Here is a 72,089-nt window from a genome sequence, read left to right as displayed (position 1 = left end):
AAACATTGGTGGAATAGGAGTACAAAGAGGGCCTATAGAATGAACAGAGTGTACATTAAGCATTGGAGAGTAGGAGTACACAGAGGGCCTATAGAATGAACAGAGCACACATTTAACATTGGTGGAGTAAGAGTACACAGAGGACCTATAGAATGAACAGAGCATACATTAAACATTGGGGGAGTTAGAGTACACAGAGGGCCTATAGAATGCACAGAGCATACATTAAACATTGGTGGAGTAAGAGTATACAGCGTGCCTATAGAATGAACAGAGCATACATTAAATATTGGTGGAGTAAGAGTACACAGAGGGCCTATACAATTAACAGAACACATATTAAACATTTGTGGAGTAAGAGTACACAGAGGGCCAATAGAATGAACATAGCATTCATTAAACATTGGTGGAGAAGAGTACACAGAAGGCCTATAGAATAAACATAGCATACATTAAACATTGGTGGAGTAAAAGTACACAGAGGGCCTATAGAATGAACAGAGCATACATTAAACATTGGGGGAGTAAGAGTACACAGCATGCCTACAGAATGAACAGAGCATACATTAAACATTGGTGGAGTAAGAGTACACAGAGGGCCTATAGAATGAACAGAGCATACATTAAACATTGGTGGAGTAAGAGTACACAGAGGGCCTATAGAATAAACAGATCGTACATTAAACATTGGTGGAGTAAGAGTACACAAAGGGCCTATAGAATTAACAGATCATACAATAAACATTAGTGGAGTAAGAGTACACAAATGGCCTATAGAATGAACAGAGTGTACATTTAACATTGGTGGGGTAAGAGTACACAGAGGGCCTATAGAATGAACAGATCATACATTAAACATTGGTGGAGTAAAAGTACACAGAGGGCCTATAGAATGAACAGAGCATACATTAAACATTGGGGGAGTAAGAGTACACAGCATGCCTACAGAATGAACAGAGCATACATTAAACATTGGTGGAGTAAGAGTACACAGAGGGCCTATAGAATGAACAGAGCATACATTAAACATTGGTGGAGTAAGAGTACACAGAGGGCCTATAGAATAAACAGATCGTACATTAAACATTGGTGGAGTAAGAGTACACAAAGGGCCTATAGAATGAACAGATCATACAATAAACATTAGTGGAGTAAGAGTACACAGAGGGCCTATAGGATGAACAGGGCGTACATTAAACATTGGTGGAGTAAGAGTATACAGAGGGCCTATAGAATGAACAGAGTGTACATTTAATATTGGTGGAGTACGAGTACACAGAGGGCCTATAGAATGAACAGAGTGTACATTAAACATGGGTGGAGTAAGAGTACACAGAGGGCCTATAGAGTGAACAGAGCATACATTTAACATTGGGGAGTAAGAGTACACAGAGGGACTATAGAATGAACAGAGCATACATTAAACATTGGTGGAGTAAGAGTACACAGCATGCCTATAGACTGAACAGAGCATGCATTAAACATTGGTGGAGTAAGAGAACATAGAGGACCTATAGAATGAACAGAGCGTACATTAAACATTAGGGGAGTACGAGTACACAGAGAGGCTATAGAATGAACACAGTGTACATTAAACATTGGTTGAGTAAGAGTACACAGAGAGCATGTAGACACAGCGTACATTAAACATTGGCGGAGTAAGAGTACACAGAGGGCCTATAGAATGAACAGAGCGTACATGAATCATTAGGGGACTAAGAGTACAGAGGGCCTAAAGAATGAACAGGGCATACATTAAACATTAGTGGAGTAAGAGTACACAGCGTGCCTATAGACTGAACAGAGCATACTATAACATTGGTGTAGTAAGAGTACAGAGAGAGCATATAGAAATGAACACAGCACACATTAAACATTGGTTAAGTAAGAATACACAGAGGGCCTATAGAATGAACAGAGCATACATTAAACATTAGGGGACTATAGTGCAGAGGGCCTATAGAATCAACAGAGCATACGTTAAACATTAGGGGAGGAAGAGTACACAGAGGGCCTATAGAATGAACAGAGCACACATTAAACATTAGGGGAGTAAGAGTACACAGAGGCCTATAGAATGAACAGGGCGTACATTAAACATTGGGGGAGTAAAAGTACACAGAGGCCTATAGAATGAACAGGGCGTACATTAAACATTGGGGGAGTAAAAGTACACAGCATGCCTACAGAATGAACAGAGCATACATTAAACATTGGTGGAGTAAGAGTACACAGAGGGCCTATAGAATGAACAGAGCGTACACTAAACATTGGAGAGTAAGAGTACACAGAGGGCTTATAGAATTAACAGAGTGTACATTTAACATTGGTGGAGTAAGAGTACACAGACGGCCTATAGAATTAACAGAGCAGACATTTAACATTGGTGGAGTAAGAGTACACAGAGGGCCTATAGAATTAAAAGAGCATAAACATTGGTGGAGTAAGAGTACACAGAGGGCCTATAGAATGAACAGAGCATACATTAAACATTGGTGGAATAAGAGTACAAAGAGGGCCTATAGAATGAACGGAGTGTACATTAAACATTGGAGAGTAGGAGTACACGGAGGACCTATAGAATTAACAGAGCACACATTAAACATTGGTGGAGTAAGAGTACACAGAGGGCCTATAGAGTGAACAGAGCATACATTAAACATTGGTGGAGTAAGAGTACACAGAGGGCCTATAGAATGAACAGAGCATACATTAAACATTGGTGGAGTAAGAGTACACAGAGGGCATATAGAATGAACAGATCGTACATTAAACATTGGTGGAGTAAGAATGAACACAAATGGCCTATAGAATGAACAGAGTGTACATTTAACATTGGTGGGGTAAGAGTACACAGAGGGCCTATAGAATGAACAGATCATACATTAAACATTGGTGGAGTAAAAGTACACAGAGGGCCTATAGAATGAACAGAGCATACATTAAACATTGGGGGAGTAAGAGTACACAGCATGCCTACAGAATGAACAGAGCATACATTAAACATTGGTGGAGTAAGAGTACACAGAGGGCCTATAGAATGAACAAAGCATACATTAAACATTGGTGGAGTAAGAGTACACAGAGGGCCTATAGAATAAACAGATCGTACATTAAACATTGGTGGAGTAAGAGTACACAAAGGGCCTATAGAATGAACAGATCATACAATAAACATTAGTGGAGTAAGAGTACACAGAGGGCCTATAGGATGAACAGAGTGTACATTTAACATTGGTGGAGTACAAGTACACAGAGGGCCTATAGAATGAACAGAGTGTACATTAAACATTGGTGGAGTAAGAGTTCACAGAGGGCCTATAGAGTGAACAGAGCATACATTTAACATTGGGGAGTAAGAGTACACAGAGGGACTATAGAATGAACAGAGCATACATTAAACAGTGGTGGAGTAAGAGGACACAGTATGCCTATAGACTGAACAGAGCATGCATTAAACATTGGTGGAGTAAGAGAACATAGAGGACCTATAGAATGAACACAGCGTACATTAAACATTGGTGGAGTAAGAGTACACAGAGGGCATATAGAATGAACAGATCATACATTAAACATTGGTGGAGTAAGAATTAACACAAATGGCCTATAGAATGAACAGAGTGTACATTTAACATTGGTGGGGTAAGAGTACGCAGAGGGCCTATAGAATGAACAGATCATACATTAAACATTGGTGGAGTAAAAGTACACAGAGGGCCTATAGAATGAACAGAGCATACATTAAACATTGGGGGAGTAAGAGTACACAGCATGCCTATAGACTGAACAGAGCATACTATAACATTGGTGAAGTAAGAGTACACAGAGAGCATATAGAAATGAACACAGCACACATTAAACATTGGTTAAGTAAGAGTACACAGAGGGCCTATAGAATGAACAGAGCATACATTAAACATTGGTGGAGTAAAAGTACACAGAGGGCCTATAGAATGAACAGAGCATACATTAAACATTAGGGGAGGAAGAGTACACAGAGGGCCTATAGAATGAACGGAGCGTACATTAAAGATTGTTGGAGTAAGAGTGCACAGAAGGCCTATAGAATGAACAGAGTGTACATTAAACATAGGTGGAGTAAGAGTACACAGAAGCACTATAGAATGAATAGAGCACACATTAAACATTAGGGGAGTAAGAGTACACAGAGGGCCTATAGAATGAACAGAGCACACATTAAACATTAGGGGAGTAAGAGTACACAGAGGCCTATAGAATGAACAGGGCGTACATTAAACATTGGGGGAGTAAAAATACACAGCATGCCTACAGAATGAACAGAGCATACATTAAACATTGGTGGAGTAAGAGTACACAGAGGGCCTATAGAATGAACAGAGCGTACACTAAACATTGGAGAGTAAGAGTACACAGAGGGCTTATAGAATTAACAGAGTGTACATTTAACATTGGTGGAGTAAGAGTACACAGACGGCCTATAAAATTAACAGAGCAGACATTTAACATTGGTGGAGTAAGAGTACACAGAGGGCCTATAGAATTAACAGAGCATACATTAAACATTGGTGGAGTAAGAGTACACAGAGGGCCTATAGAATGAACAGAGCATACATTAAACATTGGTGGAATAAGAGTACAAAGAGGGCCTATAGAATGAACGGAGTGTACATTAAACATTGGAGAGTAGGAGTACACGGAGGACCTATAGAATTAACAGAGCACACATTAAACATTGGTGGAGTAAGAGTACACAGAGGGCCTATAGAGTGAACAGAGCATACATTTAACATTGGGGAGTAAGAGTACACAGAGGGACTATAGAATGAACAGAGCATACATTAAACTTTGGTGGAGTAAGAGTACACAGCGTGCCTATAGACTGAACATAGCATGCATTAAACATTGGTGGCGTAAAATAACATAGAGGACCAATAGAATGAACAGAGCGTACATTAAACAGTAGGGGAGTACGAGTACACAGAGAGGCTATAGAATGAACACAGTGTACATTAAACATTGGTGGAGTAAGAGTACACAGAGGGCCTATAGAATGAACAGATCATACATTAAACATGTGTGGAGTAAGAGTACACAGAGGGCTTATAGACTGAACAGAGTGTACATTAAACATTGGTGGAGTAAGAGTACACAGAGGTCCTATAGAATGAACAGAGCGTACATGAATCATTAGGGGACTAAGAGTACAGAGGGCCTAAAGAATGAACAGGGCATACATTAAACATTAGGGGAGTAAGAGTAAACAGCGTGCCTATAGACTGAACAGAGCATACTATAACATTGGTGGAGTAAGAGTACACAGAGAGCATATAGAATGAACACAGCACACATTAAACATTGGTTAAGTAAGAGTACACAGAGGGCCTATAGAATGAACAGAGCATACATTAAACATTAGGGGACTATAGTGCAGAGGGCCTATAGAATCAACAGAGCATACGTTAAACATTAGGGGAGGAAGAGTACACAGAGGGCCTATAGAATGAACGGAGCGTACATTAAAGATTGTTGGAGTAAGAGTGCACAGAAGGCCTATAGAATGAACAGAGTGTACATTAAACATAGGTGGAGTAAGAGTACACAGAAGGGCTATAGAATGAACAGAGCACACATTAAACATTAGGAGAGTAAGAGTACACAGAGGGCCTATAGAATGAACAGAGCACACATTAAACATTAGGGGAGTAAGAGTACACAGAGGCCTATAGAATGAACAGGGCGTACATTAAACATGGGGAATAAAAGTACACAGCATGCCTACAGAATGAACAGAGCATACATTAAACATTGGTGGAGTAAGAGTACACAGAGGGCCTATAGAATTAACACAGTGTACATTTAACATTGGTGGAGTAAGAGTACACAGACACCTATAGAATTAACAGAGCAGACATTTTACATTGGTGGAGTAAGAGTACACAGAGGGCCTATAGAATTAACAGAGCATACATTAAACATTGGTGGAGTAAGAGTACACAGAGGGCTTATAGAATGAACAGAGCATACATTAAACATTGGTGGAATAAGAGTACAAAGAGGGCCTATAGCATGAACGGAGTATACATTAAACATTGGAGAGTAGGAGTACACGGAGGGCCTATAGAATTAACAGAGCACACATTTAACATTGGTGGAGTAAGAGTACACAGTGGGCCTATAGAATGAACAGAACATATATTAAACATTGGGGGAGTAAGAGTACACAGAGGGCCTATAGAATGCACAGAGCATACATTAAACATTGGTGGAGTAAGAGTACACAGAGGGCCTATACAATTAACAGAACACACATTAAACATTTGTGGAGTACGAGTACACAGAGGGCCAATAGAATGAACATAGCATACATTAAACATTGGGGGGAATAAGAGTACACAGCATGCCTACAGAATGAACAGAGCATACATTAAACATTGGTGGAGTAAGAGTACACAGAGGGCCTATAGAATGAACAGAGCATACATTAAAAATTGGTGGAGTAAGAGTACACAGAGGGCCTATAGAATGAACAGATCGTACATTAAATATTGGTGGAGTAAGAGTACACAAAGGGCCTATAGAATGAACAGAGTGTACATTTAACATTGGTGGAGTAAGAGTACACAGAGGGCCTATAGAATGAACAGAACGTACATTAAACATTGGTGGAGTAAGAGTGCACAGAGGACCTATAGAATGAACAGAGTATACATTAAACATTGGTGGAGTAAGAGTACACAGAGGGCCTATAGAATTAACACAGTGTACATTTAACATTGGTGGAGTAAGAGTACACAGACGCCTATAGAATTAACAGAGCAGACATTTTACATTGGTGGAGTAAGAGTACACAGAGGGCCTATAGAATTAACAGAGCATACATTAAACATTGGTGGAGTAAGAGTACACAGAGGGCTTATAGAATGAACAGAGCATACATTAAACATTGGTGGAATAAGAGTACAAAGAGGGCCTATAGCATGAACGGAGTATATATTAAACATTGGAGAGTAGGAGTACACGGAGGGCCTATAGAATTAACAGAGCACACATTTAACATTGGTGGAGTAAGAGTACACAGTGGGCCTATAGAATGAACAGAACATACATTAAACATTGGGGGAGTAAGAGTACACAGAGGGCCTATAGAATGCACAGAGCATACATTAAACATTGGTGGAGTAAGAGTACACAGAGGGCCTATAGAATGAACAGAGCGTACACTAAACATTGGAGAGTAAGAGTACACAGAGGGCTTATAGAATTAACAGAGTGTACATTTAACATTGGTGGAGTAAGAGTACACAGACGGCCTATAGAATTAACAGAGCAGACATTTAACATTGGTGGAGTAAGAGTACACAGAGGGCCTATAGAATTAAAAGAGCATAAACATTGGTGGAGTAAGAGTACACAGAGGGCCTATAGAATGAACAGAGCATACATTAAACATTGGTGGAATAAGAGTACAAAGAGGGCCTATAGAATGAACGGAGTGTACATTAAACATTGGAGAGTAGGAGTACACGGAGGACCTATAGAATTAACAGAGCACACATTAAACATTGGTGGAGTAAGAGTACACAGAGGGCCTATAGAGTGAACAGAGCATACATTAAACATTGGGGAGTAAGAGTACACAGCATGCCTACAGAATGAACAGAGCATACATTAAACATTGGTGGAGTAAGAGTACACAGAGGGCCTATAGAATGAACAGAGCATACATTAAACATTGGTGGAGTAAGAGTACACAGAGGGCATATAGAATGAACAGATCGTACATTAAACATTGGTGGAGTAAGAATGAACACAAATGGCCTATAGAATGAACAGAGTGTACATTTAACATTGGTGGGGTAAGAGTACACAGAGGGCCTATAGAATGAACAGATCATACATTAAACATTGGTGGAGTAAAAGTACACAGAGGGCCTATAGAATGAACAGAGCATACATTAAACATTGGGGGAGTAAGAGTACACAGCATGCCTACAGAATGAACAGAGCATACATTAAACATTGGTGGAGTAAGAGTACACAGAGGGCCTATAGAATGAACAAAGCATACATTAAACATTGGTGGAGTAAGAGTACACAGAGGGCCTATAGAATAAACAGATCGTACATTAAACATTGGTGGAGTAAGAGTACACAAAGGGCCTATAGAATGAACAGATCATACAATAAACATTAGTGGAGTAAGAGTACACAGAGGGCCTATAGGATGAACAGAGTGTACATTTAACATTGGTGGAGTACAAGTACACAGAGGGCCTATAGAATGAACAGAGTGTACATTAAACATTGGTGGAGTAAGAGTTCACAGAGGGCCTATAGAGTGAACAGAGCATACATTTAACATTGGGGAGTAAGAGTACACAGAGGGACTATAGAATGAACAGAGCATACATTAAACAGTGGTGGAGTAAGAGGACACAGTATGCCTATAGACTGAACAGAGCATGCATTAAACATTGGTGGAGTAAGAGAACATAGAGGACCTATAGAATGAACACAGCGTACATTAAACATTGGTGGAGTAAGAGTACACAGAGGGCATATAGAATGAACAGATCATACATTAAACATTGGTGGAGTAAGAATTAACACAAATGGCCTATAGAATGAACAGAGTGTACATTTAACATTGGTGGGGTAAGAGTACGCAGAGGGCCTATAGAATGAACAGATCATACATTAAACATTGGTGGAGTAAAAGTACACAGAGGGCCTATAGAATGAACAGAGCATACATTAAACATTGGGGGAGTAAGAGTACACAGCATGCCAATAGACTGAACAGAGCATACTATAACATTGGTGAAGTAAGAGTACACAGAGAGCATATAGAAATGAACACAGCACACATTAAACATTGGTTAAGTAAGAGTACACAGAGGGCCTATAGAATGAACAGAGCATACATTAAACATTGGTGGAGTAAAAGTACACAGAGGGCCTATAGAATGAACAGAGCATACATTAAACATTAGGGGAGGAAGAGTACACAGAGGGCCTATAGAATGAACGGAGCGTACATTAAAGATTGTTGGAGTAAGAGTGCACAGAAGGCCTATAGAATGAACAGAGTGTACATTAAACATAGGTGGAGTAAGAGTACACAGAAGCACTATAGAATGAATAGAGCACACATTAAACATTAGGGGAGTAAGAGTACACAGAGGGCCTATAGAATGAACAGAGCACACATTAAACATTAGGGGAGTAAGAGTACACAGAGGCCTATAGAATGAACAGGGCGTACATTAAACATTGGGGGAGTAAAAATACACAGCATGCCTACAGAATGAACAGAGCATACATTAAACATTGGTGGAGTAAGAGTACACAGAGGGCCTATAGAATGAACAGAGCGTACACTAAACATTGGAGAGTAAGAGTACACAGAGGGCTTATAGAATTAACAGAGTGTACATTTAACATTGGTGGAGTAAGAGTACACAGACGGCCTATAAAATTAACAGAGCAGACATTTAACATTGGTGGAGTAAGAGTACACAGAGGGCCTATAGAATTAACAGAGCATACATTAAACATTGGTGGAGTAAGAGTACACAGAGGGCCTATAGAATGAACAGAGCATACATTAAACATTGGTGGAATAAGAGTACAAAGAGGGCCTATAGAATGAACGGAGTGTACATTAAACATTGGAGAGTAGGAGTACACGGAGGACCTATAGAATTAACAGAGCACACATTAAACATTGGTGGAGTAAGAGTACACAGAGGGCCTATAGAGTGAACAGAGCATACATTTAACATTGGGGAGTAAGAGTACACAGAGGGACTATAGAATGAACAGAGCATACATTAAACTTTGGTGGAGTAAGAGTACACAGCGTGCCTATAGACTGAACATAGCATGCATTAAACATTGGTGGCGTAAAATAACATAGAGGACCAATAGAATGAACAGAGCGTACATTAAACAGTAGGGGAGTACGAGTACACAGAGAGGCTATAGAATGAACACAGTGTACATTAAACATTGGTGGAGTAAGAGTACACAGAGGGCCTATAGAATGAACAGAGCATACATTAAACATGTGTGGAGTAAGAGTACACAGAGGGCTTATAGACTGAACAGAGTGTACATTAAACATTGGTGGAGTAAGAGTACACAGAGGTCCTATAGAATGAACAGAGCGTACATGAATCATTAGGGGACTAAGAGTACAGAGGGCCTAAAGAATGAACAGGGCATACATTAAACATTAGGGGAGTAAGAGTAAACAGCGTGCCTATAGACTGAACAGAGCATACTATAACATTGGTGGAGTAAGAGTACACAGAGAGCATATAGAATGAACACAGCACACATTAAACATTGGTTAAGTAAGAGTACACAGAGGGCCTATAGAATGAACAGAGCATACATTAAACATTAGGGGACTATAGTGCAGAGGGCCTATAGAATCAACAGAGCATACGTTAAACATTAGGGGAGGAAGAGTACACAGAGGGCCTATAGAATGAACGGAGCGTACATTAAAGATTGTTGGAGTAAGAGTGCACAGAAGGGCTATAGAATGAACAGAGCACACATTAAACATTAGGAGAGTAAGAGTACACAGAGGGCCTATAGAATGAACAGAGCACACATTAAACATTAGGGGAGTAAGAGTACACAGAGGCCTATAGAATGAACAGGGCGTACATTAAACATGGGGAATAAAAGTACACAGCATGCCTACAGAATGAACAGAGCATACATTAAACATTGGTGGAGTAAGAGTACACAGAGGGCCTATAGAATTAACACAGTGTACATTTAACATTGGTGGAGTAAGAGTACACAGACACCTATAGAATTAACAGAGCAGACATTTTACATTGGTGGAGTAAGAGTACACAGAGGGCCTATAGAATTAACAGAGCATACATTAAACATTGGTGGAGTAAGAGTACACAGAGGGCTTATAGAATGAACAGAGCATACATTAAACATTGGTGGAATAAGAGTACAAAGAGGGCCTATAGCATGAACGGAGTATACATTAAACATTGGAGAGTAGGAGTACACGGAGGGCCTATAGAATTAACAGAGCACACATTTAACATTGGTGGAGTAAGAGTACACAGTGGGCCTATAGAATGAACAGAACATATATTAAACATTGGGGGAGTAAGAGTACACAGAGGGCCTATAGAATGCACAGAGCATACATTAAACATTGGTGGAGTAAGAGTACACAGAGGGCCTATACAATTAACAGAACACACATTAAACATTTGTGGAGTACGAGTACACAGAGGGCCAATAGAATGAACATAGCATACATTAAACATTGGGGGGAGTAAGAGTACACAGCATGCCTACAGAATGAACAGAGCATACATTAAACATTGGTGGAGTAAGAGTACACAGAGGGCCTATAGAATGAACAGAGCATACATTAAAAATTGGTGGAGTAAGAGTACACAGAGGGCCTATAGAATGAACAGATCGTACATTAAATATTGGTGGAGTAAGAGTACACAAAGGGCCTATAGAATGAACAGAGTGTACATTTAACATTGGTGGAGTAAGAGTACACAGAGGGCCTATAGAATGAACAGAACGTACATTAAACATTGGTGGAGTAAGAGTGCACAGAGGACCTATAGAATGAACAGAGTATACATTAAACATTGGTGGAGTAAGAGTACACAGAGGGCCTATAGAATTAACACAGTGTACATTTAACATTGGTGGAGTAAGAGTACACAGACGCCTATAGAATTAACAGAGCAGACATTTTACATTGGTGGAGTAAGAGTACACAGAGGGCCTATAGAATTAACAGAGCATACATTAAACATTGGTGGAGTAAGAGTACACAGAGGGCTTATAGAATGAACAGAGCATACATTAAACATTGGTGGAATAAGAGTACAAAGAGGGCCTATAGCATGAACGGAGTATATATTAAACATTGGAGAGTAGGAGTACACGGAGGGCCTATAGAATTAACAGAGCACACATTTAACATTGGTGGAGTAAGAGTACACAGTGGGCCTATAGAATGAACAGAACATACATTAAACATTGGGGGAGTAAGAGTACACAGAGGGCCTATAGAATGCACAGAGCATACATTAAACATTGGTGGAGTAAGAGTACACAGAGGGCCTATACAATTAACAGAACACACATTAAACATTTGTGGAGTACGAGTACACAGAGGGCCAATAGAATGAACATAGCATACATTAAACATTGGGGGGAGTAAGAGTACACAGCATGCCTATAGAATGAACAGAGCATACATTAAACATGGTGGAGTAAGAGTACACAGAGGGCCTATAGAATGAACAGAGCATACATTAAAAATTGGTGGAGTAAGAGTACACAGAGGGCCTATAGAATGAACAGATCGTACATTAAATATTGGTGGAGTAAGAGTACACAAAGGGCCTATAGAATGAACAGAGTGTACATTTAACATTGGTGGAGTAAGAGTACACAGAGGGCCTATAGAATGAACAGAACGTACATTAAACATTGGTGGAGTAAGAGTGCACAGAGGACCTATAGAATGAACAGAGTATACATTAAACATTGGTGGAGTAAGAGTACACAGAGGGCCTATAGAATGAACAGATCATACATTAAACATTAGTGGAGTAAGAGTACACAGAGGGCCGATAGAATGAACAGAGCATACATTAAACATTGGTGGAGTAAGAGTACACAGAGGACCTATAGAATGAACAGAGCATACATTAGACATTGGTGGAGTAAGAGTACACAGAGGGCCTATAGAATGAACAGAGCATACATTAAACATTTGTGGAGTAAGAGTACACAGAGGGCCTATAGACTGAACAGAGTGTACATTAAACATTGGTGGAGTAAGAGTACACAGAGGGCCTATAGAATGAACAGAGCATACATTAAACATTAGGGGAGTAAGAGTACACAGAGGGCCTATAGAATGAACAGAGAGTACATTAAACATTAGGGGAGTAAGAGTACACAGAGGCCTATAGAATGAACAGAGCATGCATTAAACATTAGGGGAGTAAGAGTACACAGAGGCCCTATAGAATGAACAGAGCACACATTAAACATTAGGGGAGAAAGAGTACACAGAGGTATATAGAATAAACGGAGTGTACATTTAACACTGGTGGAGTAAGAGTACACAGAGGGCCTATAGGATGAACAGGGCGTACATTAAACATTGGTGGAGTAAGAGTACACAGAGGGCCTATAGAATGAACAGAGTGTACATTTAACATTGGTGGGGTACGAGTACACAGAGGGCCTATAGAATGAACAGAGTGTACATTAAACATTGGTGGAGTAAGAGTACACAGAGGGCCTATAGAGTGAACAGAGCATACATTTAACATTGGGGAGTAAGAGTACACAGAGGGACTATAGAATGAACAGAGCATACATTAAACATTGGTGGAGTAAGAGTACACAGCGTGCCAATAGACTGAACAGAGCATGCATTAAACATTGGTGGAGTAAGAGAACATAGAGGACCTATAGAATGAACAGAGCGTACATTAAACATTAGGGGAGTTCGAGTACACAGAGAGGCTATAGAATGAACACAGTGTATATTAAACATTGGTGGGGTAAGAGTACACAGAGAGCATGTAGACACAGCCTACATTAAACATTGGTGGAGTAAGAGTACACAGAGGGCCTATAGAATGAACAGAGCGTACATGAATCATTAGGGGACTAAGAGTACAGAAGGCCTAAAGAATGAACAGGGCATACATTAAACATTAGGGGAGTAAGAGTACACAACGTGCCTATAGACTGAACAGAGCATACTAAAACATTGGTGGAGTAAGAGTGCACAGAAGGCCTATAGAATGAACAGAGTGTACATTAAACATAGGTGGAGTAAGAGTACACAGAAGGGCTATAGAATGAACAGAGCACACATTAAACATTAGGGGAGTAAGAGTACACAGAGGGCCTATAGAATGAACAGAGCACACATTAAACATTAGGTGAGTAAGAGTACACAGAGGCCTATAGAATGAACAGGGCGTACATTAAACATTGGGGGAGTAAAAGTACACAGCATGCCTACAGAATGAACAGAGCATACATTAAACATTGGTGGAGTAAGAGTACACAGAGGGCCTATAGAATGAACAGAGCGTACACTAAACATTGGAGAGTAAGAGTACACAGAGGGCTTATAGAATTAACAGAGTGTACATTTAACATTGGTGGAGTAAGAGTACACAGAGGGCCTATAGAATTAACAGAGCATACATTAAACATTGGTGGAGTAAGATTACACAGAGGGCCTATAGAATGAACAGAGCATACATTAAACATTGGTGGAATAGGAGTACAAAGAGGGCCTATAGAATGAACAGAGTGTACATTAAGCATTGGAGAGTAGGAGTACACAGAGGGCCTATAGAATGAACAGAGCACACATTTAACATTGGTGGAGTAAGAGTACACAGAGGGCCTATAGAATGAACAGAGCATACATTAAACATTGGGGGAGTTAGAGTACACAGAGGGCCTATAGAATGCACAGAGCATACATTAAACATTGGTGGAGTAAGAGTATACAGCGTGCCTATAGAATGAACAGAGCATACATTAAATATTGGTGGAGTAAGAGTACACAGAGGGCCTATACAATTAACAGAACACATATTAAACATTCGTGGAGTAAGAGTACACAGAGGGCCTATAGAATGAACAGAGCATACATTAAACATTGGGGGAGTAAGAGTACACAGCATGCCTACAGAATGAACAGAGCATACATTAAACATTGGTGGAGTAAGAGTACACAGAGGGCCTATAGAATGAACAGAGCATACATTAAACATTGGTGGAGTAAGAGTACACAGAGGGCCTATAGAATAAACAGATCGTACATTAAACATTGGTGGAGTAAGAGTACACAAAGGGCCTATAGAATGAACAGATCATACAATAAACATTAGTGGAGTAAGAGTACACAAATGGCCTATAGAATGAACAGAGTGTACATTTAACATTGGTGGGGTAAGAGTACACAGAGGGCCTATAGAATGAACAGATCATACATTAAACATTGGTGGAGTAAAAGTACACAGAGGGCCTATAGAATGAACAGAGCATACATTAAACATTGGGGGAGTAAGAGTACACAGCATGCCTACAGAATGAACAGAGCATACATTAAACATTGGTGGAGTAAGAGTACACAGAGGGCCTATAGAATGAACAGAGCATACATTAAACATTGGTGGAGTAAGAGTACACAGAGGGCCTATAGAATAAACAGATCGTACATTAAACATTGGTGGAGTAAGAGTACACAAAGGGCCTATAGAATGAACAGATCATACAATAAACATTAGTGGAGTAAGAGTACACAGAGGGCCTATAGGATGAACAGGGCGTACATTAAACATTGGTGGAGTAAGAGTATACAGAGGGCCTATAGAATGAACAGAGTGTACATTTAACATTGGTGGAGCACGAGTACACAGAGGGCCTATAGAATGAACAGAGTGTACATTAAACATTGGTGGAGTAAGAGTACACAGAGGGTCTATAGAGTGAACAGAGCATACATTTAACATTGGGGAGTAAGAGTACACAGAGGGACTATAGAATGAACAGAGCATACATTAAACATTGGTGGAGTAAGAGTACACAGCATGCCTATAGACTGAACAGAGCATGCATTAAACATTGGTGTAGTAAGAGAACATAGAGGACCTATAGAATGAACAGAGTGTACATTAAACATTAGGGGAGTACGAGTACACAGAGAGGCTATAGAATGAACACAGTGTACATTAAACATTGGTTGAGTAAGAGTACACAGAGAGCATGTAGACACAGCGTACATTAAACATTGGTGGAGTAAGAGTACACAGAGGGCCTATAGAATGAACAGAGCGTACATGAATCATTAGGGGACTAAGAGTACAGAGGGCCTAAAGAATGAACAGGGCATACATTAAACATTAGGGGAGTAAGAGTACACAGCGTGCCTATAGACTGAACAGAGCATACTATAACATTGGTGAAGTAAGAGTACACAGAGAGCATATAGAAATGAACACAGCACACATTAAACATTGGTTAAGTAAGAATACACAGAGGGCCTATAGAATGAACAGAGCATACATTAAACATTAGGGGACTATAGTGCAGAGGGCCTATAGAATCAACAGAGCATACGTTAAACATTAGGGGAGGAAGAGTACACAGAGGGCCTATAGAATGAACAGAGCACACATTAAACATTAGGGGAGTAAGAGTACACAGAGGCCTATAGAATGAACAGGGCGTACATTAAACATTGGGGGAGTAAAAGTACACAGAGGCCTATAGAATGAACAGGGCGTACATTAAACATTGGGGGAGTAAAAGTACACAGCATGCCTACAGAATGAACAGAGCATACATTAAACATTGGTGGAGTAAGAGTACACAGAGGGCCTATAGAATGAACAGAGCGTACACTAAACATTGGAGAGTAAGAGTACACAGAGGGCTTATAGAATTAACAGAGTGTACATTTAACATTGGTGGAGTAAGAGTACACAGACGGCCTATAGAATTAACAGAGCAGACATTTAACATTGGTGGAGTAAGAGTACACAGAGGGCCTATAGAATTAACAGAGCATAAACATTGGTGGAGTAAGAGTACACAGAGGGCCTATAGAATGAACAGAGCATACATTAAACATTGGTGGAATAAGAGTACAAAGAGGGCCTATAGAATGAACGGAGTGTACATTAAACATTGGAGAGTAGGAGTACACGGAGGACCTATAGAATTAACAGAGCACACATTAAACATTGGTGGAGTAAGAGTACACAGAGGGCCTATAGAGTGAACAGAGCATACATTAAACATTGGGGAGTAAGAGTACACAGCATGCCTACAGAATGAACAGAGCATACATTAAACATTGGTGGAGTAAGAGTACACAGAGGGCCTATAGAATGAACAGAGCATACATTAAACATTGGTGGAGTAAGAGTACACAGAGGGCATATAGAATGAACAGATCGTACATTAAACATTGGTGGAGTAAGAATGAACACAAATGGCCTATAGAATGAACAGAGTGTACATTTAACATTGGTGGGGTAAGAGTACACAGAGGGCCTATAGAATGAACAGATCATACATTAAACATTGGTGGAGTAAAAGTACACAGAGGGCCTATAGAATGAACAGAGCATACATTAAACATTGGTGGAGTAAGAGTACACAGAGGGCCTATAGAATGAACAGAGCGTACATTAAACATTGGTGGAGTAAGAGTACACAGAGGGCCTATAGAATAAACAGATCGTACATTAAACATTGGTGGAGTAAGAGTACACAAAGGGCCTATAGAATGAACAGATCATACAATAAACATTAGTGGAGTAAGAGTACACAGAGGGCCTATAGGATGAACAGAGTGTACATTTAACATTGGTGGAGTACAAGTACACAGAGGGCCTATAGAATGAACAGAGTGTACATTAAACATTGGTGGAGTAAGAGTTCACAGAGGGCCTATAGAGTGAACAGAGCATACATTTAACATTGGGGAGTAAGAGTACACAGAGGGACTATAGAATGAACAGAGCATACATTAAACACTGGTGGAGTAAGAGTACACAGTATGCCTATAGACTGAACAGAGCATGCATTAAACATTGGTGGAGTAAGAGTACACAGAGGGCCTATAGAATGAACAGAGCGTACATGAATCATTAGGGGACTAAGAGTACAGAGGGCCTAAAGAATGAACAGGGCATACATTAAAAATTAGGGGAGTAAGAGTACACAGCGTGCCTGTAGACTGAACAGAGCATACTATAACTTTGGTGAAGTAAGAGTACACAGAGAGCATATAGAAATGAACACAGCACACATTAAACATTGGTTAAGTAAGAATACACAGAGGGCCTATAGAATGAACAGAGCATACATTAAACATTAGGGGACTATAGTGCAGAGGGCCTATAGAATCAACAGAGCATACGTTAAACATTAGGGGAGGAAGAGTACACAGAGGGCCTATAGAATGAACAGAGCACACATTAAACATTAGGGGAGTAAGAGTACACAGAGGCCTATAGAATGAACAGGGCGTACATTAAACATTGGGGGAGTAAAAGTACACAGAGGCCTATAGAATGAACAGGGCGTACATTAAACATTGGGGGAGTAAAAGTACACAGCATGCCTACAGAATGAACAGAGCATACATTAAACATTGGTGGAGTAAGATTACACAGAGGGCCTATAGAATGAACAGAGCGTACACTAAACATTGGAGAGTAAGAGTACACAGAGGGCTTATAGAATTAACAGAGTGTACATTTAACATTGGTGGAGTAAGAGTACACAGACGGCCTATAGAATTAACAGAGCAGACATTTAACATTGGTGGAGTAAGAGTACACAGAGGGCCTATAGAATTAACAGAGCATAAACATTGGTGGAGTAAGAGTACACAGAGGGCCTATAGAATGAACAGAGCATACATTAAACATTGGTGGAATAAGAGTACAAAGAGGGCCTATAGAATGAACGGAGTGTACATTAAACATTGGAGAGTAGGAGTACACGGAGGACCTATAGAATTAACAGAGCACACATTAAACATTGGTGGAGTAAGAGTACACAGAGGGCCTATAGAGTGAACAGAGCATACATTAAACATTGGGGAGTAAGAGTACACAGCATGCCTACAGAATGAACAGAGCATACATTAAACATTGGTGGAGTAAGAGTACACAGAGGGCCTATAGAATGAACAGAGCATACATTAAACATTGGTGGAGTAAGAGTACACAGAGGGCATATAGAATGAACAGATCGTACATTAAACATTGGTGGAGTAAGAATGAACACAAATGGCCTATAGAATGAACAGAGTGTACATTTAACATTGGTGGGGTAAGAGTACACAGAGGGCCTATAGAATGAACAGATCATACATTAAACATTGGTGGAGTAAAAGTACACTGAGGGCCTATAGAATGAACAGAGCATACATTAAACATTGGTGGAGTAAGAGTACACAGAGGGCCTATAGAATGAACAGAGCATACATTAAACATTGGTGGAGTAAGAGTACACAGAGGGCCTATAGAATAAACAGATCGTACATTAAACATTGGTGGAGTAAGAGTACACAAAGGGCCTATAGAATGAACAGATCATACAATAAACATTAGTGGAGTAAGAGTACACAGAGGGCCTATAGGATGAACAGAGTGTACATTTAACATTGGTGGAGTACAAGTACACAGAGGGCCTATAGAATGAACAGAGTGTACATTAAACATTGGTGGAGTAAGAGTTCACAGAGGGCCTATAGAGTGAACAGAGCATACATTTAACATTGGGGAGTAAGAGTACACAGAGGGACTATAGAATGAACAGAGCATACATTAAACACTGGTGGAGTAAGAGTACACAGTATGCCTATAGACTGAACAGAGCATGCATTAAAAATTGGTGGAGTAAGAGTACACAGAGGGCCTATAGAATGAACAGAGCGTACATGAATCATTAGGGGACTAAGAGTACAGAGGGCCTAAAGAATGAACAGGGCATACATTAAAAATTAGGGGAGTAAGAGTACACAGCGTGCCTGTAGACTGAACAGAGCATACTATAACTTTGGTGAAGTAAGAGTACACAGAGAGCATATAGAAATGAACACAGCACACATTAAACATTGGTTAAGTAAGAGTACACAGAGGGCCTATAGAATGAACAGAGCATACATTAAACATTGGTGGAGTAAAAGTACACAGAGGGCCTATAGAATGAACAGAGCATACATTAAACATTAGGGGAGGAAGAGTACACAGAGGGCCTATAGAATGAACGGAGCGTACATTAAAGATTGTTGGAGTAAGAGTGCACAGAAGGCCTATAGAATGAACAGAGTGTACATTAAACATAGGTGGAGTAAGAGTACACAGAAGCACTATAGAATGAATAGAGCACACATTAAACATTAGGGGAGTAAGAGTACACAGAGGGCCTATAGAATGAACAGAGCACACATTAAACATTAGGGGAGTAAGAGTACACAGAGGCCTATAGAATGAACAGGGCGTACATTAAACATTGGGGGAGTAAAAATACACAGCATGCCTACAGAATGAACAGAGCATACATTAAACATTGGTGGAGTAAGAGTACACAGAGGGCCTATAGAATGAACAGAGCGTACACTAAACATTGGAGAGTAAGAGTACACAGAGGGCTTATAGAATTAACAGAGTGTACATTTAACATTGGTGGAGTAAGAGTACACAGACGGCCTATAAAATTAACAGAGCAGACATTTAACATTGGTGGAGTAAGAGTACACAGAGGGCCTATAGAATTAACAGAGCATACATTAAACATTGGTGGAGTAAGAGTACACAGAGGGCCTATAGAATGAACAGAGCATACATTAAACATTGGTGGAATAAGAGTACAAAGAGGGCCTATAGAATGAACGGAGTGTACATTAAACATTGGAGAGTAGGAGTACACGGAGGACCTATAGAATTAACAGAGCACACATTAAACATTGGTGGAGTAAGAGTACACAGAGGGCCTATAGAGTGAACAGAGCATACATTTAACATTGGGGAGTAAGAGTACACAGAGGGACTATAGAATGAACAGAGCATACATTAAACATTGGTGGAGTAAGAGTACACAGCGTGCCTATAGACTGAACATAGCATGCATTAAACATTGGTGGCGTAAAATAACATAGAGGACCTATAGAATGAACAGAGCGTACATTAAACAGTAGGGGAGTACGAGTACACAGAGAGGCTATAGAATGAACACAGTGTACATTAAACATTGGTGGAGTAAGAGTACACAGAGGGCCTATAGAATGAACAGAGCATACATTAAACATGTGTGGAGTAAGAGTACACAGAGGGCTTATAGACTGAACAGAGTGTACATTAAACATTGGTGGAGTAAGAGTACACAGAGGGCCTATAGAATGAACAGAGCGTACATGAATCATTAGGGGACTAAGAGTACAGAGGGCCTAAAGAATGAACAGGGCATACATTAAACATTAGGGGAGTAAGAGTAAACAGCGTGCCTATAGACTGAACAGAGCATACTATAACATTGGTGGAGTAAGAGTACACAGAGAGCATATAGAATGAACACAGCACACATTAAACATTGGTTAAGTAAGAGTACACAGAGGGCCTATAGAATGAACAGAGCATACATTAAACATTAGGGGACTATAGTGCAGAGGGCCTATAGAATCAACAGAGCATACGTTAAACATTAGGGGAGGAAGAGTACACAGAGGGCATATAGAATGAACAGATCGTACATTAAACATTGGTGGAGTAAGAATGAACACAAATGGCCTATAGAATGAACAGAGTGTACATTTAACATTGGTGGGGTAAGAGTACACAGAGGGCCTATAGAATGAACAGATCATACATTAAACATTGGTGGAGTAAAAGTACACTGAGGGCCTATAGAATGAACAGAGCATACATTAAACATTGGTGGAGTAAGAGTACACAGAGGGCCTATAGAATGAACAGAGCATACATTAAACATTGGTGGAGTAAGAGTACACAGAGGGCCTATAGAATAAACAGATCGTACATTAAACATTGGTGGAGTAAGAGTACACAAAGGGCCTATAGAATGAACAGATCATACAATAAACATTAGTGGAGTAAGAGTACACAGAGGGCCTATAGGATGAACAGAGTGTACATTTAACATTGGTGGAGTACAAGTACACAGAGGGCCTATAGAATGAACAGAGTGTACATTAAACATTGGTGGAGTAAGAGTTCACAGAGGGCCTATAGAGTGAACAGAGCATACATTTAACATTGGGGAGTAAGAGTACACAGAGGGACTATAGAATGAACAGAGCATACATTAAACACTGGTGGAGTAAGAGTACACAGTATGCCTATAGACTGAACAGAGCATGCATTAAACATTGGTGGAGTAAGAGTACACAGAGGGCCTATAGAATGAACAGAGCGTACATGAATCATTAGGGGACTAAGAGTACAGAGGGCCTAAAGAATGAACAGGGCATACATTAAAAATTAGGGGAGTAAGAGTACACAGCGTGCCTGTAGACTGAACAGAGCATACTATAACTTTGGTGAAGTAAGAGTACACAGAGAGCATATAGAAATGAACACAGCACACATTAAACATTGGTTAAGTAAGAGTACACAGAGGGCCTATAGAATGAACAGAGCATACATTAAACATTGGTGGAGTAAAAGTACACAGAGGGCCTATAGAATGAACAGAGCATACATTAAACATTAGGGGAGGAAGAGTACACAGAGGGCCTATAGAATGAACGGAGCGTACATTAAAGATTGTTGGAGTAAGAGTGCACAGAAGGCCTATAGAATGAACAGAGTGTACATTAAACATAGGTGGAGTAAGAGTACACAGAAGCACTATAGAATGAATAGAGCACACATTAAACATTAGGGGAGTAAGAGTACACAGAGGGCCTATAGAATGAACAGAGCACACATTAAACATTAGGGGAGTAAGAGTACACAGAGGCCTATAGAATGAACAGGGCGTACATTAAACATTGGGGGAGTAAAAATACACAGCATGCCTACAGAATGAACAGAGCATACATTAAACATTGGTGGAGTAAGAGTACACAGAGGGCCTATAGAATGAACAGAGCGTACACTAAACATTGGAGAGTAAGAGTACACAGAGGGCTTATAGAATTAACAGAGTGTACATTTAACATTGGTGGAGTAAGAGTACACAGACGGCCTATAAAATTAACAGAGCAGACATTTAACATTGGTGGAGTAAGAGTACACAGAGGGCCTATAGAATTAACAGAGCATACATTAAACATTGGTGGAGTAAGAGTACACAGAGGGCCTATAGAATGAACAGAGCATACATTAAACATTGGTGGAATAAGAGTACAAAGAGGGCCTATAGAATGAACGGAGTGTACATTAAACATTGGAGAGTAGGAGTACACGGAGGACCTATAGAATTAACAGAGCACACATTAAACATTGGTGGAGTAAGAGTACACAGAGGGCCTATAGAGTGAACAGAGCATACATTTAACATTGGGGAGTAAGAGTACACAGAGGGACTATAGAATGAACAGAGCATACATTAAACATTGGTGGAGTAAGAGTACACAGCGTGCCTATAGACTGAACATAGCATGCATTAAACATTGGTGGCGTAAAATAACATAGAGGACCTATAGAATGAACAGAGCGTACATTAAACAGTAGGGGAGTACGAGTACACAGAGAGGCTATAGAATGAACACAGTGTACATTAAACATTGGTGGAGTAAGAGTACACAGAGGGCCTATAGAATGAACAGAGCATACATTAAACATGTGTGGAGTAAGAGTACACAGAGGGCTTATAGACTGAACAGAGTGTACATTAAACATTGGTGGAGTAAGAGTACACAGAGGGCCTATAGAATGAACAGAGCGTACATGAATCATTAGGGGACTAAGAGTACAGAGGGCCTAAAGAATGAACAGGGCATACATTAAACATTAGGGGAGTAAGAGTAAACAGCGTGCCTATAGACTGAACAGAGCATACTATAACATTGGTGGAGTAAGAGTACACAGAGAGCATATAGAATGAACACAGCACACATTAAACATTGGTTAAGTAAGAGTACACAGAGGGCCTATAGAATGAACAGAGCATACATTAAACATTAGGGGACTATAGTGCAGAGGGCCTATAGAATCAACAGAGCATACGTTAAACATTAGGGGAGGAAGAGTACACAGAGGGCCTATAGAATGAACGGAGCGTACATTAAAGATTGTTGGAGTAAGAGTGCACAGAAGGCCTATAGAATGAACAGAGTGTACATTAAACAAAGGTGGAGTAAGAGTACACAGAAGGGCTATAGAATGAACAGAGCACACATTAAACATTAGGAGAGTAAGAGTACACAGAGGGCCTATAGAATGAACAGAGCACACATTAAACATTAGGGGAGTAAGAGTACACAGAGGCCTATAGAATGAACAGGGCGTACATTAAACATGAGGAATAAAAGTACACAGCATGCCTACAGAATGAACAGAGCATACATTAAACATTGGTGGAGTAAGAGTACACAGAGGGCCTATAGAATTAACAGAGTGTACATTTAACATTGGTGGAGTAAGAGTACACAGACGCCTATAGAATTAACAGAGCAGACATTTTACATTGGTGGAGTAAGAGTACACAGAGGGCCTATAGAATTAACAGAGCATACATTAAACATTGGTGGAGTAAGAGTACACAGAGGGCCTATAGAATGAATAGAGCACACATTAAACATTCGGGGAGTAAGAGTACACAGAGGGCCTATAGAATGAACAGAACATACATTAAACATTGGGGGAGTAAGAGTACACAGAGGGCCTATAGAATGCACAGAGCATACATTAAACATTGGTGGAGTAAGAGTACACAGAGGGCCTATACAATTAACAGAACACACATTAAACATTTGTGGAGTACGAGTACACAGAGGGCCAATAGAATGAACATAGCATACATTAAACATTGGGGGGAGTAAGAGTACACAGCATGCCTACAGAATGAACAGAGCATACATTAAACATTGGTGGAGAAAGAGTACACAGAGGGCCTATAGAATGAACAGAGCATACATTAAAAATTGGTGGAGTAAGAGTACACAGAGGGCCTATAGAATGAACAGATCGTACATTAAATATTGGTGGAGTAAGAGTACACAAAGGGCCTATAGAATGAACAGAGTGTACATTTAACATTGGTGGAGTAAGAGTACACAGAGGGCCTATAGAATGAACAGAACGTACATTAAACATTGGTGGAGTAAGAGTGCACAGAGGACCTATAGAATGAACAGAGTATACATTAAACATTGGTGGAGTAAGAGTACACAGAGGGCCTATAGAATGAACAGATCATACATTAAACATTAGTGGAGTAAGAGTACCCAGAGGGCCGATAGAATGAACAGAGCATACATTAAACATTGGTGGAGTAAGAGTACACAGAGGGCCTATAGAATGAACAGAGTGTATATTAGAAATTGGTGGAGTAAGAGTACACGGAGCGCCTATAGAATGAACAGAGCATACATTAAACATGTGTGGAGTACGAGTACACAGAGGACCTATAGAATGAACAGAGCATACATTAGACATTGGTGGAGTAAGAGTACACAGAGGGCCTATAGAATGAACAGAGCATACATTAAACATTTGTGGAGTAAGAGTACACAGAGGGCCTATAGACTGAACAGAGTGTACATTAAACATTGGTGGAGTAAGAGTACACAGAGGGCCTATAGAATGAACAGAGCATACATTAAACATTAGGGGAGTAAGAGTACACAGAGGGCCTATAGAATGAACAGAGAGTACATTAAACATTAGGGGAGTAAGAGTACACAGAGGCCTATAGAATGAACAGAGCATGCATTAAACATTAGGGGAGTAAGAGTACACAGAGGCCCTATAGAATGAACAGAGCACACATTAAACATTAGGGGAGAAAGAGTACACAGAGGTATATAGAATGAACGGAGTGTACATTTAACACTGGTGGAGTAAGAGTACACAGAGGGCCTATAGAATGAACAGAGAGTACATTAAACATTAGGGGAGTAAGAGTACACAGAGGCCTATAGAATGAACAGAGCATGCATTAAACATTAGGGGAGTAAGAGTACACAGAGGCCCTATAGAATGAACAGAGCACACATTCAACATTAGTGGAGTAAGAGTATACAGAGGGCATATAGAATGAACGGATCGTACATTAAACATTAGGGGAGTAAGAGTACACAGAGGGCCTATAGAATGAATAGAGCACACATTAAACATTCGGGGAGTAAGAGTACACAGAGGGCCTATAGAATGAACAGAGCACACATTAAACATTAGGGGAGAAAGAGTACACAGAGGCCTATAGAATGAATGGAGTGTACATTAAACACTGGTGGAGTAAGAGTACACAGAGGGCCTATAGAGTGAACAGAGCATACATTTAAAATTGGGGAGTAAGAGTACACAGAGGGCCTATAGAATGAACAGAGCATACATTAAACATTTGTGTAGTACGAGTACACAGAGGGCCTATAGAATGAACAGAGCATACATTCAACATTGGTGGAGTAAGAGTACACAGAGGGCCTATAGACTGAACAGAGCATACGTTAAACATTGGTGGAGTAAGAGTACACAGAGGGCCTATAGAATGAACAGAGCGTACATTGAACATTAGGGGAGTAAGAGTACAAAATGGGCCTATAGAATGAACAGAGTGTACATTAAACATTAGGGGAGTAAGAGTACACAGAGGGCCTATAGAATGAACAGAGCATACATTAAACATTGGTGGAGTAAGAGTACACAAAGGACCAATAGAATGAACAGAGTGTACATTTAACATTGGTGGAGTAAGAGTACACAGAGGGCCTATAGAATGAACAGATCATACATTAAACATTAGTGTAGTAAGAGTACACAGAGGGCCTATAGGATGAACAGGGCGTACATTAAACATTGGTGGAGTAAGAGTACACAGAGGGCCTATAGAATGAACAGAGTGTACATTTAACATTGGTGGGGTACGAGTACACAGAGGGCCTATAGAATGAACAGAGTGTACATTAAACATTGGTGGAGTAAGAGTACACAGAGGGCCTATAGAGTGAACAGAGCATACATTTAACATTGGGGAGTAAGAGTACACAGAGGGACTATAGAATGAACAGAGCATACATTAAACATTGGTGGAGTAAGAGTACACAGCGTGCCAATAGACTGAACAGAGCATGCATTAAACATTGGTGGAGTAAGAGAACATAGAGGACCTATAGAATGAACAGAGCGTACATTAAACATTAGGGGAGTACGAGTACACAGAGAGGCTATAGAATGAACACAATGTATATTAAACATTGGTGGAGTAAGAGTACACAGAGAACATGTAGACACAGCCTACATAAAACCTTGGTGGAGTAAGAGTACACAGAGGACCTATAGAATGAACAGAGCATACATTAGACATTGGTGGAGTAAGAGTACACAGAGGGCCTATAGAATGAACAGAGCATACATTAAACATTTGTGGAGTAAGAGTACACAGAGGGCCTATAGACTGAACAGAGTGTACATTAAACATTGGTGGAGTAAGAGTACACAGAGGGCCTATAGAATGAACAGAGCATACATTAAACATTAGGGGAGTAAGAGTACACAGAGGGCCTATAGAATGAACAGAGAGTACATTAAACATTAGGGGAGTAAGAGTACACAGAGGCCTATAGAATGAACAGAGCATGCATTAAACATTAGGGGAGTAAGAGTACACAGAGGCCCTATAGAATGAACAGAGCACACATTAAACATTAGGGGAGAAAGAGTACACAGAGGTATATAGAATGAACGGAGTGTACATTTAACACTGGTGGAGTAAGAGTACACAGAGGGCCTATAGAATGAACAGAGAGTACATTAAACATTAGGGGAGTAAGAGTACACAGAGGCCTATAGAATGAACAGAGCATGCATTAAACATTAGGGGAGTAAGAGTACACAGAGGCCCTATAGAATGAACAGAGCACACATTCAACATTAGTGGAGTAAGAGTATACAGAGGGCATATAGAATGAACGGATCGTACATTAAACATTAGGGGAGTAAGAGTACACAGAGGGCCTATAGAATGAATAGAGCACACATTAAACATTCGGGGAGTAAGAGTACACAGAGGGCCTATAGAATGAACAGAGCACACATTAAACATTAGGGGAGAAAGAGTACACAGAGGCCTATAGAATGAATGGAGTGTACATTAAACACTGGTGGAGTAAGAGTACACAGAGGGCCTATAGAGTGAACAGAGCATACATTTAAAATTGGGGAGTAAGAGTACACAGAGGGCCTATAGAATGAACAGAGCATACATTAAACATTTGTGTAGTACGAGTACACAGAGGGCCTATAGAATGAACAGAGCATACATTAAACATTGGTGGAGTAAGAGTACACAGAGGGCCTATAGACTGAACAGAGCATACGTTAAACATTGGTGGAGTAAGAGTACACAGAGGGCCTATAGAATGAACAGAGCGTACATTGAACATTAGGGGAGTAAGAGTACAAAATGGGCCTATAGAATGAACAGAGTGTACATTAAACATTAGGGGAGTAAGAGTACACAGAGGGCCTATAGAATGAACAGAGCATACATTAAACATTGGTGGAGTAAGAGTACACAAAGGACCAATAGAATGAACAGAGTGTACATTTAACATTGGTGGAGTAAGAGTACACAGAGGGCCTATAGAATGAACAGATCATACATTAAACATTAGTGTAGTAAGAGTACACAGAGGGCCTATAGGATGAACAGGGCGTACATTAAACATTGGTGGAGTAAGAGTACACAGAGGGCCTATAGAATGAACAGAGTGTACATTTAACATTGGTGGGGTACGAGTACACAGAGGGCCTATAGAATGAACAGAGTGTACATTAAACATTGGTGGAGTAAGAGTACACAGAGGGCCTATAGAGTGAACAGAGCATACATTTAACATTGGGGAGTAAGAGTACACAGAGGGACTATAGAATGAACAGAGCATACATTAAACATTGGTGGAGTAAGAGTACACAGCGTGCCAATAGACTGAACAGAGCATGCATTAAACATTGGTGGAGTAAGAGAACATAGAGGACCTATAGAATGAACAGAGCGTACATTAAACATTAGGGGAGTACGAGTACACAGAGAGGCTATAGAATGAACACAATGTATATTAAACATTGGTGGAGTAAGAGTACACAGAGAACATGTAGACACAGCCTACATAAAACCTTGGTGGAGTAAGAGTACACAGAGGGCCTATAGAATGAACAGAGCGTACATGAATCATTAGGGGACTAAGAGTACAGAGGGCCTAAAGAATGAACAGGGCATACATTAAACATTAGGGGAGTAAGAGTACACAACGTGCCTATAGACTGAACAGAGCATACTATAACATTGGTGGAGTAAGAGTGCACAGAAGGCCTATAGAATGAACAGAGTGTACATTAAACATAGGTGGAGTAAGAGTACACAGAAGGGCTATAGAATGAACATAGCACACATTAAACATTAGGGGAGTAAGAGTACACAGAGGGCCTATAGAATGAACAGAGCACACATTAAACATTAGGTGAGTAAGAGTACACAGAGGCCTATAGAATGAACAGGGCGTACATTAAACATTGGGGGAGTAAAAGTACCCAGCATGCCTACAGAATGAACAGAGCATACATTAAACATTGGTGGAGTAAGAGTACACAGAGGGCCTATAGAATGAACAGAGCGTACACTAAACATTGGAGAGTAAGAGTACACAGAGGGCTTATAGAATTAACAGAGTGTACATTTAACATTGGTGGAGTAAGAGTACACAGAGGGCCTATGGAATTAACAGAGCATACATTAAACATTGGTGGAGTAAGAGTACACAGAGGGCCTATAGAATGAACAGAGCATACATTAAACATTGGTGGAATAAGAGTACAAAGAGAGCCTATAGAATGAACAGAGTGTACATTAAACATTGGAGAGTAGGAGTACACAGAGGGCCTATAGAATGAACAGAGCACACATTTAACATTGGTGGAGTAAGAGTACACAGAGGGCCTATAGAATGAACAGAGCATACATTAAACATTGGGGGAGTTAGAGTACACAGAGGGCCTATAGAATGCACAGAGCATACATTAAACATTGGTGGAGTAAGAGTACACAGCGTGCCTATAGAATGAACAGAGCATACATTAAATATTGGTGGAGTAAGAGTACACAGAGGGCCTATACAATTAACAGAACACATATTAAACATTTGTGGAGTACGAGTACACAGAGGGCCAATAGAATGAACATAGCATACATTAAACATTGGTGGAGAAGAGTACACAGAAGGCCTATAGAATAAACATAGCATACATTAAACATTGGTGGAGTAAAAGTACACAGAGGGCCTATAGAATGAACAGAGCATACATTAAACATTGGGGGAGTAAGAGTACACAGCATGCCTACAGAATGAACAGAGCATACATTAAACATTGGTGGAGTAAGAGTACACAGAGGGCCTATAGAATGAACAGAGCATACATTAAACATTGGTGGAGTAAGAGTACACAGAGGGCATATAGAATGAACAGATCGTACATTAAACATTGGTGGAGTAAGAGTACACAAATGGCCTATAGAATGAACAGAGTGTACATTTAACATTGGTGGGGTAAGAGTACACAGAGGGCCTATAGAATGAACAGATCATACATTAAACATTGGTGGAGTAAAAGTACACAGAGGGCCTATAGAATGAACAGAGCATACATTAAACATTGGGGGAGTAAGAGTACACAGCATGCCTACAGAATGAACAGAGCATACATTAAACATTGGTGGAGTAAGAGTACACAGAGGGCCTATAGAATGAACAGAGCATACATTAAACATTGGTGGAGTAAGAGTACACAGAGGGCCTATAGAATAAACAGATTGTACATTAAACATTGGTGGAGTAAGAGTACACAAAGGGCCTATAGAATGAACAGATCATACAATAAACATTAGTGGAGTAAGAGTATACAGAGGGCCTATAGAATGAACAGAGTGTACATTAAACATTGGTGGAGTAAGAGTACACAGAGGGCCTATAGAGTGAACAGAGCATACATTTAACATTGGGGAGTAAGAGTACACAGAGGGACTATAGAATGAACAGAGCATACATTAAACATTGGTGGAGTAAGAGTACACAGCATGCCTATAGACTGAACAGAGCATGCATTAAACATTGGTGGAGTAAGAGAACATAGAGGACCTATAGAATGAACAGAGCGTACATTAAACATTAGGGGAGTACGAGTACACAGAGAGGCTATAGAATGAACACAGTGTACATTAAACATTGGTTGAGTAAGAGTACACAGAGAGCATGTAGACACAGCGTACATTAAACATTGGTGGAGTAAGAGTACACAGAGGGCCTATAGAATGAACAGAGCGTACATGAATCATTAGGGGATTAAGAGTACAGAGGGCCTAAAGAATGAACAGGGCATACATTAAACATTAGGGGAGTAAGAGTACACAGCGTGCCTATAGACTGAACAGAGCATACTATAACATTGGTGAAGTAAGAGTACACAGAGAGCATATAGAAATGAACACAGCACACATTAAACATTGGTTAAGTAAGAATACACAGAGGGCCTATAGAATGAACAGAGCATACATTAAACATTAGGGGACTATAGTGCAGAGGGCCTATAGAATCAACAGAGCATACGTTAAACATTAGGGGAGGAAGAGTACACAGAGGGCCTATAGAATGAACAGAGCACACATTAAACATTAGGGGAGTAAGAGTACACAGAGGCCTATAGAATGAACAGGGCGTACATTAAACATTGGGGGAGTAAAAGTACACAGAGGCCTATAGAATGAACAGGGCGTACATTAAACATTGGGGGAGTAAAAGTACACAGCATGCCTACAGAATGAACAGAGCATACATTAAACATTGGTGGAGTAAGAGTACACAGAGGGCCTATAGAATGAACAGAGCGTACACTAAACATTGGAGAGTAAGAGTACACAGAGGGCTTATAGAATTAACAGAGTGTACATTTAACATTGGTGGAGTAAGAGTACACAGACGGCCTATAGAATTAACAGAGCAGACATTTAACATTGGTGGAGTAAGAGTACACAGAGGGCCTATAGAATTAAAAGAGCATAAACATTGGTGGAGTAAGAGTACACATAGGGCCTATAGAATGAACGGAGTGTACATTAAACATTGGAGAGTAGGAGTACACGGAGGACCTATAGAATTAACAGAGCACACATTAAACATTGGTGGAGTAAGAGTACACAGAGGGCCTATAGAGTGAACAGAGCATACATTTAACATTGAGGGAGTAAGAGTACACAGAGGGCCTATAGAATGCAGAGAGCATACATTAAACATTGGTGGAGTACGAGTACACAGAGGGCCAGTAGAATATAGCATACATTAAACATTGGTGGAGTAAGAGTACACAGAAGGCCTATAGAATAAACATAGCATACATTAAACATTGGTGGAGTAAAAGTACACAGAGGGCCTATAGAATGAACAGAGCATACATTAAACATTGGGGGAGTAAGAGTACACAGCATGCCTACAGAATGAACAGAGCATACATTAAACATTGGTGGAGTAAGAGTACACAGAGGGCCTATAGAATGAACAGAGCATACATTAAACATTGGTGGAGTAAGAGTACACAGAGGGCCTATAGAATGAACAGATCATACATTAAACATTGGTGGAGTAAGAGTACACAAAGGGCCTATAGAATGAACAGAGTGTACATTTAACATTGGTGGGGTAAGAGTACACAGAGGGCCTATAGAATGAACAGATCATACATTAAACATTGGTGGAGTAAAAGTACACAGAGGGCCTATAGAATGAACAGAGCATACATTAAACATTGGGGGAGTAAGAGTACACAGAGGGCCTATAGAATGAACAGAGTGTATATTAGAAATTGGTGGAGTAAGAGTACACGGAGGGCCTATAGAATGAACAGAGCATACATTAAACATTTGTGAAGTACGAGTACACAGAGGACCTATAGAATGAACAGATCATACATTAAACATTGGTGGAGTAAAAGTACACAGAGGGCCCATAGAATGAACAGAGCATACATTAAACTTTGGGGGAGTAAGAGTACACAGCATGCCTACAGAATGAACAGAGCATACATTAAACATTGGTGGAGTAAGAGTACACAGCATGCCTACAGAATGAACAGAGCATACATTAAACATTGGTGGAGTAAGAGTACACAGAGGGCCTATAGAATGAACAGAGCATACATTAAACATTGGTGGAGTAAGAGTACACAGAGGGCCTATAGAATAAACAGATCGTACATTAAACATTGGTGGAGTAAGAGTACACAAAGGGCCTATAGAATGAACAGATCATACAATAAACATTAGTGGAGTAAGAGTACACAGAGGGCCTATAGGATGAACAGGGCGTACATTAAACATTGGTGGAGTAAGAGTATACAGAGGGCCTATAGAATGAACAGAGTGTACATTTAACATTGGTGGAGTACGAGTACACAGAGGGCCTATAGAATGAACAGATCATACAATAAACATTAGTGGAGTAAGAGTATACAGAGGGCCTATGGGATGAACAGGGCGTACATTAAACATTGGTGGAGTAAGAGTATACAGAGGGCCTATAGAATGAACAGAGTGTACATTTAACATTGGTGGAGTACGAGTACACAGAGGGACTATAGAATGAACAAAGCATACATTAAACATTGGTGGAGTAAGAGTACACAGCGTGCCTATAGACTGAACAGAGCATGCATTAAACATTGGTGGAGTAAGAGAACATAGAGGACCTATAGAATGAACAGAGCGTACATTAAACATTAGGGGAGTACGAGTACACAGCGAGGCTATAGAATGAACAATGTATACATTAAACATTGGTTGAGTAAGAGTACACAGAGAGCATGTAGACACAGCGTACATTAAACATTGGTGGAGTAAGAGTACACAGACGGCCTATAGAATTAACAGAGCAGACATTTAACATTGGTGGAGTAAGAGTACACAGAGGGCCTATAGAATTAACAGAGCATACATTAAACATTGGTGGAGTAAGAGTACACAGAGGGCCTATAGAATGAACAGAGCATACATTAAACATTTGTGGAATAAGAGTACACAGAGGGCCTATAGAATGCACAGAGCATACATTAAACATTGGTGGAGTACGAGTACACAGAGGGCCTATAGAATGAACAGAGTGTACATTAAACATTGGTGGAGTAAGAGTACACAGAGGGCCTATACAATTAATAGAACATACATTAAACATTTGTGGAGTACGAGTACACAGAAGGCCTATAGGATGAACAGGGCGTACATTAAACATTGGTGGATTAAGAGTATACAGAGGGCCTATAGAATGAACAGAGTGTACATTTAACATTGGTGGAGTACGAGTACACAGAGGGCCTATAGAATGAACAGAGTGTACATTAAACATTGGTGGAGTAAGAGTACACAGAGGGCCTATAGAGTGAACAGAGCATACATTTAACATTGGGGAGTAAGAGTACACAGAGGGACTATAGAATGAACAGAGCATACATTAAACATTGGTGGAGTAAGAGTACACAGTATGCCTATAGACTGAACAGAGCATGCATTAAACATTGGTGGAGTAAGAGAACATAGAGGACCTATAGAATGAACACAGCGTACATTAAACATTAGGGGAGTACGAGTACACAGAGAGGCTATAGAATGAACACAGTGTACATTAAACATTGGTTGAGTAAGAGTACACAGAGAGCATGTAGACACAGCGTACATTAAACATTGGTGGAGTAAGAGTACACAGAGGGCCTATAGAATGAACAGAGTGTACATGAATCATTAGGGGACTAAGAGTACAGAGGGCCTAAAGAATGAGCAGGGCATACATTAAACATTAGGGGAGTAAGAGTACACAGCGTGCCTATAGACTGAACAGAGCATACTATAACATTGGTGAAGTAAGAGTACACAGAGAGCATATAGAAATGAACACAGCACACATTAAACATTGGTTAAGTAAGAGTACACAGAGGGCCTATAGAATGAACAGAGCATACATTAAACATTGGTGGAGTAAAAGTACACAGAGGGCCTATAGAATGAACAGAGCATACATTAAACATTAGGGGAGGAAGAGTACACAGAGGGCCTATAGAATGAATGGAGCGTACATTAAAGATTGTTGGAGTAAGAGTGCACAGAAGGCCTATAGAATGAACAGATTGTGCATTAAACATAGGTGGAGTAAGAGTACACAGAAGCACTATAGAATGAACAGAGCACACATTAAACATTAGGGGAGTAAGAGTACACAGAGGGCCTATAGAATGAACAGAGCACACATTAAACATTAGGGGAGTAAGAGTACACAGAGGCCTATAGAATGAACAGGGCGTACATTAAACATTGGGGGAGTAAAAGTACACAGCATGCCTACAGAATGAACAGAGCATACATTAAACATAGGTGGAGTAAGAGTACACAGAGGGCCTATAGAATGAACAGAGCGTACACTAAACATTGGAGAGTAAGAGTACACAGAGGGCTTATAGAATTAACAGAGTGTACATTTAACATTGGTGGAGTAAGAGTACACAGACGGCCTATAGAATTAACAGAGCAGACATTAAACATTGGTGGAGTAAGAGTACAAAGAGGGCCTATAGAATGAACGGAGTGCACATTAAACATTGGAGAGTAGGAGTACACGAAGGACCTATAGAATTAACAGAGCACACATTAAACATTGGTGGAGTAAGAGTACACAGAGGGCCTATAGAGTGAACAGAGCATACATTTAACATTGGGGAGTAAGAGTACACAGAGGGACTATAGAATGAACAGAGCATACATTAAACATTGGTGGAGTAAGAGTACACAGAGGGCCTATAGAGTGAACAGAGCATACATTTAACATTGAGGGAGTAAGAGTACACAGAGGGCCTATAGAATGCACAGAGCATACATTAAACATTGGTGGAGTACGAGTACACAGAGGGCCAGTAGAATATAGCATACATTAAACATTGGTGGAGTAAGAGTACACAGAAGGCCTATAGAATAAACATAGCATACATTAAACATTGGTGGAGTAAAAGTACACAGAGGGCCTATAGAATGAACAGAGCATACATTAAACATTGGGGGAGTAAGAGTACACAGCATGCCTACAGAATGAACAGAGCATACATTAAACATTGGTGGAGTAAGAGTACACAGAGGGCCTATAGAATGAACAGAGCATACATTAAACATTGGTGGAGTAAGAGTACACAGAGGGCCTATAGAATGAACAGATCATACATTAAACATTGGTGGAGTAAGAGTACACAAAGGGCCTATAGAATGAACAGAGTGTACATTTAACATTGGTGGGGTAAGAGTACACAGAGGGCCTATAGAATGAACAGATCATACATTAAACATTGGTGGAGTAAAAGTACACAGAGGGCCTATAGAATGAACAGAGCATACATTAAACATTGGGGGAGTAAGAGTACACAGAGGGCCTATAGAATGAACAGAGTGTATATTAGAAATTGGTGGAGTAAGAGTACACGGAGCGCCTATAGAATGAACAGAGCATACATTAAACATTTGTGAAGTACGAGTACACAGAGGACCTATAGAATGAACAGATCATACATTAAACATTGGTGGAGTAAAAGTACACAGAGGGCCCATAGAATGAACAGAGCATACATTAAACATTGGTGGAGTAAGAGTACACAGCATGCCTACAGAATGAACAGAGCATACATTAAACATTGGTGGAGTAAGAGTACACAGAGGGCCTATAGAATGAACAGAGCCTACATTAAACATTGGTGGAGTAAGAGTACACAGAGGGCCTATAGAATAAACAGATCGTACATTAAACATTGGTGGAGTAAGAGTACACAAAGGGCCTATAGAATGAACAGATCATACAATAAACATTAGTGGAGTAAGAGTACACAGAGGGCCTATAGGATGAACAGGGCGTACATTAAACATTGGTGGAGTAAGAGTATACAGAGGGCCTATAGAATGAACAGAGTGTACATTTAACATTGGTGGAGTACGAGTACACAGAGGGCCTATAGAATGAACAGATCATACAATAAACATTAGTGGAGTAAGAGTATACAGAGGGCCTATGGGATGAACAGGGCGTACATTAAACATTGGTGGAGTAAGAGTATACAGAGGGCCTATAGAATGAACAGAGTGTACATTTAACATTGGTGGAGTACGAGTACACAGAGGGACTATAGAATGAACAAAGCATACATTAAACATTGGTGGAGTAAGAGTACACAGCGTGCCTATAGACTGAACAGAGCATGCATTAAACATTGGTGGAGTAAGAGAACATAGAGGACCTATAGAATGAACAGAGCGTACATTAAACATTAGGGGAGTACGAGTACACAGCGAGGCTATAGAATGAACAATGTGTACATTAAACATTGGTTGAGTAAGAGTACACAGAGAGCATGTAGACACAGCGTACATTAAACATTGGTGGAGTAAGAGTACACAGACGGCCTAGAGAATTAACAGAGCAGACATTTAACATTGGTGGAGTAAGAGTACACAGAGGGCCTATAGAATTAACAGAGCATACATTAAACATTGGTGGAGTAAGAGTACACAGAGGGCCTATAGAATGAACAGAGCATACATTAAATATTTGTGGAATAAGAGTACACAGAGGGCCTATAGAATGCACAGAGCATACATTAAACATTGGTGGAGTAAGAGTACACAGTGTGCCTATAGCATGAACAGAGCATACATTAAATATTGGTGGAGTAAGAGTACACAGAGGGCCTATACAATTAATAGAACATACATTAAACATTTGTGGAGTACGAGTACACAGAAGGCCTATAGGATGAACAGGGTGTACATTAAACATTGGTGGAGTAAGAGTATACAGAGGGCCTATAGAATGAACAGAGTGTACATTTAACATTGGTGGAGTACGAGTACACAGAGGGCCTATAGAATGAACAGAGTGTACATTAAACATTGGTGGAGTAAGAGTACACAGAGGGCCTATAGAGTGAACAGAGCATACATTTAACATTGGGGAGTAAGAGTACACAGAGGGACTATAGAATGAACAGAGCATACATTAAACATTGGTGGAGTAAGAGTACACAGTATGCCTATAGACTGAACAGAGCATGCATTAAACATTGGTGGAGTAAGAGAACATAGAGGACCTATAGAATGAACACAGCGTACATTAAACATTAGGGGAGTACGAGTACACAGAGAGGCTATAGAATGAACACAGTGTACATTAAACATTGGTTAAGTAAGAGTACACAGAGAGCATGTAGACACAGCGTACATTAAACATTGGTGGAGTAAGAGTACACAGAGGGCCTATAGAATGAACAGAGCGTACATGAATCATTAGGGGACTAAGAGTACAGAGGGCCTAAAGAATGAGCAGGGCATACATTAAACATTAGGGGAGTAAGAGTACACAGCGTGCCTATAGACTGAACAGAGCATACTATAACATTGGTGAAGTAAGAGTACACAGAGAGCATATAGAAATGAACACAGCACACATTAAACATTGGTTAAGTAAGAGCACACAGAGGGCCTATAGAATGAACAGAGCATACATTAAACATTGGTGGAGTAAAAGTACACAGAGGGCCTATAGAATGAACAGAGCATACATTAAACATTAGGGGAGGAAGAGTACACAGAGGGCCTATAGAATGAATGGAGAATACATTAAAGATTGTTGGAGTAAGAGTGCACAGAAGGCCTATAGAATGAACAGATTGTACATTAAACATAGGTGGAGTAAGAGTACACAGAAGCACTATAGAATGAACAGAGCACACATTAAACATTAGGGGAGTAAGAGTACACAGAGGGCCTATAGAATGAACAGAGCACACATTAAACATTAGGGGAGTAAGAGTACACAGAGGCCTATAGAATGAACAGGGCGTACATTAAACATTGGGGGAGTAAAAGTACACAGCATGCCTACAGAATGAACAGAGCGTACACTAAACATTGGAGAGTAAGAGTACACAGAGGGCTTATAGAATTAACAGAGTGTACATTTAACATTGGTGGAGTATGAGTACACAGACAGCCTATAGAATTAACAGAGCAGACATTAAACATTGGTGGAGTAAGAGTACAAAGAGGGCCTATAGAATGAACGGAGTGTACATTTAACATTGGGGAGTAAGAGTACACAGAGGGACTATAGAATGAACAGAGCATACATTAAACATTGGTGGAGTAAGAGTACACAGCGTGCCTATAGACTGAACATAGCATGCATTAAACATTGGTGGAGTAAAATAACATAGAGGACCTATAGAATGAACAGAGCGTACATTAAACAGTAGGGGAGTACGAGTACACAGAGAGGCTATAGAATGAACACAGTGTACATTAAACATTGGTGGAGTAAGAGTACACAGAGAGCATGTAGACACAGCGTACATTAAACATTGGTGGAGTAAGAGTACACAGAGGGCCTATAGAATGAACAGAGCGTACATGAATCATTAGGGGACTAAGAGTACATAGGGCCTAAAGAATGAACAGGGCATATATTAAACATTAGGGGAGTAAGAGTAAACAGCGTGCCTATAGACTGAACAGAGCATACTATAACATTGGTGGAGTAAGAGTACACAGAGAGCATATAGAATGAACACAGCACACATTAAACATTGGTTAAGTAAGAGTACACAGAGGGCCTATAGAATGAACAGAGCATACATTAAACATTAGGGGACTATAGTGCAGAGGGCCTATGGAATCAACAGAGCATACGTTAAACATTAGGGGAGGAAGAGTACACAGAGGGCCTATAGAATGAACGGAGCGTACATTAAAGATTGTTGGAGTAAGAGTGCACAGAAGGGCTATAGAATGAACAGAGTGTACATTAAACATAGGTGGAGTAAGAGTACACAGAAGGGCTATAGAATGAACAGAGCACACATTAAACATTAGGAGAGTAAGAGTACACAGAGGGCCTATAGAATGAACAGAGCACACATTAAACATTAGGGGAGTAAGAGTACACAGAGGCCTATAGAATGAACAGGGCGTACATTAAACATGGGGGAGTAAAAGTACACAGCATGCCTACAGAATGAACAGAGCATACATTAAACATTGGTGGAGTAAGAGTACACAGAGGGTCTATAGAATGAACAGAGCGTACACTAAAGATTGGTGGAGTAAGAGTACACAGAGAGCCTATAGAATGAACAGAGTGTACATTAAACATTGGAGAGTAAGAGTACACAGAGCGCCTATAGAATTAACAGAGTGTACATTTAACATTGGTGGAGTAAGAGTACACAGATGCCTATAGAATTAACAGAGCAGACATTTTACATTGGTGGAGTAAGAGTACACAGAGGGCCTATAGAATTAACAGAGCATACATTAAACATTGGTGGAGTAAGAGTACACAGAGGGCTTATAGAATGAACAGAGCATACATTAAACATTGGTGGAATAAGAGTACAAAGAGGGCCTATAGCATGAACGGAGTATACATTAAACATTGGAGAGTAGGAGTACACGGAGGGCCTATAGAATTAACAGAGCACACATTTAACATTGGTGGAGTAAGAGTACACAGTGGGCCTATAGAATGAACAGAGCATACATTAAACATTGGGGGAGTAAGAGTACACAGAGGGCCTATAGAATGCACAGAGCATACATTAAACATTGGTGGAGTAAGAGTACACAGCGTGCCTATAGAATGAACAGAGCATACATTAAATATTGGTGGAGTAAGAGTACACAGAGGGCCTATACAATTAACAGAACACACATTAAACATTTGTGGAGTACGAGTACACAGAGGGCCAATAGAATGAACATAGCATACATTAAACATTGGGGGGAGTAAGAGTACACAGCATGCCTACAGAATGAACAGAGCATACATTAAACATTGGTGGAGTAAGAGTACACAGAGGGCCTATAGAATGAACAGAGCATACATTAAAAATTGGTGGAGTAAGAGTACACAGAGGGCCTATAGAATGAACAGATCGTACATTAAACATTGGTGGAGTAAGAGTACACAAAGGGCCTATAGAATGAACAGAGTGTACATTTAACATTGGTGGAGTAAGAGTACACAGAGGGCCTATAGAATGAACAGAACGTACATTAAACATTGGTGGAGTAAGAGTGCACAGAGGACCTATAGAATGAACAGAGTATACATTAAACATTGGTGGAGTAAGAGTACACAGAGGGCCTATAGAATGAACAGATCATACATTAAACATTAGTGGAATAAGAGTACACAGAGGGCCGATAGAATGAACAGAGTGTACATTAAACATTGGTGGAGTAAGAGTACACAGAGGGCCTATAGAATGAACAGAGTGTACATTAAACATTGGTGGAGTAAGAGTACACAGAGGGCCTATAGAATGAACAGAGCATACATTAAACATTAGGGGAGTAAGAGTACACAGAGAGCCTATAGACTGAACAGAGCGTGCATTAAACATTAGGGGAGTAAGAGTACACAGAGGCCTATAGAATGAACAGAGAGTACATTAAACATTAGGGGAGTAAGAGTACACAGAGGCCTATATAATGAACAGAGCGTGCATTAAACATTAGGGGAGTAAGAGTACACAGAGGCCCTATAGAATGAACAGAGCACACATTCAACATTGGGGGAGTAAGAGTACACATGGGGCGTATAGAATGAACAGATCGTACATTAAACATTAGGGGAGTAAGATTTCACAGAGAGCCTATAGAATGAACAGAGCACACATTAAACATTCGGGAGTAAGAGTACACAGAGGGCCTATAGAATGAACAGAGCACACATTAAACATTAGGGGAGAAAGAGTACACAGAGGCATATAGAATGAACAGAGAGTACATTAAACATTAGGGGAGTAAGAGTACACAGAGGCCTATAGAATGAACAGAGCGTGCATTAAACATTAGGGGAGTAAGAGTACACAGAGGCCCTATAGAATGAACAGAGCACACATTCAACATTAGGGGAGTAAGAGTACACAGAGGGCATATAGAATGAACGGATCGTACATTAAACATTAGGGGAGTAAGAGTACACAGGGGGCCTATAGAATTAATAGAGCACACATTAAACATTCGGGGAGTAAGAGTACACAGAGGGCCTATAGAATGAACAGAGCACACATTAAACATTAGGGGAGAAAGAGTACACAGAGGCCTATATAATGAATGGAGTGTACATTAAACACTGGTGGAGTAAGAGTACACAGATGGCCTATAGAGTGAACAGAGAATACATTAAACATGTGTGTAGTACGAGTACACAGAGGGCCTATAGAATGAACAGAGCATACATTAAACATTGGTGGAGTAAGAGTACACAGAGGGCCTATAGACTGAACAGAGCATACGTTAAACATTGGTGGAGTAAGAGTACACAGAGGGCCTATAGAATGAACAGAGCGTACATTAAACATTAGGGGAGTAAGAGTACACAATGGGCCTATAGAATGAACAGAGTGTACATTAAACATTAGGGGAGTAAGAGTACACAGAGGGCCTATAGAATGAACAGAGCATACATTAAACATTGGTGGAGTAAGAGTACACAAAGGACCTATAGAATGAACAGAGTGTACATTTAACATTGGTGGAGTAAGAGTACACAGAGGGCCTATAGAATGAACAGATCATACATTAAACATTAGTGTAGTAAGAGTACACAGAGGGCCTATAGGATGAACAGGGCGTACATTAAACATTGGTGGAGTAAGAGTACACAGAGGGCCTATAGAATGAACAGAGTGTACATTTAACATTGGTGGGGTACGAGTACACAGAGGGCCTATAGAATGAACAGAGTGTACATTAAACATTGGTGGAGTAAGAGTACACAGAGGGCCTATAGAGTGAACAGAGCATACATTTAACATTGGGGAGTAAGAGTACACAGAGGGACTATAGAATGAACAGAGCATACATTAAACATTGGTGGAGTAAGAGTACACAGCGTGCCTATAGACTGAACAGAGCATGCATTAAACATTGGTGGAGTAAGAGAACATAGAGGACCTATAGAATGAACAGAGCGTACATTAAACATTAGGGGAGTACGAGTACACAGAGAGGCTATAGAATGAACACAGTGTATATTAAACATTGGTGGAGTAAAAGTACACAGAGAGCATGTAGACACAGCCTACATTAAACATTGGTGGATTAAGAGTACACAGAGGGCCTATAGAATGAACAGAGCGTACATGAATCATTAGGGGACTAAGAGTACAGAGGGCCTAAAGAATGAACAGAGCATACATTAAACATTGGGGGAGTAAGAGTACACAGCATGCCTACAGAATGAACAGAGCATACATTAAACATTGGTGGAGTAAGAGTACACAGAGGGCCTATAGAATGAACAGAGCATACATTAAACATTGGTGGAGTAAGAGTACACAGAGGGCATATAGAATGAACAGATCGTACATTAAACATTGGTGGAGTAAGAATGAACACAAATGGCCTATAGAATGAACAGAGTGTACATTTAACATTGGTGGGGTAAGAGTACACAGAGGGCCTATAGAATGAACAGATCATACATTAAACATTGGTGGAGTAAAAGTACACAGAGGGCCTATAGAATGAACAGAGCATACATTAAACATTGGGGGAGTAAGAGTACACAGCATGCCTACAGAATGAACAGAGCATACATTAAACATTGGTGGAGTAAGAGTACACAGAGGGCCTATAGAATGAACAGAGCATACATTAAACATTGGTGGAGTAAGAGTACACAGAGGGCCTATAGAATAAACAGATCGTACATTAAACATTGGTGGAGTAAGAGTACACAAAGGGCCTATAGAATGAACAGATCATACAATAAACATTAGTGGAGTAAGAGTACACAGAGGGCCTATAGGATGAACAGAGTGTACATTTAACATTGGTGGAGTACAAGTACACAGAGGGCCTATAGAATGAACAGAGTGTACATTAAACATTGGTGGAGTAAGAGTTCACAGAGGGCCTATAGAGTGAACAGAGCATACATTTAACATTGGGGAGTAAGAGTACACAGAGGGACTATAGAATGAACAGAGCATACCTTAAACATTGGTGGAGTAAGAGTACACAGTATGCCTATAGACTGAACAGAGCATGCATTAAACATTGGTGGAGTAAAAGAACATAGAGGACCTATAGAATGAACACAGCGTACATTAAACATTGGTTGAGTAAGAGTACACAGAGAGCATGTAGACACTGCGTACATTAAACATTGGTGGAGTAAGAGTACACAGAGGGCCTATAGAATGAACAGAGCGTACATGAATCATTAGGGGACTAAGAGTACAGAGGGCCTAAAGAATGAACAGGGCATACATTAAACATTAGGGGAGTAAGAGTACACAGCGTGCCTATAGACTGAACAGAGCATACTATAACATTGGTGAAGTAAGAGTACACAGAGAGCATATAGAAATGAACACAGCACACATTAAACATTGGTTAAGTAAGAGTACACAGAGGGCCTATAGAATGAACAGAGCATACATTAAACATTGGTGGAGTAAAAGTACACAGAGGGCCTATAGAATGAACAGAGCATACATTAAACATTAGGGGAGGAAGAGTACACAGAGGGCCTATAGAATGAACGGAGCGTACATTAAAGATTGTTGGAGTAAGAGTGCACAGAAGGCCTATAGAATGAACAGAGTGTACATTAAACATAGGTGGAGTAAGAGTACACAGAAGCACTATAGAATGAACAGAGCACACATTAAACATTAGGGGAGTAAGAGTACACAGAGGGCCTATAGAATGAACAGAGCACACATTAAACATTAGGGGAGTAAGAGTACACAGAGGCCTATAGAATGAACAGGGCGTACATTAAACATTGGGGGAGTAAAAATACACAGCATGCCTACAGAATGAACAGAGCATACATTAAACATTGGTGGAGTAAGAGTACACAGAGGGCCTATAGAATGAACAGAGCGTACACTAAACATTGGAGAGTAAGAGTACACAGAGGGCTTATAGAATTAACAGAGTGTACATTTAACATTGGTGGAGTAAGAGCACACAGACGGCCTATAGAATTAACAGAGCAGACATTTAACATTGGTGGAGTAAGAGTACACAGAGGGCCTATAGAATTAACAGAGCATACATTAAACATTGGTGGAGTAAGAGTACACAGAGGGCCTATAGAATGAACAGAGCATACATTAAACATTGGTGGAATAAGAGTACAAAGAGGGCCTATAGAATGAACGGAGTGTACATTAAACATTGGAGAGTAGGAGTACACGGAGGACCTATAGAATTAACAGAGCACACATTAAACATTGGTGGAGTAAGAGTACACAGCGTGCCTATAGACTGAACATAGCATGCATTAAACATTGGTGGAGTAAAACAACATAGAGGACCTATAGAATGAACAGAGCGTACATTAAACAGTAGGGGAGTACGAGTACACAGAGAGGCTATAGAATGAACACAGTGTACATTAAACATTGGTGGAGTAAGAGTACACAGAGGGCCTATAGAATGAACAGAGCATACATTAAACATGTGTGGAGTAAGAGTACACAGAGGGCCTATAGACTGAACAGAGTGTACATTAAACATTGGTGGAGTAAGAGTACACAGAGGGCCTATAGAATGAACAGAGCATACATGAATCATTAGGGGACTGAGAGTACAGAGGGCCTAAAGAATGAACAGGGCATACATTAAACATTAGGGGAGTAAGAGTAAACAGCGTGCCTATAGACTGAACAGAGCATACTATAACATTGGTGGAGTAAGAGTACACAGAGAGCATATAGAATGAACACAGCACACATTAAACATTGGTTAAGTAAGAGTACACAGAGGGCCTATAGAATGAACAGAGCATACATTAAACATTAGGGGACTATAGTGCAGAGGGCCTATAGAATCAACAGAGCATACGTTAAACATTAGGGGAGGAAGAGTACACAGAGGGCCTATAGAATGAACGGAGCGTACATTAAAGATTGTTGGAGTAAGAGTGCACAGAAGGCCTATAGAATGAACAGAGTGTACATTAAACATAGGTGGAGTAAGAGTACACAGAAGGGCTATAGAATGAACAGAGCACACATTAAACATTAGGAGAGTAAGAGTACACAGAGGGCCTATAGAATGAACAGAGCACACATTAAACATTAGGGGAGTAAGAGTACACAGAGGCCTATAGAATGAACAGGGCGTACATTAAACATGGGGGAGTAAAAGTACACAGCATGCCTACAGAATGAACAGAGCATACATTAAACATTGGTGGAGTAAGAGTACACAGAGGGCCTATAGAATTAACAGAGTGTACATTTAACATTGGTGGAGTAAGAGTACAGAGACGCCTATAGAATTAACAGAGCAGACATTTTACATTGGTGGAGTAAGAGTACACAGAGGGCCTATAGAATTAACAGAGCATACATTAAACATCGGTGGAGTAAGAGTACACAGAGGGCTTATAGAATGAACAGAGCATACATTAAACATTGGTGGAATAAGAGTACAAAGAGGGCCTATAGCATGAACGGAGTATACATTAAACATTGGAGAGTAGGAGTACACGGAGGGCCTATAGAATTAACAGAGCACACATTTAACATTGGTGGAGTAAGAGTACACAGTGGGCCTATAGAATGAACAGAACATACATAAAACATTGGGGGAGTAAGAGTACACAGAGGGCCTATAGAATGCACAGAGCATACATTAAACATTGGTGGAGTAAGAGTACACAGCGTGCCTATAGAATGAACAGAGCATACATTAAATATTGGTGGAGTAAGAGTACACAGAGGGCCTATACAATTAACAGAACACACATTAAACATTTGTGGAGTACGAGTACACAGAGGGCCAATAGAATGAACATAGCATACATTAAACATTGGGGGGAGTAAGAGTACACAGCATGCCTACAGAATGAACAGAGCATACATTAAACATTGGTGGAGTAAGAGTACACAGAGGGCCTATAGAATGAACAGAGCATACATTAAAAATTGGTGGAGTAAGAGTACACAGAGGGCCTATAGAATGAACAGATCGTACATTAAACATTGGTGGAGTAAGAGTACACAAAGGGCCTATAGAATGAACAGAGTGTACATTTAACATTGGTGGAGTAAGAGTACACAGAGGGCCTATAGAATGAACAGAATGTACATTAAACATTGGTGGAGTAAGAGTGCACAGAGGACCTATAGAATGAACAGAGTGTACATTAAACATTGGTGGAGTAAGAGTACACAGAGGGCCTATAGAATTAACAGATCATACATTAAACATTGGTGGAGTAAGAGTACACAGAGGGCCTATAGAATGAACAGAGTGTATATTAGAAATTGGTGGAGTAAGAGTACACGGAGCGCCTATAGAATGAACAGAGCATACATTAAACATTTGTGGAGTACGAGTACACAGAGGACCTATAGAATGAACAGAGCATACATTAAACATTGGTGGAGTAAGAGTACACAGAGGGCCTATAGAATGAACAGAGCATACATTAAACATTTGTGGAGTAAGAGTACACATAGGGCCTATAGACTGAACAGAGTGTACATTAAACATTGGTGGAGTAAGAGTACACAGAGGGCCTATAGAGTGAACAGAGCATACATTAAACATTAGGGGAGTACGAGTACACAGAGAGGCTATAGAATGAACACAGTGTACATTAAACATTGGTTGAGTAAGAGTACACAGAGAGCATGTAGACACAGCGTACATTAAACATTGGTGGAGTAAGAGTACACAGAGGGCCTATAGAATGAACAGAGCGTACATGAATCATTAGGGGACTAAAAGTACAGAGGGCCTAAAGAATGAACAGGGCATACATTAAACATTAGGGGAGTAAGAGTACACAGCGTGCCTATAGACTGAACAGAGCATACTATAACATTGGTGAAGTAAGAGTACACAGAGAGCATATAGAAATGAACACAGCACACATTAAACATTGGTTAAGTAAGAGTACACAGAGGGCCTATAGAATGAACAGAGCATACATTAAACATTAGGGGACTATAGTGCAGAGGGCCTATAGAATCAACAGAGCATACGTTAAACATTAGGGGAGGAAGAGTACACAGAGGGCCTATAGAATGAACGGAGCGTACACTAAAGATTGTTGGAGTAAGAGTGCACAGAAGGCCTATAGAATGAACAGAGTGTACATTAAACATAGGTGGAGTAAGAGTACACAGAAGCACTATAGAATGAACAGAGCACACATTAAACATTAGGGGAGTAAGAGTACACAGAGGGCCTATAGAATGAACAGAGCATACATTAAACATTGGTGGAATAAGAGTACAAAGAGGGCCTATAGAATGAACGGAGTGTACATTAAACATTGGAGAGTAGGAGTACATGGAGGACCTATAGAATTAACAGAGCACACATTAAACATTGGTGGAGTAAGAGTACACAGAGGGCCTATAGAGTGAACAGAGCATACATTTAACATTGAGGGAGTAAGAGTACACAGAGGGCCTATAGAATGCACAGAGCATACATTAAACATTGGTGGAGTACGAGTACACAGAGGGCCAATAGAATGAACATAGCATACATTAAACATTGGTGGAGTAAGAGTACACAGAAGGCCTATAGAATAAACATAGCATACATTAAACATTGGTGGAGTAAAAGAACACAGAGGGCCTATAGAATGAACAGAGCATACATTAAACATTGGGGGAGTAAGAGTACACAGCATGCCTACAGAATGAACAGAGCATAGATTAAACATTGGTGGAGTAAGAGTACACAGAGGGCCTATAGAATGAAAAGAGCATACATTAAACATTGGTGGAGTAAGAGTACACAGAGGGCCTATAGAATGAACAGATCATACATTAAACATTGGTGGAGTAAGAGTACACAAAGGGCCTATAGAATGAACAGAGTGTACATTTAACATTGGTGGGGTAAGAGTACACAGAGGGCCTATAGAATGAACAGATCATACATTAAACATTGGTGGAGTAAAAGTACACAGAGGGCCTATAGAATGAACAGAGCATACATTAAACATTGGGGGAGTAAGAGTACACAGAGGGCCTATAGAATGAACAGAGTGTATATTAGAAATTGGTGGAGTAAGAGTACACAGAGGGCCTATAGAATGAACAGATCATACATTAAACATTGGTGGAGTAAGAGTACACAAAGGGCCTATAGAATGAACAGAGTGTACATTTAACATTGGTGGGGTAAGAGTACACAGAGGGCCTATAGAATGAACAGAACATACATTAAACATTGGGGGAGTAAGAGTACACAGAGGGCCTATAGAATGCACAGAGCATACATTAAACATTGGTGGAGTAAGAGTACACAGCGTGCCTATAGAATGAACAGAGCATACATTAAATATTGGTGGAGTAAGAGTACACAGAGGGCCTATACAATTAACAGAACACACATTAAACATTTGTGGAGTACGAGTACACAGAGGGCCAATAGAATGAACATAGCATACATTAAACATTGGGGGGAGTAAGAGTACACAGCATGCCTACAGAATGAACAGAGCATACATTAAACATTGGTGGAGTAAGAGTACACAGAGGGCCTATAGAATGAACAGAGCATACATTAAAAATTGGTGGAGTAAGAGTACACAGAGGGCCTATAGAATGAACAGATCGTACATTAAACATTGGTGGAGTAAGAGTACACAAAGGGCCTATAGAATGAACAGAGTGTACATTTAACATTGGTGGAGTAAGAGTACACAGAGGGCCTATAGAATGAACAGAATGTACATTAAACATTGGTGGAGTAAGAGTGCACAGAGGACCTATAGAATGAACAGAGTGTACATTAAACATTGGTGGAGTAAGAGTACACAGAGGGCCTATAGAATTAACAGATCATACATTAAACATTGGTGGAGTAAGAGTACACAGAGGGCCTATAGAATGAACAGAGTGTATATTAGAAATTGGTGGAGTAAGAGTACACGGAGCGCCTATAGAATGAACAGAGCATACATTAAACATTTGTGGAGTACGAGTACACAGAGGACCTATAGAATGAACAGAGCATACATTAAACATTGGTGGAGTAAGAGTACACAGAGGGCCTATAGAATGAACAGAGCATACATTAAACATTTGTGGAGTAAGAGTACACATAGGGCCTATAGACTGAACAGAGTGTACATTAAACATTGGTGGAGTAAGAGTACACAGAGGGCCTATAGAGTGAACAGAGCATACATTAAACATTAGGGGAGTACGAGTACACAGAGAGGCTATAGAATGAACACAGTGTACATTAAACATTGGTTGAGTAAGAGTACACAGAGAGCATGTAGACACAGCGTACATTAAACATTGGTGGAGTAAGAGTACACAGAGGGCCTATAGAATGAACAGAGCGTACATGAATCATTAGGGGACTAAGAGTACAGAGGGCCTAAAGAATGAACAGGGCATACATTAAACATTAGGGGAGTAAGAGTACACAGCGTGCCTATAGACTGAACAGAGCATACTATAACATTGGTGAAGTAAGAGTACACAGAGAGCATATAGAAATGAACACAGCACACATTAAACATTGGTTAAGTAAGAGTACACAGAGGGCCTATAGAATGAACAGAGCATACATTAAACATTAGGGGACTATAGTGCAGAGGGCCTATAGAATCAACAGAGCATACGTTAAACATTAGGGGAGGAAGAGTACACAGAGGGCCTATAGAATGAACGGAGCGTACACTAAAGATTGTTGGAGTAAGAGTGCACAGAAGGCCTATAGAATGAACAGAGTGTACATTAAACATAGGTGGAGTAAGAGTACACAGAAGCACTATAGAATGAACAGAGCACACATTAAACATTAGGGGAGTAAGAGTACACAGAGGGCCTATAGAATGAACAGAGCATACATTAAACATTGGTGGAATAAGAGTACAAAGAGGGCCTATAGAATGAACGGAGTGTACATTAAACATTGGAGAGTAGGAGTACATGGAGGACCTATAGAATTAACAGAGCACACATTAAACATTGGTGGAGTAAGAGTACACAGAGGGCCTATAGAGTGAACAGAGCATACATTTAACATTGAGGGAGTAAGAGTACACAGAGGGCCTATAGAATGCACAGAGCATACATTAAACATTGGTGGAGTACGAGTACACAGAGGGCCAATAGAATGAACATAGCATACATTAAACATTGGTGGAGTAAGAGTACACAGAAGGCCTATAGAATAAACATAGCATACATTAAACATTGGTGGAGTAAAAGAACACAGAGGGCCTATAGAATGAACAGAGCATACATTAAACATTGGGGGAGTAAGAGTACACAGCATGCCTACAGAATGAACAGAGCATAGATTAAACATTGGTGGAGTAAGAGTACACAGAGGGCCTATAGAATGAAAAGAGCATACATTAAACATTGGTGGAGTAAGAGTACACAGAGGGCCTATAGAATGAACAGATCATACATTAAACATTGGTGGAGTAAGAGTACACAAAGGGCCTATAGAATGAACAGAGTGTACATTTAACATTGGGGGAGTAAGAGTACACAGAGGGCCTATAGAATGAACAGAGTGTATATTAGAAATTGGTGGAGTAAGAGTACACGGAGCGCCTATAGAATGAGCAGAGCATACATTAAACATGTGTGGAGTACGAGTACACAGAGGACCTATAGAATGAACAGATCATACATTAAACATTGGTGGAGTAAAAGTACACAGAGGGCCCATAGAATGAACAGAGCATACATTAAACTTTGGGGGAGTAAGAGTACACAGCATGCCTACAGAATGAACAGAGCATACATTAAACATTGGTGGAGTAAGAGTACACAGCATGCCTACAGAATGAACAGAGCATACATTAAACATTGGTGGAGTAAGAGTACACAGAGGGCCTATAGAATGAACAGAGCATACATTAAACATTGGTGGAGTAAGAGTACACAGAGGGCCTATAGAATAAACAGATCGTACATTAAACATTGGTGTAGTAAGAGTACACAAAGGGCCTATAGAATGAACAGATCATACAATAAACATTAGTGGAGTAAGAGTACACAGAGGGCCTATAGGATGAACAGGGCGTACATTAAACATTGGTGGAGTAAGAGTATACAGAGGGCCTATAGAATGAACAGAGTGTACATTTAACATTGGTGGAGTACGAGTACACAGAGGGCCTATAGACTGAACAGAGTGTACATTAAACATTGGTGGAGTACGAGTACACAGAGGACCTATAGAATGAACAGATCATACGTTAAACATTGGTGGAGTAAAAGTACACAGAGGGCCCATAGAATGAACAGAGCATACATTAAACTTTGGGGGAGTAAGAGTACACAGCATGCCTACAGAATGAACAGAGCATACATTAAACATTGGTGGAGTAAGAGTACACAGCATGCCTACAGAATGAACAGAGCATACATTAAACATTGGTGGAGTAAGAGTACACAGAGGGCCTATAGAATGAACAGAGCATACATTAAACATTGGTGGAGTAAGAGTACACAGAGGGCCTATAGAATAAACAGATCGTACATTAAACATTGGTGGAGTAAGAGTACACAAAGGGCCTATAGAATGAACAGATCATACAATAAACATTAGTGGAGTAAGAGTACACAGAGGGCCTATAGGATGAACAGGGCGTACATTAAACATTGGTGGAGTAAGAGTATACAGAGGGCCTATAGAATGAACAGAGTGTACATTTAACATTGGTGGAGTACGAGTACACAGAGGGCCTATAGAATGAACAGAGTGTACATTAAACATTGGTGGAATAAGAGTACACAGCGTGCCTATAGACTGAACAGAGCATGCATTAAACATTGGTGGAGTAAGAGAACATAGAGGACCTATAGAATGAACAGAGCGTACATTAAACATTAGGGAAGTACGAGTACACAGAGAGGCTATAGAATGAACACCGTGTACATTAAACATTGGTTGAGTAAGAGTACACAGAGAGCATGTAGACACAGCGTACATTAAACATTGGTGGAGTAAGAGTACACAGACGGCCTATAGAATTAACAGAGCAGACATTTAACATTGGTGGAGTAAGAGTACACAGAGGGCCTATAGAATTAACAGAGCATACATTAAACATTGGTGGAGTAAGAGTACACAGAGGGCCTATAGAATGAACAGAGCATTCATTAAACATTGGTGGAATAAGAGTACACAGAGGGCCTATAGAATGCACAGAGCATACATTAAACATTGGTGGAGTAAGAGTACACAGCGTGCCTATAGCATGAACAGAGCATACATTAAATATTGGTGGAGTAAGAGTACACAGAGGGCCTATACAATTAACAGACCATACATTAAACATTTGTGGAGTACGAGTACACAGAGGGCCAATAGAATGAACATAGCATACATTAAACATTGGGGGGAGTAAGAGTACACAGCATGCCTACAGAATGAACAGAGCATACATTAAACATTGGTGGAGTAAGAGTACACAGAGGGCCTATAGAATGAACAGAGCATACATTAAAAATTGGTGGAGTAAGAGTACACAGAGGGCCTATAGAATGAACAGATCGTACATTAAACATTGGTGGAGTAAGAGTACACAAAGGGCCTATAGAATGAACAGAGTGTACATTTAACATTGGTGGAGTAAGAGTACACAGAGGGCCTATAGAATGAACAGAACGTACATTAAACATTGGTGGAGTAAGAGTGCACAGAGGACCTATAGAATGAACAGAGTGTACATTAAACATTGGTGGAGTAAGAGTACACAGAGGGCCTATAGAATGAACAGATCATACATTAAACATTAGTGGAGTAAGAGTACACAGAGGGCCGATAGAATGAACAGAGCATACATTAAACATTGGTGGAGTAAGAGTACACAGAGGGCCTATAGAATGAACAGAGTGTATATTAGAAATTGGTGGAGTAAGAGTACACGGAGCGCCTATAGAATGAACAGAGCATGCATTAAACATTTGTGGAGTACGAGTATACAGAGGACCTATAGAATGAACAGAGCATACATTAAACATTGGTGGAGTAAGAGTACACAGAGGGCCTATAGAATGAACAGAGCATACATTAAACATTTGTGGAGTAAGAGTACACAGAGGGCCTATAGAATGAACAGAGCATACATTAAACATTGGTGGAGTAAGAGTACACAGAGGGCCTATAGAATAAACAGATCGTACATTAAACATTGGTGGAGTAAGAGTACACAAAGGGCCTATAGAATGAACAGATCATACAATAAACATTAGTGGAGTAAGAGTACACAGAGGGCCTATAGGATGAACAGGGCGTACATTAAACATTGGTGGAGTAAGAGTATACAGAGGGCCTATAGAATGAACAGAGTGTACATTTAACATTGGTGGAGTACGAGTACACAGAGGGCCTATAGAATGAACAGATCATACAATAAACATTAGTGGAGTAAGAGTATACAGAGGGCCTATGGGATGAACAGGGCGTACATTAAACATTGGTGGAGTAAGAGTATACAGAGGGCCTATAGAATGAACAGAGTGTACATTTAACATTGGTGGAGTACGAGTACACAGAGGGACTATAGAATGAACAAAGCATACATTAAACATTGGTGGAGTAAGAGTACACAGCGTGCCTATAGACTGAACAGAGCATGCATTAAACATTGGTGGAGTAAGAGAACATAGAGGACCTATAGAATGAACAGAGCGTACATTAAACATTAGGGGAGTACGAGTACACAGCGAGGCTATAGAATGAACAATGTGTACATTAAACATTGGTTGAGTAAGAGTACACAGAGAGCATGTAGACACAGCGTACATTAAACATTGGTGGAGTAAGAGTACACAGACGGCCTAGAGAATTAACAGAGCAGACATTTAACATTGGTGGAGTAAGAGTACACAGAGGGCCTATAGAATTAACAGAGCATACATTAAACATTGGTGGAGTAAGAGTACACAGAGGGCCTATAGAATGAGCAGAGCATACATTAAACATTTGTGGAATAAGAGTACACAGAGGGCCTATAGAATGCACAGAGCATACATTAAACATTGGTGGAGTAAGAGTACACAGCGTGCCTATAGCATGAACAGAGCATACATTAAATATTGGTGGAGTAAGAGTACACAGAGGGCCTATACAATTAATAGAACATACATTAAACATTTGTGGAGTACGAGTACACAGAAGGCCTATAGGATGAACAGGGCGTACATTAAACATTGGTGGAGTAAGAGTATACAGAGGGCCTATAGAATGAACAGAGTGTACATTTAACATTGGTGGAGTACGAGTACACAGAGGGCCTATAGAATGAACAGAGTGTACATTAAACATTGGTGGAGTAAGAGTACACAGAGGGCCTATAGAGTGAACAGAGCATACATTTAACATTGGGGAGTAAGAGTACACAGAGGGACTATAGAATGAACAGAGCATACATTAAACATTGGTGGAGTAAGAGTACACAGTATGCCTATAGACTGAACAGAGCATGCATTAAACATTGGTGGAGTAAGAGAACATAGAGGACCTATAGAATGAACACAGCGTACATTAAACATTAGGGGAGTACGAGTACACAGAGAGGCTATAGAATGAACACAGTGTACATTAAACATTGGTTGAGTAAGAGTACACAGAGAGCATGTAGACACAGCGTACATTAAACATTGGTGGAGTAAGAGTACACAGAGGGCCTATAGAATGAACAGAGCGTACATGAATCATTAGGGGACTAAGAGTACAGAGGGCCTAAAGAATGAGCAGGGCATACATTAAACATTAGGGGAGTAAGAGTACACAGCGTGCCTATAGACTGAACAGAGCATACTATAACATTGGTGAAGTAAGAGTACACAGAGAGCATATAGAAATGAACACAGCACACATTAAACATTGGTTAAGTAAGAGTACACAGAGGGCCTATAGAATGAACAGAGCATACATTAAACATTGGTGGAGTAAAAGTACACAGAGGGCATATAGAATGAACAGAGCATACATTAAACATTAGGGGAGGAAGAGTACACAGAGGGCCTATAGAATGAATGGAGCGTACATTAAAGATTGTTGGAGTAAGAGTGCACAGAAGGCCTATAGAATGAACAGATTGTACATTAAACATAGGTGGAGTAAGAGTACACAGAAGCACTATAGAATGAACAGAGCACACATTAAACATTAGGGGAGTAAGAGTACACAGAGGGCCTATAGAATGAACAGAGCACACATTAAACATTAGGGGAGTAAGAGTACACAGAGGCCTATAGAATGAACAGGGCGTACATTAAACATTGGGGGAGTAAAAGTACACAGCATGCCTACAGAATGAACAGAGCATACATTAAACATTGGTGGAGTAAGAGTACACAGAGGGCCTATAGAATGAACAGAACGTACACTAAACATTGGAGAGTAAGAGTACACAGAGGGCTTATAGAATTAACAGAGTGTACATTTAACATTGGTGGAGTAAGAGTACACAGACGGCCTATAGAATTAACAGATCAGACATTAAACATTGGTGGAGTAAGAGTACAAAGAGGGCCTATAGAATGAACGGAGTGTACATTAAACATTGGAGAGTAGGAGTACACGAAGGACCTATAGAATTAACAGAGCACACATTAAACATTGGTGGATTAAGAGTACACAGAGGGCCTATAGAGTGAACAGAGCATACATTTAACATTGGGGAGTAAGAGTACACAGAGGGACTATAGAATGAACAGAGCATACATTAAACATTGGTGGAGTAAGAGTACACAGCGTGCCTATAGACTGAACATAGCATGCATTAAACATTGGTGGAGTAAAATAACATAGAGGACCTATAGAATGAACAGAGCGTACATTAAACAGTAGGGGAGTACGAGTACACAGAGAGGCTATAGAATGAACACAGTGTACATTAAACATTGGTGGAGTAAGAGTACACAGAGAGCATGTAGACACAGCGTACATTAAACATTGGTGGAGTAAGAGTACACAGAGGGCCTATAGAATGAACAGAGCGTACATGAATCATTAGGGGACTAAGAGTACATAGGGCCTAAAGAATGAACAGGGCATATATTAAACATTAGGGGAGTAAGAGTAAACAGCGTGCCTATAGACTGAACAGAGCATACTATAACATTGGTGGAGTAAGAGTACACAGAGAGCATATAGAATGAACACAGCACACATTAAACATTGGTTAAGTAAGAGTACACAGAGGGCCTATAGAATGAACAGATCATACATTAAACATTAGTGGAGTAAGAGTACACAGAGGGCCGATAGAATGAACAGAGCATACATTAAACATTGGTGGAGTAAGAGTACACAGAGGGCCTATAGAATGAACAGAGTGTATATTAGAAATTGGTGGAGTAAGAGTACACGGAGCGCCTATAGAATGAACAGAGCATACATTAAACATTTGTGGAGTACGAGTATACAGAGGACCTATAGAATGAACAGAGCATACATTAAACATTGGTGGAGTAAGAGTACACAGAGGGCCTATAGAATGAACAGAGCATACATTAAACATTTGTGGAGTAAGAGTACACAGAGGGCCTATAGAATGAACAGAGCATACATTAAACATTGGTGGAGTAAGAGTACACAGAGGGCCTATAGAATAAACAGATCGTACATTAAACATTGGTGGAGTAAGAGTACACAAAGGGCCTATAGAATGAACAGATCATACAATAAACATTAGTGGAGTAAGAGTACACAGAGGGCCTATAGGATGAACAGGGCGTACATTAAACATTGGTGGAGTAAGAGTATACAGAGGGCCTATAGAATGAACAGAGTGTACATTTAACATTGGTGGAGTACGAGTACACAGAGGGCCTATAGAATGAACAGATCATACAATAAACATTAGTGGAGTAAGAGTATACAGAGGGCCTATGGGATGAACAGGGCGTACATTAAACATTGGTGGAGTAAGAGTATACAGAGGGCCTATAGAATGAACAGAGTGTACATTTAACATTGGTGGAGTACGAGTACACAGAGGGACTATAGAATGAACAAAGCATACATTAAACATTGGTGGAGTAAGAGTACACAGCGTGCCTATAGACTGAACAGAGCATGCATTAAACATTGGTGGAGTAAGAGAACATAGAGGACCTATAGAATGAACAGAGCGTACATTAAACATTAGGGGAGTACGAGTACACAGCGAGGCTATAGAATGAACAATGTGTACATTAAACATTGGTTGAGTAAGAGTACACAGAGAGCATGTAGACACAGCGTACATTAAACATTGGTGGAGTAAGAGTACACAGACGGCCTAGAGAATTAACAGAGCAGACATTTAACATTGGTGGAGTAAGAGTACACAGAGGGCCTATAGAATTAACAGAGCATACATTAAACATTGGTGGAGTAAGAGTACACAGAGGGCCTATAGAATGAGCAGAGCATACATTAAACATTTGTGGAATAAGAGTACACAGAGGGCCTATAGAATGCACAGAGCATACATTAAACATTGGTGGAGTAAGAGTACACAGCGTGCCTATAGCATGAACAGAGCATACATTAAATATTGGTGGAGTAAGAGTACACAGAGGGCCTATACAATTAATAGAACATACATTAAACATTTGTGGAGTACGAGTACACAGAAGGCCTATAGGATGAACAGGGCGTACATTAAACATTGGTGGAGTAAGAGTATACAGAGGGCCTATAGAATGAACAGAGTGTACATTTAACATTGGTGGAGTACGAGTACACAGAGGGCCTATAGAATGAACAGAGTGTACATTAAACATTGGTGGAGTAAGAGTACACAGAGGGCCTATAGAGTGAACAGAGCATACATTTAACATTGGGGAGTAAGAGTACACAGAGGGACTATAGAATGAACAGAGCATACATTAAACATTGGTGGAGTAAGAGTACACAGTATGCCTATAGACTGAACAGAGCATGCATTAAACATTGGTGGAGTAAGAGAACATAGAGGACCTATAGAATGAACACAGCGTACATTAAACATTAGGGGAGTACGAGTACACAGAGAGGCTATAGAATGAACACAGTGTACATTAAACATTGGTTGAGTAAGAGTACACAGAGAGCATGTAGACACAGCGTACATTAAACATTGGTGGAGTAAGAGTACACAGAGGGCCTATAGAATGAACAGAGCGTACATGAATCATTAGGGGACTAAGAGTACAGAGGGCCTAAAGAATGAGCAGGGCATACATTAAACATTAGGGGAGTAAGAGTACACAGCGTGCCTATAGACTGAACAGAGCATACTATAACATTGGTGAAGTAAGAGTACACAGAGAGCATATAGAAATGAACACAGCACACATTAAACATTGGTTAAGTAAGAGTACACAGAGGGCCTATAGAATGAACAGAGCATACATTAAACATTGGTGGAGTAAAAGTACACAGAGGGCATATAGAATGAACAGAGCATACATTAAACATTAGGGGAGGAAGAGTACACAGAGGGCCTATAGAATGAATGGAGCGTACATTAAAGATTGTTGGAGTAAGAGTGCACAGAAGGCCTATAGAATGAACAGATTGTACATTAAACATAGGTGGAGTAAGAGTACACAGAAGCACTATAGAATGAACAGAGCACACATTAAACATTAGGGGAGTAAGAGTACACAGAGGGCCTATAGAATGAACAGAGCACACATTAAACATTAGGGGAGTAAGAGTACACAGAGGCCTATAGAATGAACAGGGCGTACATTAAACATTGGGGGAGTAAAAGTACACAGCATGCCTACAGAATGAACAGAGCATACATTAAACATTGGTGGAGTAAGAGTACACAGAGGGCCTATAGAATGAACAGAACGTACACTAAACATTGGAGAGTAAGAGTACACAGAGGGCTTATAGAATTAACAGAGTGTACATTTAACATTGGTGGAGTAAGAGTACACAGACGGCCTATAGAATTAACAGATCAGACATTAAACATTGGTGGAGTAAGAGTACAAAGAGGGCCTATAGAATGAACGGAGTGTACATTAAACATTGGAGAGTAGGAGTACACGAAGGACCTATAGAATTAACAGAGCACACATTAAACATTGGTGGATTAAGAGTACACAGAGGGCCTATAGAGTGAACAGAGCATACATTTAACATTGGGGAGTAAGAGTACACAGAGGGACTATAGAATGAACAGAGCATACATTAAACATTGGTGGAGTAAGAGTACACAGCGTGCCTATAGACTGAACATAGCATGCATTAAACATTGGTGGAGTAAAATAACATAGAGGACCTATAGAATGAACAGAGCGTACATTAAACAGTAGGGGAGTACGAGTACACAGAGAGGCTATAGAATGAACACAGTGTACATTAAACATTGGTGGAGTAAGAGTACACAGAGAGCATGTAGACACAGCGTACATTAAACATTGGTGGAGTAAGAGTACACAGAGGGCCTATAGAATGAACAGAGCGTACATGAATCATTAGGGGACTAAGAGTACATAGGGCCTAAAGAATGAACAGGGCATATATTAAACATTAGGGGAGTAAGAGTAAACAGCGTGCCTATAGACTGAACAGAGCATACTATAACATTGGTGGAGTAAGAGTACACAGAGAGCATATAGAATGAACACAGCACACATTAAACATTGGTTAAGTAAGAGTACACAGAGGGCCTATAGAATGAACAGAGCATACATTAAACATTAGGGGACTATAGTGCAGAGGGCCTATAGAATCAACAGAGCATACGGTAAACATTAGGGGAGGAAGAGTACACAGAGGGCCTATAGAATGAACGGAGCGTACATTAAAGATTGTTGGAGTAAGAGTGCACAGAAGGGCTATAGAATGAACAGAGTGTACATTAAACATAGGTGGAGTAAGAGTACACAGAAGGGCTATAGAATGAACAGAGCACACATTAAACATTAGGAGAGTAAGAGTACACAGAGGGCCTATAGAATGAACAGAGCACACATTAAACATTAGGGGAGTAAGAGTACACAGAGGCCTATAGAATGAACAGGGCGTACATTAAACATGGGGGAGTAAAAGTACACAGCATGCCTACAGAATGAACAGAGCATACATTAAACATTGGTGGAGTAAGAGTACACAGAGGGTCTATAGAATGAACAGAGCTTACACTAAACATTGGTGGAGTAAGAGTACACAGAGAGCCTATAGAATGAACAGAGTGTACATTAAACATTGGAGAGTAAGAGTACACAGAGCGCCTATAGAATTAACAGAGTGTACATTTAACATTGGTGGAGTAAGAGTACACAGATGCCTATAGAATTAACAGAGCAGACATTTTACATTGGTGGAGTAAGAGTACACAGAGGGCCTATAGAATTAACAGAGCATACATTAAACATTGGTGGAGTAAGAGTACACAGAGGGCTTATAGAATGAACAGAGCATACATTAAACATTGGTGGAATAAGAGTACAAAGAGGGCCTATAGCATGAACGGAGTATACATTAAACATTGGAGAGTAGGAGTACACGGAGGGCCTATAGAATTAACAGAGCACACATTTAACATTGGTGGAGTAAGAGTACACAGTGGGCCTATAGAATGAACAGAGCATACATTAAACATTGGGGGAGTAAGAGTACACAGAGGGCCTATAGAATGCACAGAGCATACATTAAACATTGGTGGAGTAAGAGTACACAGCGTGCCTATAGAATGAACAGAGCATACATTAAATATTGGTGGAGTAAGAGTACACAGAGGGCCTATACAATTAACAGAACACACATTAAACATTTGTGGAGTACGAGTACACAGAGGGCCAATAGAATGAACATAGCATACATTAAACATTGGGGGGAGTAAGAGTACACAGCATGCCTACAGAATGAACAGAGCATACATTAAACATTGGTGGAGTAAGAGTACACAGAGGGCCTATAGAATGAACAGAGCATACATTAAAAATTGGTGGAGTAAGAGTACACAGAGGGCCTATAGAATGAACAGATCGTACATTAAACATTGGTGGAGTAAGAGTACACAAAGGGCCTATAGAATGAACAGAGTGTACATTTAACATTGGTGGAGTAAGAGTACACAGAGGGCCTATAGAATGAACAGAAGGTACATTAAACATTGGTGGAGTAAGAGTGCACAGAGGACCTATAGAATGAACAGAGTATACATTAAACATTGGTGGAGTAAGAGTACACAGAGGGCCTATAGAATGAACAGATCATACATTAAACATTAGTGGAATAAGGATACACAGAGGGCCGATAGAATGAACAGAGTGTACATTAAACATTGGTGGAGTAAGAGTACACAGAGGGCCTATAGAATGAACAGAGTGTACATTAAACATTGGTGGAGTAAGAGTACACAGAGGGCCTATAGAATGAACAGAGCATACATTAAACATTAGGGGAGTAAGAGTACACAGAGAGCCTATAGACTGAACAGAGCGTGCATTAAACATTAGGGGAGTAAGAGTACACAGAGGCCTATAGAATGAACAGAGAGTACATTAAACATTAGGGGAGTAAGAGTACACAGAGGCCTATATAATGAACAGAGCGTGCATTAAACATTAGGGGAGTAAGAGTACACAGAGGCCCTATAGAATGAACAGAGCACACATTCAACATTGGGGGAGTAAGAGTACACATGGGGCGTATAGAATGAACAGATCGTACATTAAACATTAGGGGAGTAAGAGTACACAGAGAGCCTATAGAATGAACAGAGCACACATTAAACATTCGGGAGTAAGAGTACACAGAGGGCCTATAGAATGAACAGAGCACACATTAAACATTAGGGGAGAAAGAGTACACAGAGGCATATAGAATGAACGGAGTGTACATTTAACACTGGTGGAGTAAGAGTACACAGAGGGCCTATAGAATGAACAGAGAGTACATTAAACATTAGGGGAGTAAGAGTACACAGAGGCCTATAGAATGAACAGAGCGTGCATTAAACATTAGGGGAGTAAGAGTACACAGAGGCCCTATAGAATGAACAGAGCACACATTCAACATTAGGGGAGTAAGAGTACACAGAGGGCATATAGAATGAACGGATCGTACATTAAACATTAGGGGAGTAAGAGTACACAGAGGGCCTATAGAATTAATAGAGCACACATTAAACATTCGGGGAGTAAGAGTACACAGAGGGCCTATAGAATGAACAGAGCACACATTAAACATTAGGGGAGAAAGAGTACACAGAGGCCTATAGAATGAATGGAGTGTACATTAAACACTGGTGGAGTAAGATTACACAGATGGCCTATAGAGTGAACAGAGCATACATTAAACATGTGTGTAGTACGAGTACACAGAGGGCCTATAGAATGAACAGAGCATACATTAAACATTGGTGGAGTAAGAGTACACAGAGGGCCTATAGACTGAACAGAGCATACGTTAAACATTGGTGGAGTAAGAGTACACAGAGGGCCTATAGAATGAACAGAGCGTACATTAAACATTAGGGGAGTAAGAGTACAAAATGGGCCTATAGAATGAACAGAGTGTACATTAAACATTAGGGGAGTAAGAGTACACAGAGGGCCTATAGAATGAACAGAGCATACATTAAACATTGGTGGAGTAAGAGTACACAAAGGACCTATAGAATGAACAGAGTGTACATTTAACATTGGTGGAGTAAGAGTACACAGAGGGCCTATAGAATGAACATATCATACATTAAACATTAGTGTAGTAAGAGTACACAGAGGGCCTATAGGATGAACAGGGCGTACATTAAACATTGGTGGAGTAAGAGTACACAGAGGGCCTATAGAATGAACAGAGTGTACATTTAACATTGGTGGGGTACGAGTACACAGAGGGCCTATAGAATGAACAGAGTGTACATTAAACATTGGTGGAGTAAGAGTACACAGAGGGCCTATAGAGTGAACAGAGCATACATTTAACATTGGGGAGTAAGAGTACACAGAGGGACTATAGAATGAACAGAGCATACATTAAACATTGGTGGAGTAAGAGTACACAGCGTGCCTATAGACTGAACAGAGCATGCATTAAACATTGGTGGAGTAAGAGAACATAGAGGACCTATAGAATGAACAGAGCGTACATTAAACATTAGGGGAGTACGAGTACACAGAGAGGCTATAGAATGAACACAGTGTATATTAAACATTGGTGGAGTAAAAGTACACAGAGAGCATGTAGACACAGCCTACATTAAACATTGGTGGATTAAGAGTACACAGAGGGCCTATAGAATGAACAGAGCGTACATGAATCATTAGGGGACTAAGAGTACAGAGGGCCTAAAGAATGAACAGAGCATACATTAAACATTGGGGGAGTAAGAGTACACAGCATGCCTACAGAATGAACAGAGCATACATTAAACATTGGTGGAGTAAGAGTACACAGAGGGCCTATAGAATGAGCAGAGCATACATTAAACATTTGTGGAATAAGAGTACACAGAGGGCCTATAGAATGCACAGAGCATACATTAAACATTGGTGGAGTAAGAGTACACAGCGTGCCTATAGCATGAACAGAGCATACATTAAATATTGGTGGAGTAAGAGTACACAGAGGGCCTATACAATTAATAGAACATACATTAAACATTTGTGGAGTACGAGTACACAGAAGGCCTATAGGATGAACAGGGCGTACATTAAACATTGGTGGAGTAAGAGTATACAGAGGGCCTATAGAATGAACAGAGTGTACATTTAACATTGGTGGAGTACGAGTACACAGAGGGCCTATAGAATGAACAGAGTGTACATTAAACATTGGTGGAGTAAGAGTACACAGAGGGCCTATAGAGTGAACAGAGCATACATTTAACATTGGGGAGTAAGAGTACACAGAGGGACTATAGAATGAACAGAGCATACATTAAACATTGGTGGAGTAAGAGTACACAGTATGCCTATAGACTGAACAGAGCATGCATTAAACATTGGTGGAGTAAGAGAACATAGAGGACCTATAGAATGAACACAGCGTACATTAAACATTAGGGGAGTACGAGTACACAGAGAGGCTATAGAATGAACACAGTGTACATTAAACATTGGTTGAGTAAGAGTACACAGAGAGCATGTAGACACAGCGTACATTAAACATTGGTGGAGTAAGAGTACACAGAGGGCCTATAGAATGAACAGAGCGTACATGAATCATTAGGGGACTAAGAGTACAGAGGGCCTAAAGAATGAGCAGGGCATACATTAAACATTAGGGGAGTAAGAGTACACAGCGTGCCTATAGACTGAACAGAGCATACTATAACATTGGTGAAGTAAGAGTACACAGAGAGCATATAGAAATGAACACAGCACACATTAAACATTGGTTAAGTAAGAGTACACAGAGGGCCTATAGAATGAACAGAGCATACATTAAACATTGGTGGAGTAAAAGTACACAGAGGGCATATAGAATGAATAGAGCATACATTAAACATTAGGGGAGGAAGAGTACACAGAGGGCCTATAGAATGAATGGAGCGTACATTAAAGATTGTTGGAGTAAGAGTGCACAGAAGGCCTATAGAATGAACAGATTGTACATTAAACATAGGTGGAGTAAGAGTACACAGAAGCACTATAGAATGAACAGAGCACACATTAAACATTAGGGGAGTAAGAGTACACAGAGGGCCTATAGAATGAACAGAGCACACATTAAACATTAGGGGAGTAAGAGTACACAGAGGCCTATAGAATGAACAGGGCGTACATTAAACATTGGGGGAGTAAAAGTACACAGCATGCCTACAGAATGAACAGAGCATACATTAAACATTGGTGGAGTAAGAGTACACAGAGGGCCTATAGAATGAACAGAACGTACACTAAACATTGGAGAGTAAGAGTACACAGAGGGCTTATAGAATTAACAGAGTGTACATTTAACATTGGTGGAGTAAGAGTACACAGACGGCCTATAGAATTAACAGATCAGACATTAAACATTGGTGGAGTAAGAGTACAAAGAGGGCCTATAGAATGAACGGAGTGTACATTAAACATTGGAGAGTAGGAGTACACGAAGGACCTATAGAATTAACAGAGCACACATTAACCATTGGTGGAGTAAGAGTACACAGAGGGCCTATAGAGTGAACAGAGCATACATTTAACATTGGGGAGTAAGAGTACACAGAGGGACTATAGAATGAACAGAGCATACATTAAACATTGGTGGAGTAAGAGTACACAGCGTGCCTATAGACTGAACATAGCATGCATTAAACATTGGTGGAGTAAAATAACATAGAGGACCTATAGAATGAACAGAGCGTACATTAAACAGTAGGGGAGTACGAGTACACAGAGAGGCTATAGAATGAACACAGTGTACATTAAACATTGGTGGAGTAAGAGTACACAGAGAGCATGTAGACACAGCGTACATTAAACATTGGTGGAGTAAGAGTACACAGAGGGCCTATAGAATGAACAGAGCGTACATGAATCATTAGGGGACTAAGAGTACATAGGGCCTAAAGAATGAACAGGGCATATATTAAACATTAGGGGAGTAAGAGTAAACAGCGTGCCTATAGACTGAACAGAGCATACTATAACATTGGTGGAGTAAGAGTACACAGAGAGCATATAGAATGAACACAGCACACATTAAACATTGGTTAAGTAAGAGTACACAGAGGGCCTATAGAATGAACAGAGCATACATTAAACATTAGGGGACTATAGTGCAGAGGGCCTATAGAATCAACAGAGCATACGTTAAACATTAGGGGAGGAAGAGTACACAGAGGGCCTATAGAATGAACGGAGCGTACATTAAAGATTGTTGGAGTAAGAGTGCACAGAAGGGCTATAGAATGAACAGAGTGTACATTAAACATAGGTGGAGTAAGAGTACACAGAAGGGCTATAGAATGAACAGAGCACACATTAAACATTAGGAGAGTAAGAGTACACAGAGGGCCTATAGAATGAACAGAGCACACATTAAACATTAGGGGAGTAAGAGTACACAGAGGCCTATAGAATGAACAGGGCGTACATTAAACATGGGGGAGTAAAAGTACACAGCATGCCTACAGAATGAACAGAGCATACATTAAACATTAGTGGAGTAAGAGTACACAGAGGGTCTATAGAATGAACAGAGCTTACACTAAACATTGGTGGAGTAAGAGTACACAGAGAGCCTATAGAATGAACAGAGTGTACATTAAACATTGGAGAGTAAGAGTACACAGAGCGCCTATAGAATTAACAGAGTGTACATTTAACATTGGTGGAGTAAGAGTACACAGATGCCTATAGAATTAACAGAGCAGACATTTTACATTGGTGGAGTAAGAGTACACAGAGGGCCTATAGAATTAACAGAGCATACATTAAACATTGGTGGAGTAAGAGTACACAGAGGGCTTATAGAATGAACAGAGCATACATTAAACATTGGTGGAATAAGAGTACAAAGAGGGCCTATAGCATGAACGGAGTATACATTAAACATTGGAGAGTAGGAGTACACGGAGGGCCTATAGAATTAACAGAGCACACATTTAACATTGGTGGAGTAAGAGTACACAGTGGGCCTATAGAATGAACAGAGCATACATTAAACATTGGGGGAGTAAGAGTACACAGAGGGCCTATAGAATGCACAGAGCATACATTAAACATTGGTGGAGTAAGAGTACACAGCGTGCCTATAGAATGAACAGAGCATACATTAAATATTGGTGGAGTAAGAGTACACAGAGGGCCTATACAATTAACAGAACACACATTAAACATTTGTGGAGTACGAGTACACAGAGGGCCAATAGAATGAACATAGCATACATTAAACATTGGGGGGAGTAAGAGTACACAGCATGCCTACAGAATGAACAGAGCATACATTAAACATTGGTGGAGTAAGAGTACACAGAGGGCCTATAGAATGAACAGAGCATACATTAAAAATTGGTGGAGTAAGAGTACATAGAGGGCCTATAGAATGAACAGATCGTACATTAAACATTGGTGGAGTAAGAGTACACAAAGGGCCTATAGAATGAACAGAGTGTACATTTAACATTGGTGGAGTAAGAGTACACAGAGGGCCTATAGAATGAACAGAAGGTACATTAAACATTGGTGGAGTAAGAGTGCACAGAGGACCTATAGAATGAACAGAGTATACATTAAACATTGGTGGAGTAAGAGTACACAGAGGGCCTATAGAATGAACAGATCATACATTAAACATTAGTGGAATAAGGATACACAGAGGGCCGATAGAATGAACAGAGTGTACATTAAACATTGGTGGAGTAAGAGTACACAGAGGGCCTATAGAATGAACAGAGTGTACATTAAACATTGGTGGAGTAAGAGTACACAGAGGGCCTATAGAATGAACAGAGCATACATTAAACATTAGGGGAGTAAGAGTACACAGAGAGCCTATAGACTGAACAGAGCGTGCATTAAACATTAGGGGAGTAAGAGTACACAGAGGCCTATAGAATGAACAGAGAGTACATTAAACATTAGGGGAGTAAGAGTACACAGAGGCCTATATAATGAACAGAGCGTGCATTAAACATTAGGGGAGTAAGAGTACACAGAGGCCCTATAGAATGAACAGAGCACACATTCAACATTGGGGGAGTAAGAGTACACATGGGGCGTATAGAATGAACAGATCGTACATTAAACATTAGGGGAGTAAGAGTACACAGAGAGCCTATAGAATGAACAGAGCACACATTAAACATTCAGGAGTAAGAGTACACAGAGGGCCTATAGAATGAACAGAGCACACATTAAACATTAGGGGAGAAAGAGTACACAGAGGCATATAGAATGAACGGAGTGTACATTTAACACTGGTGGAGTAAGAGTACACAGAGGGCCTATAGAATGAACAGAGAGTACATTAAACATTAGGGGAGTAAGAGTACACAGAGGCCTATAGAATGAACAGAGCGTGCATTAAACATTAGGGGAGTAAGAGTACACAGAGGCCCTATAGAATGAACAGAGCACACATTCAACATTAGGGGAGTAAGAGTACACAGAGGGCATATAGAATGAACGGATCGTACATTAAACATTAGGGGAGTAAGAGTACACAGAGGGCCTATAGAATTAATAGAGCACACATTAAACATTCGGGGAGTAAGAGTACACAGAGGGCCTATAGAATGAACAGAGCACACATTAAACATTAGGGGAGAAAGAGTACACAGAGGCCTATAGAATGAATGGAGTGTACATTAAACACTGGTGGAGTAAGAGTACACAGATGGCCTATAGAGTGAACAGAGCATACATTAAACATGTGTGTAGTACGAGTACACAGAGGGCCTATAGAATGAACAGAGCATACATTAAACATTGGTGGAGTAAGAGTACACAGAGGGCCTATAGACTGAACAGAGCATACGTTAAACATTGGTGGAGTAAGAGTACACAGAGGGCCTATAGAATGAACAGAGCGTACATTAAACATTAGGGGAGTAAGAGTACAAAATGGGCCTATAGAATGAACAGAGTGTACATTAAACATTAGGGGAGTAAGAGTACACAGAGGGCCTATAGAATGAACAGAGCATACATTAAACATTGGTGGAGTAAGAGTACACAAAGGACCTATAGAATGAACAGAGTGTACATTTAACATTGGTGGAGTAAGAGTACACAGAGGGCCTATAGAATGAACAGATCATACATTAAACATTAGTGTAGTAAGAGTACACAGAGGGCCTATAGGATGAACAGGGCGTACATTAAACATTGGTGGAGTAAGAGTACACAGAGGGCCTATAGAATGAACAGAGTGTACATTTAACATTGGTGGGGTACGAGTACACAGAGGGCCTATAGAATGAACAGAGTGTACATTAAACATTGGTGGAGTAAGAGTACACAGAGGGCCTATAGAGTGAACAGAGCATACATTTAACATTGGGGAGTAAGAGTACACAGAGGGACTATAGAATGAACAGAGCATACATTAAACATTGGTGGAGTAAGAGTACACAGCGTGCCTATAGACTGAACAGAGCATGCATTAAACATTGGTGGAGTAAGAGAACATAGAGGACCTATAGAATGAACAGAGCGTACATTAAACATTAGGGGAGTACGAGTACACAGAGAGGCTATAGAATGAACACAGTGTATATTAAACATTGGTGGAGTAAAAGTACACAGAGAGCATGTAGACACAGCCTACATTAAACATTGGTGGATTAAGAGTACACAGAGGGCCTATAGAATGAACAGAGCGTACATGAATCATTAGGGGACTAAGAGTACAGAGGGCCTAAAGAATGAACAGAGCATACATTAAACATTGGGGGAGTAAGAGTACACAGCATGCCTACAGAATGAACAGAGCATACATTAAACATTGGTGGAGTAAGAGTACACAGAGGGCCTATAGAATGAACAGAGCATACATTAAACATTGGTGGAGTAAGAGTACACAGAGGGCATATAGAATGAACAGATCGTACATTAAACATTGGTGGAGTAAGAATGAACACAAATGGCCTATAGAATGAACAGAGTGTACATTTAACATTGGTGGGGTAAGAGTACACAGAGGGCCTATAGGATGAACAGAGTGTACATTTAACATTGGTGGAGTACAAGTACACAGAGGGCCTATAGAATGAACAGAGTGTACATTAAACATTGGTGGAGTAAAAGTAGACAGAGGGCCTATAGAATGAACAGAGCATACATTAAACATTGGGGGAGTAAGAGTACACAGCATGCCTACAGAATGAACAGAGCATACATTAAACATTGGTGGAGTAAGAGTACACAGAGGGCCTATAGAATGAACAGAGCATACATTAAACATTGGTGGAGTAAGAGTACACAGAGGGCCTATAGAATAAACAGATCGTACATTAAACATTGGTGGAGTAAGAGTACACAAAGGGCCTATAGAATGAACAGATCATACAATAAACATTAGTGGAGTAAGAGTACACAGAGGGCCTATAGGATGAACAGAGTGTACATTTAACATTGGTGGAGTACAAGTACACAGAGGGCCTATAGAATGAACAGAGTGTACATTAAACATTGGTGGAGTAAGAGTTCACAGAGGGCCTATAGAGTGAACAGAGCATACATTTAACATTGGGGAGTAAGAGTACACAGAGGGACTATAGAATGAACAGAGCATACATTAAACATTGGTGGAGTAAGAGTACACAGTATGCCTATAGACTGAACAGAGCATGCATTAAACATTGGTGGAGTAAGAGAACATAGAGGACCTATAGAATGAACACAGCGTACATTAAACATTAGGGGAGTACGAGTACACAGAGAGGCTATAGAATGAACACAGTGTACATTAAACATTGGTTGAGTAAGAGTACACAGAGAGCATGTAGACACAGCGTACATTAAACATTGGTGGAGTAAGAGTACACAGAGGGCCTATAGAATGAACAGAGCGTACATGAATCATTAGGGGACTAAGAGTACAGAGGGCCTAAAGAATGAACAGGGCATACATTAAACATTAGGGGAGTAAGAGTACACAGCGTGCCTATAGACTGAACAGAGCATACTATAACATTGGTGAAGTAAGAGTACACAGAGAGCATATAGAAATGAACACAGCACACATTAAACATTGGTTAAGTAAGAGTACACAGAGGGCCTATAGAATGAACAGAGCATACATTAAACATTGGTGGAGTAAAAGTACACAGAGGGCCTATAGAATGAACAGAGCATACATTAAACATTAGGGGAGGAAGAGTACACAGAGGGCCTATAGAATGAACGGAGCGTACATTAAAGATTGTTGGAGTAAGAGTGCACAGAAGCACTATAGAATGAACAGAGCACACATTAAACATTAGGGGAGTAAGAGTACACAGAGGGCCTATAGAATGAACAGAGCACACATTAAACCTTAGGGGAGTAAGAGTACACCGAGGCCTATAGAATGAACAGGGCGTACATTAAACATTGGGGGAGTAAAAATACACAGCATGCCTACAGAATGAACAGAGCATACATTAAACATTGGTGGAGTAAGAGTACACAGAGGGCCTATAGAATGAACAGAGCGTACACTAAACATTGGAGAGTAAGAGTACACAGAGGGCTTATAGAATTAACAGAGTGTACATTTAACATTGGTGGAGTAAGAGCACACAGACGGCCTATAGAATTAACAGAGCAGACATTTAACATTGGTGGAGTAAGAGTACACAGAGGGCCTATAGAATTAACAGAGCATACATTAAACATTGGTGGAGTAAGAGTACACAGAGGGCCTATAGAATGAACAGAGCATAC

Source organism: Ambystoma mexicanum, chromosome 2q (genome assembly GCF_040938575.1).
Source record: "Ambystoma mexicanum isolate Mex_15411 chromosome 2q, UKY_AmexF1_1, whole genome shotgun sequence".
In the NCBI taxonomy this organism is placed as follows: Eukaryota; Metazoa; Chordata; class Amphibia; order Caudata; family Ambystomatidae; genus Ambystoma; species Ambystoma mexicanum.
Note: the sequence above shows the minus strand (reverse complement) of the source record.